This window comes from Eupeodes corollae, chromosome 3 (genome assembly GCF_945859685.1).
Source record: "Eupeodes corollae chromosome 3, idEupCoro1.1, whole genome shotgun sequence".
Lineage (NCBI taxonomy): Eukaryota > Metazoa > Arthropoda > Insecta > Diptera > Syrphidae > Eupeodes > Eupeodes corollae.
Window position 1 is genome coordinate 113,523,846 of NC_079149.1, and position 72,089 is coordinate 113,595,934.

Below are 72,089 nucleotides of genomic sequence, written 5' to 3' on the forward strand. Positions count from 1 at the left end.
CTTGCTTAAAAATGTGCGTACTATTTTTAGTAGATTTTATTTTTTTATGAAATAACTTATTATTGAAAACAATATTTTCTGTGAAATAAAATAAGTTTGAAGCCAATATTTTTAATTTTTGAAAAGCTATTTAAGCCGAAAGTAAATTTTTACCAAGTTTTAGTATTGTTTTCTTTTTAGAGTTTTATTTTTTGTAAAAAAACTTTCAATTCGAACTTTTAAAAAATTTTACCAAATGTTGAAAACAATATTTCTTAAAAGATAAAATTAGTTTGAAGACAATATTTAAAATTTTTGAAGAGATATTTGAGTCGAAAATCAATTTTTACCAACTTTTATACATTTTTTTTAGGTTTTTATTTTTTGTAAAAAAACTGTCAATTCGATTTTTCTCAAAATTTTACTAAATATTGAAAACAATATTTCTTATAAGATAAAATAAGCTTGAATCCAAAATTATAACTTTTTGAAAAGATATTTGAATCGATATTCAATTTTTACGAACTTTGAGTAACGTTTTTTTTAGATTTTTATTTTTTATAAAAAAAAAACTGTCAATTCTATTTTGCTCAAAATTGTATCATATGTCAAAAACATTATTCTTCGTAGCACAAAACTGTTTTAGAGATGAAATCATATTTCGGTCGTAAAATATTGCAGGTGACAAATTTTTTTTCAGTTTTATTGATTTATAAAAAAAACCGTTATATTGATTTAAAAAAAAAAATATACCTGTTTGGTATCACGTTACAATATATTATATAAAATTTAATTCAAGTCTCTAGCGTTTTTGGTTCGTAAGATATTTAGGGTTGACAAAAATGTTCACCTTTTTTTCAAACTGCTATGGTAAAAAAACCACCCACGCAATTTTGTTGAGAGCCCTTTCTGCATCTTTCTGCCTTATTATCTGTATAACAAAATTTATTTGAAGTCGATATCTCTTCTGGTTCTTGAGCTATGGACGACGAAAAAAACGTCACGAACGTACAGACGTACGGACGTACAAACGTACGTACACACGCACGCACAGGCATCTTTCTAAAAATCTTTTATTTCGACTCTAGGGACCTGAAATGTCGAGAAATATCAAAATTTTCAATTTGACAAATCGGACCCATTACAATAACTTCCTATGGGAAGTTAAAAAAAAAAAATAGAATAGGACCAATGTGACTACCCTGGGGGACACCAGAATTCACAACAAATGAATTTGAACACTCATTACGAAATTTAATACTCTAACGTCTATCTTGCAAATATGAGGAGATATAGTCTAATTGGAAATTCTTCAACTGAATTAAGATTAATTGATCGTCTCACACAGACGGAAAGCTTAGTGATTATTGACGTCCGAAAATGCTATAGTCGCTTGTCATTTAGTCGCTTCGACAACTGGGTTCATTAAAAAAAAAATATTTCCTTTTTATTTAAAAAAAGGTGATTCGAATCTTTCCTTCATAGAATCACAAATAAAATAAAACAAAAAAAACATCAACAAAGTTCCGCATACGCCCTGTATACCACTCTGAACACTCTAAAAATCAATCCTTTGTCTACAAACGCTAAAGACAAAAGTTACAGAGCGTCAAAATTTAATTATTAATGACAATTTTTTTAAAGAAAAGAGGCTCAAAAAATAGTAAATATGAATATCGAAAAGTATTTAAACTAAAATTAATGAAATTTCATTTGTAGATATTGAAATTTTTATTTGATCTTTCAGTGATCAGTTTAATGGCTAAAAGAAAAGTCTTATAAAGTGTCAACTCTATTTAACAAAAATAAGCTTCATTCTGCTCCGGCCCATACAACGTGTCTGTTGGTACTGTGTACACTGGTATACAAAAGTTTAACAAGTACCTAAACACAACCATACAAAAAAGTGCGTAATCTTTGTAAGTATCTGCACAAATGTGAATTCACTTTTATTATAAATTTTGTTGTTGTTGTTGTTCAGGTTGTTTTTGTATCTTTATTTTTAAATGAACCTCAAAAATTAAATTCCCATCATTCAGTTCAAGTAGTTCAACTTCGGCAGCTGTAGAGTTGATATCGCGTTGCGCAAACAGAAACGAACAAAAAGAAAAAACGCCCAAACTCCTCTCTCGTCCGTTACCATCGCATTGTCTCGATCGTTAACGGCGCCGTTTTGTTGAGGGGTAATAATGGTTAAATAAAATTATAATTAATTCAATGAATAATAATAATATTCTTTTTTTTTAAATGACAACTAAAAATGATTTTTCCCTTAACACCCAAAAAAAAAGAAGAATTTAATACAGACATTTATTTTTTAAAAAAACGTTTCTAACCCAATTCGGTGATTAATTTTGCTATGATTTTAGATAAAAGATACAAATATATCTTTTTTGTTCTTTCGGTTTCTTTTTGTGTAGATTTTGAGTGGGCAGAGCAAACAAGTGGACTTTTGATATAATATTATTATATTACATATTTTTATTTATTAATTTTTGTTTTTTGTTGTTGTTTAATAATATTCTTTTGCCATATCTACCTTCGGCGCGGTGGTGGCGGGCGGTGGTAGTGTGTTTATAGAAAGTATCTACATAGAATTGTAGAAGCAAAAGAAACACCTATAAGATAATTTTTATTTTATTTTATTTTTATTTTTGTTTTTGTGCTTTTTGTTGTATTTTTAAATTATGACACATGTATTTGGTTGTTGTAGTGGCAGCGCTGTAGCGGTAACGGCAACTAAACCAAGACCGAATATACTTTGTGTTTGTGTTTAACTCGGGCGATTTTGTTGATGATTGTTATGTTAATACGGAAAATTTCGTTTGCTTTGCTCTTTCATTCAAAATTCGGAAATTCAAAATTAATTCGATTTTGTCGTCTCGTCGTGATCGCTTGTTGGCTGGCCGAGTGACACCACTCTTTACACGATCGATTTATCGGTGATCTTGAAAGCAACAATAATAATTTTGTGCGTGTCTCAAAAAAGAAAAATCGGTGACTCTGTTTCTGTCATAAATTTATTGTTTACTATACAAACCTACTTGTCAGTGATGGATTGACAGTAATTGACAAAAAATTATATACACAAACTGTCAATCCTTCAAGATCATTGCTTTTTTTTTCTTAAATATTTGTTTAAACAAAGTGAGGTCGGCTTCGTGTTGTTTTTTTTTTATATTATTCTGGACTACACCTCTACGCCACTGTCTCCACCCATAATCTTATATTTGTATACTCATAGTCTTCCAGCCTTGACTTTATTTTTGATCGCGAATCTCGATATTTGTGGACATACGAAGGATTGCCCCAGTGATCGCCGACTCGACCGTTGTCGTCGCCACGGACTGTTTTAAGTGTTGTTTACTCTTCAAGTGTTTTATTGATTTTGTTTTTTGTTTGAAATTATTTTGAAAATAATAAAATTTAAATATTAAATTAAATTTATAGTGAATCCGTCTTGACATCATAATCGGCCTTGCGTGTACATATTTTGATTGCGTATACATCTGATATTATTGTGCGGCTGTGGCTGTTCTCTCTCTTCGTGTATTTCCAATTTGAATATTACGATCCTAAAGATCTTGGATTTACTCTGAGTGGAATAAGAGAAAATTGAAAAGAAGAAGAAGAAACTCATCTTAAAGAAAATTCTTTTTAAGAAAATTGGAAAAAAGGAGAAACAAAAATTAAAAGCTTAAGGTTTGTGAAAATAAATGATCATTTTTATTTTTATTATAAAAATATACAAAATTTTAAAAATTAAAGTAAATTGTTGTTAATTTATATCAATGTGTGTGTGTATGTTTACGGGAAGAATGAGAATGAGTGTAGTAAAATCTCTTTGATTCTCAATTGTATAGATTTTATGCGAGATCAGAAATATTGTTGTTAGAAAAAATTAGATGCAGATACACCGGGTGGTTTTTTAGATTCGATGCATTTGAATATTTTTTCATTGACACAAGACTGATTCACAATTCATGTCAATTGTTTTGATATATAGAATTTGAATAAATGAATTAAATACCCTCATAATTTATAAGTTCGTTGAACCCTTCTTTTTTTTGTATTGTAACAGTAGACATTATCTTCAGTGGTAGGTTTTTGAACTTTATTTTTATTAAAAAATGATTAGTGGTTATGGAGGAATAAGCACTTTTTGAAGTTATAGGTAATACATAAATTAATTTTTTAACAGTTTGGTTGAAATCATAAACTCGAATGTGACGATTTCTCATCCGTAATATAAAACTTGTGTATTACCAATTTCTGGTGAAAAATTTGACTTAGTCATGTTCATTTTATTATTTGGTATTTAAAAATAGTTACTTTCTGTCTCATCATTAACGATTATGAATTTGTTATTGCAAAGCGTTATTGATTTCCGCTCCTAAGTTTTTGTCATCAATGATGTGGACCAATAAAAATGTAAGGTTACATTTTTAATTTTAACCCTTATTCTATCAAAAAATCACCACTTGGGCCCCAATAGGAAAAGATTTAGAACTACATCTTCTAGATTTAATTGATATGTTGATCTAAAAATTCAGGTTATGAGAAAAGGTGAAGGCATACATTTTTGGTTTAAGGTTTCATTTTTGTTCTTAGATTTTAAATATAAAAGAAATAACTATGTCATTTAAAATTATCTAAAATAACATATTTCAGTTTTGCTTATCTAGTAATTTCAATTCGTATTGTGCTCAAAATTGTTTTTTTTTGTAAAGGGTTTTTTTAGAGTAATATTGAAATTGAACATTAGACCTGTTTTTTTTGGTATTCCATATATAATACAGTGAGAAATTGCCAAAAAAACGATCCCCCGTAGTCCGGCTTTTTTATTTGAAAGTTGATACAATTGAGTATTTGCCAAAATAATTTATCAAAAAATTCCAAAAAAAATAGCGAAATTCAGACCAGGGGTTAAATCGTGTAAGCTGCTTTTTGATAGTTGACTATCAATATCAAGAAAATTCGTCTGTGTAATGTGATAGTCGATTTCAAAGTTTAAACCAAACTATTTGACATAAAATAAAAACTACAAGAAGGGGGTTTATTCGTAGACTACTCCATTTACATGTGTTGTTGAAGCTAGCTTGAAGCTCGCCTAAATTTTGTATAAACATGAATCAAGTTGAAATGAGCTCGATTCGCCTCGATTCCGGTCGGGGATCTGTTTATTTATCAAATACAAAAATTGCTCATATAGTAGGTAGTATATTCTTATATGGTGCTGAACTGTTTAGTTTTTCATTGTTTAATACGAATCAAACTATCTCACTTGCACTTCATAAGAAACATCGAAACACCATTTGCATTTTGGAAAGTGCTGTCAAATTTAATCATTTTTAAATCTTCTTGTGCGGTGGGAACACCAAAAAAGATTTATATAATCTAAACTGAGATAAACATTTGGTGAAAACATAGCAAAACTTAAGTATCTTTTCTATTGTTTTCTCTTGCAAAATAAGTCCAGTTAGTCCATTTTCATTAACAAAACTAAATAATTTGAACAGTAACCGATTGATTTGTTCCCCAATGAAAACAAATGATTCCAAATGCACAATTAAGCAACGAACACACCCATCGAGATGCAAATGCAATATCAATAGTACCAACATTTGAGAACGAAATCACATAAGATCCATTTGACACTCATATAAAAGTCAAAAATCCCTAGTAAGATTCTGCTTTAACTTTTATCGGTAGTATTCATTCTGCGGATATCGTTTTTGTTATTCGTGTAAAATCCTACTATACTTTTGATAGATTTTTCAGCAAAACACGGGTATTGAAATAAAAAACGACAGAGACGTTTTTTTTTTAAATTGACATGGATTTTAATTTATGCGAATGATAATCTTCAGGCATTATAATAAAATTTCTGGAATACGACCGCCGAGTATGTTTTATTTTCAAACCAAACGTTTCCTTCAACAATAAATCAGTTAAGGCACGAGATGTGTGACATGAGGCGCAGCCGCCATCTTGTTAAATTTCAGCTCTTCCATGTCATGGTTGTTCAATTTGTGAACAAAGAAGTTAGTAATCATGTCACTATACCGGTCACTATTGACTGTAACGTACCCTGGTCAGCATCGTTTAAAAAAAAAAGTAAGGATGAAAAAACACATTAAATAGTCAATTTTCGTGGATGTACCGGTGTCTCAAATTCATTTGAGGATCATAATCACTCCAAATACGGCAGTTTTGATTATTGACGCAACCATTGAACTAAAAGTGACTTTCATCAAACTTCAATTATAAAAATTGAGATAAGTAATTAAAACAGAACCAGGATTTGCAAAATAAATGTTTGCAGATTGGAAGTGTTGTTTAGTTGTCGTTTTATTTATGTTGAAATGACAAATTGAACTTTAAAATAAGTCACTTGATAGCTGACAAATTACAGCCAGTAGAAATGATGTTGCCAACTTAAAGTTCTATACCCCTAAAAAGACCGTTTACATTTTTCATAACTCTACAGTCTGATTAATAAAAAGCTTAACTCTCAGTTAATGTTAAATTGTTTTATTTTCATAAGAATTATAATTTGCCACCTCAGGCTATATTATATAAAATAGTCAAAAACGATACAAAAGTTAATTTGGCTTTGTATTAAAGGGTAAATGACCCGTAATTATTTCCCAAAAATTAAAAAAAGATTTATAATTGTTAACAATTATTATTGTTTCGTGTGAATGCACCTTTATCTGTATTGAATATACAACCAAAAAATTGTCCAGTTTATTAAACATCTCACTACATTACTTACATAAAACCTATGACGTTTTTTAATATAAGTTTTTTTTTTTAAGTGAAAAGAGTTTGGATTTTGGGAATTTAAGGAAGGTTTTAATATCCAAGCCGTTTGTCATCAATCAAAAACATTTTTTTTCAAACGTGGAATTGAATTTCGTTTTACAATTCTTTTACAACAACAATTTTTATACAGTATTACGGTATATTTGATCCAATGATCTTTTGCTTTCACTTTTTTGTTTTACTAATTAGCGCACACTCAAAGGGTATTGTATTCCTTTAATATGATAGAGACACAGTGTCAGCTTTAGGAAAATATGGAGGGGTTTAAACAAATTCCAACTTGTAAATATATCGATTTAAATAAGGCTCATACCGAGCAAAAGGTGAGAGTTTTTGAGACAAATTAAGAGCTTTTTGATTGTTTTATATTCTAAAAAATATTTCCATGAAGTAGATATTTTTATTAATTTACTTAAACACCAACATTGCAATAGACTTTTATATTTTATTTATACTTTTTAGATTAAGATTGATTGTAAGCTTACCTACGGTATAGCCGTATACTTTATGGTTAGGTAATTATTTACCAATTGGCATTACTAACCCAAGTCTTGTTGGCCAAGATATGTAAATACAATTTGCGAACAAACTAAATGAAACATTTTGGGCTTTATTTCGAATAGCCAGCTAAATGGGCAGTTGTCACGTTTGAAGTTGTCATCTTTTGACATTTGACAAGTAAAAACTACGTTGGTAAATTGTAAATTGTAAATTTTAAATTGTTAATATTCACTTCATCTTTACATTTTTGATTTCTCGTAGGAAATATTCTTTTTCAGTATTAGAATGAAACCTCTCATTGGAAACCCCTCAGTTCTAGAGCAAAATGGTACTTACCAAACCACTTTTCATTACACATATAAGATATACTAATATTATATTCACTTACATATATTTTTTTTGAAATAATGAGAAGATGTTAAAAGTCGCTTGGTGATTTGAAGTTTGAGCTTTACCTGTCAGAAAAACAACAAGATACGCAACTTTTTTCATGCAGAAAGCTGATATACCCAAAGCCCTTATGGAAGAAGAATTCATAAAAGGCTACATGCAACCCAGCACTGCACCACATCGAAATTTGTAAGCTATAAAAACCAACTCTCCGATATGGATATAGAGTGTCTTTCTGCCGAACTATGTGTCATAAATAGGTATTGAAAGACTACGCAGAAATGCGTGCAGACAAGCTGAACGTTTTTTTTTTACTAGGTAAAAAATACGCGTCTATTTTCAGATTGTCCTAAACTGATTGACAATTCACGGTCACATCTTGATATTTGAATGGATTTCAGTGCTACCATCTGCCAATATAAATCCTTTTTCAAAAATAATCATTCTCTTTAAACTGAGCAATCTGAAATTGTTTGGAATTGTCAACAACTCTTGAAAAATGAATTTACCTGCCTTTCTTTTCAAAATATTTTAAGTAATAGATCAGAATTTGAAGAGCGTTTCCCTATTACGCAGCCGAAGTGAAACGAATTTTTTCGGCGGTCTCCAAATGCAGAACAAAATGAAAACGAAAACCACAGCAGAAAAATATTTGTGGAGACTTCTGTCAGCTGTCTGGTAAACAAAAGTGGAAAAGAATTCTATTTATTAACATTTTGTTGAGCAGTTAGTACATAGTTTTTTTCATTTCTGCAGCTATATTACTCCAGAGGCTCGCAACGGCTGAATTATTTTTGTGAAGATTATGCTCCAACTTCCAAATAGCTTCAGTGGCTTCGACCAGTTTCTTTTTTTCTTCCGAGGAGTGATCAATTTTTTTTTCTTCGGCTTATTATTTTGGAAGTTGAAGTTCACTGCGTGTCTTCATCACTTTTTGCAAATCACTAATAACATAATGAGTTTCCGATTCAGAAATGTAATGTTGGAACACATTAGAAAAATCCATTTTATTAAATTTTAAATCAAAGATAAATCCAAATCAAAACACCGAAAGTCACGAGGAAACAATTTTTTTCAATTTTAATTTGTAAACAATTTTTTTCAATAAATAAATTAAACGTCAAAACTTCGGAAGCAATTAATATGCCGGGCAATTAAATTGAGAACGAATAGAGTCAAGAATTTTACTAAGAAATCTAGTACAGCTATCCACTAAAATGACACATTTCAGCAGCGTACTGTAAAACGATTTCGTCATCTCATTTTTGTATGGGAAATTTGGTTTCCATAAGCAGACTGCTAGGCTTTACAACAACAGAAAGTGACAGATGAAAACTCCATTTTTGAATCTATATTGCGAGTGAAAAGGAAAAGTAATGTTTGCATTTCGTACAATTTTGCCATAAACTTGAGGTTGCTCCTTAAGTGCAAAAATCTAAAAACAAGTTTCTCTGAGTTCCTGCCCTGGTCAACTCTAAAAATTTAAAGTTTTCAGCAAGTTGTTTTTTTTTATGGAGGCTCTAAAAATTAGGAATATTTTTATCATCAGGAATTTTTCTTTTATAACTTTAAAAAGAGTTTTGAACAGAGTCTGAGCATATCGATTATGCTCTTAAAATCCTTTTAACAAAAACCTTTCTTAGTTCTCAAAATTATTTTTTTGAAACACACCTGAGTTCTAAGCTGTCAGTATATGACTATTGTTAATTTAGACTTGTCATTTTTTTCTACAGATACAAGAAACGAGATTGAAAACTTGAACCAAAAACACTCTATATGAAGATATAAATCCTTCGTACGTATCACCCTCCAAAACCCATTTGTTAACATTGTTGTATTTGTAATATGGGCGAATTGAACGAGAAAAATTGACGTGTTTTCACATATACATAGAATGACTTTATGAGTCTGATTTCCGGTTAAGCTTGTAGTCAAACCAAGATGTCTACCGAGGATTTATATCTTCATATAGAGTGTTTTTGATTTGAACTAAAATAGAAAATTTTTAGTTACGTTATTTTACTATGAGCATATCGATCACGCTCTGAACAAACTCAGAACATGTTCAGAACCAAAAAAGATATACAAATTGGAAGCTCTGAACGTTAATAGGTAGAAAAGAAAAACAATCGTGTGTTTGACAATTCAGGCTCTGACCTGAACTAAATACGAAAATGCCAATCAATTACATCTCGGCATTTTAAAAGTAGAATTCTCCTACATTTTGAGAAAGTAAGCTTCCACTACACCAGTTTGATTTTTTTGACAGTTTTCAATATTTCCTTTTCTAATACACAAAAGTAAATAATATACGTTTTTAAATTTGAAAAAAAGTTACTTTTAGTTCTGTTAAATATTTTAAAATATTCAAATGCAATTTTTACGATATCCATTAAATTGGTTTAAAATTTTATATTTATGTTGCGATTTGCATTTAAAATAAATAAATGGCAACTCTTCTTTTGTTGATATACAAAAAATTGGTCTGTAGGCGGAGAGCAGACAATTTGTTTTATGAATATAATTAAATTTTACAACCACGTAACATCTCCATATAAGCCACGAAGTAATTCGAAATTTTGGTCGACAATAGAATTGAAAATGTTTTACACTCTAATAACTTGCCAATTTTTATACCTACCTGACGGTGATTTTAACATGATAAAAAATATACCCCTCTCAACAGCGGGGGTCGTTTGTGGCAAAACCAGAACATTTTTTCTTTTTAAATAAATTAATTGCTGATTTGGAAGACGATAAAATATGTACATAAAACAATTCTTATGATCTTTAATGACGACAATTTACAAAAATAAACTATAAAAATATTCAATACAGGTTCTTCAAACTCGTACCGCAGCGCCGCACCACGACAGCCAGCGGTAGCGGCAGCATACATTTATTTTTTTTACTTCCGACCGTGGAAGGCAATATTACTCATCGAACACCTTTTTGCTTTTGGAAATGTGTAAGATTGCTAGTTTTTTTTTTAATTTTATTTATTCATTATTTTTTTTTTATTCATCTGACCAAGGTGATTGCGCATACCTATACAATATTGTATTCTGAGAACATAAGATACTAAAATTGAAATGTTCGTTTTTGTGTTGCTTTTAAAAATGTCTACCTTCAGAAAATCTCTATGTATAAATGTTTATCTATATAGATAGATTATAAATAAACAAATAAATAACTTTACCACAGAGAGCTCCTGCCCACGAAATTACCATCGATTCGGTTAGAAATTCTTTATAAATTAAAAAATAAACCAATTGAACTTTTTGGGGAAAATATTGAGTAATCGAATTCAATATAAGAAACAAAGAATTTTAGAAATAATCACGATTGTGTTTAGATTTTTCGGCATTATTGTTTACATTTTACAATGAAAAGAGCATAATTACAAAAATATACCCATGCAAGTTTTAGAATTATACATTTTTTGTTAAAATTGGAACAACTGCTATTTTTAATTTTGTTTGAAATGTTAGTGGAATTTCGTTACAAAATTTGAAAATTTTGATAACAATTTTTATTCCGATGTTTGAAATAAAGGCACACAAAAGTCTGTGTGTTTTGTGTTTTGTTTTCTATCGAATTTTCCCTAAAATACTTTTTAACATTTCTGAATAAGTTTTTATAACAAATATTACACTATTATAAAATGTCCTGTAACTGTTTATCGTTACCAAATCAAACATAGGATATTTTTTCGAAGCTTGAAGTTGACAGCACTGACAATTGACGCCTGTCAAACTAAAATGTCATTTAGAACCAACACTACCCTGTGGCCAAAATACCGCCTGAAATTTGCAAAAAATTGATTTAAATGATCTCAAAACAATCACATGTTGCAGATCTTCCAGAGGCTGCCGTTTGAATGCTATTGGGTTTTACACTTAACGCCAAAACGAAACTTTACAACAAAAATAAAATGGTTACACAAAATGTTTACCTTTGTGTTTTCTCTTTTATATTAATAACCTTAACCTATGAAAAATAAAATTTGACAGTCCAACCTTTAAGCGATGTGCGGTATAGAATTTTAAAACGGAGATTCCTATTCATTAACATTGCTTACAAAATTTTATATCGTGAATATCTTATGTTTTTACTTAGTTTTAATCGGAATAAAAGTTTTATTTTTTATTGAAGAAACATTTTGGATCTTGAAGTTCATATATAATTGTTTAAACTCTACATATTGACTTAACTTTGCTATCGCTTAGGAGCCATTCATCCTTGACCAGTGAGTTTTGACACTTAAGGTGTAGTACCTACTCGGTTGCTATTTTAATGACTATGCAAAAATAAAATCACATTATAAAGAGAATTATTTTTGTATTTCTAATTATTTGTATTACCGTACAAAACGAACGGTTTATTTATATTAAATGTATGGCCCGCAGAATTGCACGATCTGGGAGGTAACGTCACTGGCCCACGGGACGTGAGATAAACCCAACAGTTTCCTTCAACAAACTGATGTGTCGCGTAAACCGAAGAATTATTTCGGTAAAGTTGTACGTCTGTTCATTATGAAATGGCAAATCAAACAGAGCTTAAATCAAGTGACAGCTGTCAAAAAGACGAATACCAAACTAAAACCACTTGTTACATATTTGATTTCGTTAGTTGGAATGTTTATTTGTCCTTATTACTGTTCCATGGGGTAAAAAAATGGAGATGTAAGATCATGATTTGAATTAAGACTTGAAGTTATAATTTTTCCAAGATACTGATATTCAGCCTTTTTGATATATAATTTTCAATTTTCGTTTTGACAAATAGATCAGAAAGGAAAAACGTGATTGAAAACGTACTTCAAATTTTGTAACCTAAACGGTTTTGGGACTTTTTAAGTCTTTTTCATACCTACATTTTTATATTCACGATTTTTCCTTAAATATTTATATTCACCAATAAATAATATTCACATTTTTAACTTTAAATCAAATAATTTGTAATACCTTTAGTTTTTTTTTTGAAGCATTTCAAAAGTTCATCAAATATGTATATATCTACAATGAGCTTCAATGATCAATTTTCAACAGTGTTTTATTTGCCGTCAGAAAAATCAATTTTTTATTGAAAATAAAATGTACTACAATATCGTAATTATATTTATAAATTTTTAATACCAGTTCGCCGAAATATGTAAATGTTATCATTTTGATATTAGTCTTCAAAAACTAAAAATAACAATTTTAAACACAAAGAACAGAACTTCTCAAAAAAACCATTGCATTATTGCAACATTACAATATTACAATTATTTACCTAGCAGATTATTTTTCACCATTGTTTTACTTCGCAATGAATTTTAAATATTTCTTATTTTCATAATCCCCGTTTCAAAAAGTAATCCACACGGACTTTTAGCTTTGCCATAATTTTTGTTTCATCATTATAACTCGTAACCTTTTAAGCACAATCTTTTTTTTAAACTTGGAATGCATGATTATTGATTATATAGACGAACATACACATTAAAATAGATAAAATAAATATTTAAAATTATTATTGTTTTGTTTTTTTTTTCTCTTTTTATTTAATAAAAATCTCTGTCATTTTAAATTTTGCCAAAAACATTGGATGGTTTTTCGTCTGCCAATAATAATATAAATCTTGTGTGTTTCTTAAAATAACTCGTTATTTCCAAAATGTTTTCTTTCACCAAATTAAAATTTCTATGCTAAAATAAAAATACGATAATATAATTTTTAAGTTGATCATTATTTTTTTATTTTTGAAAAATAGACGTCAGACTTGAGAATCAGTGAACGAAGTGCAACCTTGACGTTGAAAAAAGTACTTAATGAAGGCTTTATTTGTGTATTATTTACACGTATTTTTGGTCTTTCTTTATTTCTTTTATTTTTATTTCAAGAGCCATTTATAGAAAGATATTTAATTTATTTAAAGAAGAATGTTTAAGAAGCTTAACCAAAAAAATGTTTTGTGAATGAACAAAAAAGAAAAAGAAATTCAATTGAAGACCATACTAAAGTAGCAATCTTATTTTAATAGGTTCATTATTTACATTGATGTACGTATTTTATATTATGTAGATGAAATAAAAACTGTCATTTTAGAGAAACATATTTTCGACAGAAGTAGTTTACAGAATTGTTTCCTGTGAATTGCTGCCAATTTCTTATACAAGATGTTATTTTCGATTTGACAAGTTTTGATGTTTATCGTTCCTAAATATATTTTTGTGTCAATTGACGAAATATTAAATTGGCGCCATTCTCAAAAAATGGTCACTTTTCTAAAACGGTTACTTTACCTACTTGTAAACTCATTTTTTGCTGATATTGTCTCTACAAAAACTAGTGGTGCTTTATTTTAAACGATTCATTAAATGTGGAAGTAATGGGCAGGTTCAGACAACATAAAGGACTTAATTTGCAGTCCACTGCATTGTTTGAACGCAAATTTTGAACAAGTTACTTTTTCAAGTGAAAAAAAAAAGTGGATGTTCAAATGGTAGACATGTGCATTCAAGAGGACACAAGCGTCCACAGGTTTTTCTCAAAACCCACCTCTGTCTATCAACTCCTACTCTCACCTCCCCGCGGTGAACATCGGGTGCCTAGTACCTCAACTGGAGATTGGGTTCCAACCCCAGTGGAAAGTTGTTGGGGGCAGCAAACGAGAGAGGGGGGGAGAGGTGTTTCCACTAAGGCACCTCTCCTTATCCAGGCGGCAGCGGACGAATTCTCGAGATAGAATCAACGGTGGCGTCTACAGTTCCAGTAAGGTCGAACTACTTAGTGAACACCTTATAGGGCTTCTTCGACATATTCGGAGCCCAGGCCTATAAGGAGCGGTTCATCCGGCTCCCCTTCCTTGGAGTTATACTAAGGATCTGGCCCTCCAGGTTGGGGGTTGTGCCGTCGGGGTGACTTCCTGGCCACGTAAAAGCATCATAGTTTCGAAGCAACAACAAGCCTCGGATACGGACGGATTCACTGTTGACAACCCACGCAAACGAAATAAGGACAACGAACTTCGGATATGTACGTGGAATGTTAGGTCCCTTAACAGACCACGTGCAGCCGAACAATTAGCGGAAGCCCTAAACTGCTGCAAGGCAGATATTACAGCCATCCAAGAAGTGCGATGGGATGGACCGGGTAAACGCAAACTAAAAGACTGCGATATCTACTACGGCGACTGCTACCGTGAACAAAGACAGCGTCTATTTGGGTGTGGATTTGTTGTTGGAACTAGGCTCAGGCAAAAAGTCTTGAGTTTCAACAGTGTGAGCGAGCGTATCACGACAATCCGCATCAAGGCTAAATTCGCCAACATAAGCCTAATATGCGCGCATGCCCCAACAGAGGAGAAAGATGAAGACACCAAAGATATGTTCTTCGAGCTCTTGGACAAGACATATGAGCAGTGCCCTGGCTATGACATTAAAATTGTCTTAGGAGATTTTAATGCCAAGCTAGGAAGAGAAGACATCTTTGGTGGCATAATCGGGAGATACAGCCTGCACGACACCACCTCCGACAACGGATTCAGGCTGGTCGATTTCGCTGCGGGGCGAGACGTTCTGGTAGCTAGTACGCAGTTCACGCATCTTAATATCCACAAGGGGACATGGAAATCTCCTGATCAATCAACCGTCAACCAGATTGACCACATTGCGATCGACGCACGACACTTCTCCAGTATCCAGGATATCCGAATATTCCGAGAGGCCAACATTGACTCGGACCACTACCTCGTTGTAGCCAAGGTACGGCTACGGATATCCCGATCCAAGCCAAAACAAGGAAGTACTGTGAGAAGATTCGACGTTAGACGGCTACAATCGCAAGAGACTGCCATGTCCTTTTCCGATCGAGTCTCTAGTAACCTCCTAAGGAGTCCTATGCTTCCTGCATTAAGCATTGAAAACCAGTGGCAACATTGCCTTGCAGCCATCAGAGATGCCGCCTCTGAAGTGCTAGGTTTCACACGGCCACCACAGCGAAACCCCTGGTTTGACGACGAATGCCGGCAAGCGCACGCAGCGAAACAAGAGGCATACAAAACGGCGCTGCACAAAAGGACTAGAGCTGCTCGCGAGCTCTACGAGCAGAAGAGGAGAGAGGAACACCGGCTTCTTAGACGGAAAAAAAGAGAGCATGAGAAGCGCGCGATCGAGGAGATAGAGGGATGTCACAACAGGAATGAGGTTCGTAAATTTTACCAAAAGGTAAAAAAAACCTCCCAAGGGTACCAGCCACGAACCGAAGCCTGTAAAGACGATCAAGGGAACATCGTAGTAGAACCACAGTCGATGCTGAGAATATGGAAAGATCACTTCTCCAAATTATATAACGGCGATGACGAACCGAACTCCGCTGTAAGGGAGATAGAACCACTCAACCTCGGCGACGCAGATCAACAATTCCGCCTACCCGACCTTGACGAAGTGAAGATAGCTATATCTAAACTTAAGTCAAACAAAGCTGCTGGAGCTGACGGCATCACCGCCGAACTATTCAAAGCAGCAGGCGATGACTTGGTAGGGAGCATGCACCAACTCATCTGCAAAATTTGGTCGGAAGAAAGCATGCCCGATGAGTGGAATCTCAGCATAGTGTGCCCGATACATAAGAAAGGAGACCCTCTAAACTGCGCCAACTACAGAGGCATCAGTCTCCTTAACATTGCGTATAAGATCCTCTCTGCCGTATTATGTGAACGTCTGAAGCCATTCGTCAACAACCTGATTGGTCCTTATCAGTGTGGCTTCAGACCAGGAAAGTCCACTATCGACCAAATATTCACACTACGGCAGATCTTGGAAAAAACCCAGGAGCTTCAAATCGATACCCACCATCTCTTTATCGATTTTAAAGCCGCGTATGACAGCATCTATAGGGAAGAGCTCTACCGAGCAATGTCTAGTTTTGGCATCCCTGTCAAACTTATCCGTTTGTGCAGAATGACGATGGAGAATGCACGCTGCTCTATCAAGGTCGGAAAAGATCTTACCGATGCATTTGATGTCAAAAAAGGTTTTAGACAAGGCGATGCACTGTCATGCGACTTCTTCAACATCGTTCTGGAAAGAATTGTGCAAAACTCAATCGTCAACACTAGAGGCACAATCTTCCAAAGATCCATTCAATTACTCGGATACGCAGATGATATTGACATAATTGGAAGATCAAAGCGTGATGTCAGTGGAGCGTTTTTGAGCATTGCGACGGAAGCGAAGAAGATGGGTTTAGTGGTCAATGAGGGCAAGACCAAGTATATGCTGTCATCAAAAAAGGACACTGAACGACGACGTCTTGGACAAAACGTCACCATGGACAGCTATAACTTTGAGGTAGTTAAGGACTTTGTCTACCTAGGCACCGCTATTAATGCAGACAACGACACCAGCGCTGAAATCAAACGAAGAATAACTCTTGCAAATCGCTGCTTCTTTGGACTTAGAAGGCAATTGAGAAGTAAAGTCCTCTCTCGAGCATGTAAAATCACCATCTATAAGACACTCATCATCCCGGTTCTCATTTATGGCGCTGAGGCCTGGACCCTGTCAAAGAAAGATGAGAGCGTCTTAGGATGCTTCGAGAGAAAAATTCTTCGGGCGATTTTTGGTCCCGTACGCATAGATGGAGAATGGAGGAGAAGATATAACGACGAGCTGTACGGGCTGTACAGCGACACTGACCTAGTTAGCAGAATCAAAGTCCAACGGCTTAGATGGCTAGGTCATGTAGAGCGGATGGACATCAACGCTCCAGCCCGGAAGGTCTTCGAATCCAATCCCGAGGGACGGCGCAGTAGAGGAAGACCGCGACTCAGGTGGCGCACCCAGGTGGGAGAGGACCTCAACCAACTTGGCGTGCGAAACTGGAGACAGCTAGCTAGGGACCGAGCTGGCTGGAGACGCTTGTTGGTTGAGGCCCAGGTCCGCCCCGGACTGTAGCGCCACCTTAAGTAAGTAAGTAAGTACTTTTTCAAGTGTCATACATTTCAAACTCAGAACTTTACTTCACTAACTTCTACCTACAGTTCATCGTACAAAAACTACCAAAAACAATATTGTCACTCCTCAGGCAAGCTAAATGTCAATGAACATTTGTATTTTGGATTTGTATCGTAAAAATATATTACTTATTTCTTTTCCAATTTGACAAGGAACCCTTTTCCGCAAAACATTAAATAATATTGGTCAGAAAATAAAAAATTCATAGAGAAATAAACTTCAACTTTCAGTTGAATGAAAAAACATGGTTTACTGTCATTTTGACATAAGCTGACTTGACTTGATAGTTAGGGAGATTTTTCTTGGCTTTCTTTCCAGTCAACTTTCCATTAAAGTTGCTTTAATTGGAACGTAATTTCGGCAGCTAGCCAATCAGATACCAGAAACCTGGAAATTCTTACTAAGTTTCCAAGCTAAAAAAATTAACATTCCCAAAAATTAAAAACAAAAAATGCCCGTTTCCTTAATGTAGGTTTGTTTGATATTTTTTTTTCACGTAGTGTCACTTTTTAGGTGTGGTTGAGAAGAACCGTTTTCAAAAAAAGAGAATTAGTAAGGGGCTTTGAATTATATTAGTTAGCAATTTCCTGAATATTAAGTAATTTACTCGCTGCTTAATATTTAGAAAACTGCTAACTAATTACATTTGAAGCAACTTACAGAAGATTGCTTTACATTTTGCACCAGTATGCCTTAAAAACGATGAGTGAAGTTTAATAAGACTTTAAACTGTGTGATAAGTTCCAAGTTTAAGGAGGCATAGGTTATTTCAAATTATGACAAAGAAGCGTTTAATAAAGTTTGAATTGTTAAAATTTGCAAGGCTTAATTTTATAAAAAATGTTTCATTAATATTTGAAATTTTATTGATGACATAAATTTATGATGTTATGTTCCATGACTTGTCTATTTATTATATTTAAATTTTGTGTGGGATTTAATTTTTTTTTTTTTTTGTAAAGATCTCAAATTTTCAATTTACCAAAAAGTGAATGTTTATCCCTCCCACTAAATATTCCTTTAAATGTTTGATAAAATCCAACTGTTTCACAAATTTTGGTAATCTGACAGTCAAATTTTATTAGTCAATTATGATTTGAACTTATACAAAAGACTGCATTATTTTTAGAGCGAATGTTAAAATATTTATTGTTGTTTTTAATTATTTTGAAATAGTATTGAGCCAAAACAATATTTTTTGAAAAAAAAAAACATTTCTTGAATTTGCTTAAAGGGCTACTCACATGAGAACTACCAACGAATGAACGAACATTCGTCCATTATGATATTTCTTGTGGATGTACAAAAAAATTAGATCGTAAGTTGTGGGTTAAGACGAGCGCAAACATTTTATTTGCTGAAATGTGGATTGTATGTAGAACGCAAATTGAGCTTGACAGTTCGTTACAATCAAATTGCAATTTGCGACAACCATTTTTGTTTCTTGAATTTTTCTCATTCTGGTAATAAAAACCTAATTTATATTACTTTAAGTTTAAAACTATATTTCTACCTTTTTGCTTACAATTTGCACAAACAATTTATAAATTGTTTAAAATCACATTTATTTATTCCTTAGTCGGTCGTTGGTGGCTCTCATGTGAATAGTCCTTAAGGCAGAGTGAATCTGCCTCAAAGTTGGTGTTCATCTTATCTAAATGTTGAAAAAAATCATTGACTAGACTTTATTGTAAGGAATACAAATTTCGCTCAGATTGTTTCCTATCTCGAACGGTGGGAACGTAAGCAGCCAGTTTAAGCTATTATTGATTTGCATGAATAAAACCAATCGTTGGAAGTTTTTGACAGTTCGATTATAGAGAACCTGTTGACATTTTTTTCTTAAAGGATTTTTTCTCTGGATTTGTATAAAATTATTGAACTTTTCGATACATTTTTGACATAGTAAAATAAACTGTTTAAGCAATTGAATGTCCTTCAGTGAAATAATTATTTTTTTAGCAACAATTGAAGCAATTAAACTTTGCTTTCTCACAAATGTTTCACATAAGAAATGCGTTGTTTATTTTGTTTTACCAATGGACACTCTTATATCATCCTATTCATACTTAAACCTTTTTTTCATCCGAATTTATGTAAAATGTGAAACTATCCCTGGATTTAAACATACGTACATACAAAATTATTGCTTTCTTGGAAATTTATAAAAAAACAGTCTTTTTTCTGCATTTTGTTCTTATTTTTCTTCACTTTGAATGAAGTGAGATTTAGGGACCAGTTATATGTAGCTATCATTAAAATTGACCCGGAGAATATTTGAATCGATATTTGACTGTGTTTCCCTTTGATTAGGTGTGAAAATTTATGTATTGATCGATCGGGAATCACACAAGGAAAAAACACAAAGTTAAATAGCGCATTTATTTTTCGCTAAAAATTTATTTTTTTAATTTCCGTGCGGACATTCATTTTCCTGAAAAGCTGATACTTTTATGTTCAAAAGTCAAACGAATCGTTCTACTGGTTTGTGTTTTAATTTCATACAATTCCAATGACAGGTTTCTGTCAGTAAAAATTTGTCGGTAGATTTCAATCAGGAAATTTTGTTCAATGACTGAAATTTTTAATGATAGGGGCCGGTTATAGCTTTCAGTAAAATGCATCATTAAAATTTGAAACAATAGGAATCTGAAATGTTTTACTGATGAGCGTTTAAAGCAATCAGTAAATTTACGTCATTAAATTAAATGTCACTTTAAAGATTCTATTTGAAGATTTTGTTTTTTACTGTTGCTTTGATCAGTAACATTTTTAATGATAAATCTGTAACATGTTAAAAAACTAAAAACCAAAAATTTTGCTGATGGATTTTACTGAAAGCTATAACCGGCCCCATAGCTATAAACGATCTGCCAAAAAAAATCCAACGTTTGTTTTCAATGATGAAAACCAATGATAGCTTTAATTGGCACCTTAAGCATGTTGCACATGAGTTACGAACTGCGAATGTTCACATATTTTTTTTGTCACAATGACTTTATTTCTATTAGCAGACAGCGACGAATTGTCAATTTATTAAATCTTTTCAACAAATAAAACAAGAGTGGTATAATTTTGAGGTTAAGATGAATGCGAACAATTTATTCGTTGCAGTGTGGATGGTATGAGGAACGCGAATAGAGTTTCACAGTTCGTAGCAACTACACTGCAATTCCTTACTACCAAATTGTTTTTACAAAATTGTCTTGTTTTAAGGAACAAAATGCAAATTTTATTATCCTAACATAACTGTCAATTGGTTTCTTATAATTTAAATTTGTTTGAAATTGTCTTTCTGAAATGTGTAAAATCACGTTTGTTCGTCTATTCGTTGTTCGCTCTCATGTGGAGAGCCCTTTAGGATACAACTAAAGCAATTTTTAGTTTTAATAGATGGAATTTTGTAGTTATTGAAACAAATTTCCAGACAGAGATCTATCGTTGGAATTGCATAAGATTGAAACGCAAATCGGTGCCACTGTTCGATTTATTTTTTGACGTAACTGAATCAGCTGTTCGGGATAGCAAATATCTGTCAGGAAAGTAAGCAAATACATGTTTAGTCAAATTGAATTCTTCAGTTATTTTTTTTCCTCGAAAAAATACTTCAATGGTTTGCAAAAGATCATTAAATAATTGTTATTTATTTTAGAGATATCAATTCAAACAATTTTCCGGATTGATTTCAATGATATTATATAAATGTCCCATTAATGATAATCCAGAGTTTTCTTTGGAATCAATTTGTATCGCGAAACGCGATTCCCGGAAAGTTTGGGTGGAATTCTTGTTCGAGGGAAATTTATTTTCAAGGAAATTGCCAGATAACAAAAAATGTTCAAGGAAAATTCCCGATAGGACGCATTATTTTGTCTCTTGTCTTGGTTTCTTTTTATTTAAATTTATATATTCCTAAATTTTATTCGAAATTCCATTGAATTCCAATGAATAAATCACTTAATTCCAATGTACTATTAATGTCAACAAAAACCAACACTTCACCGCCCGGACTTGTTATCAAAAGCTTTTTCCCTCACATTTCAATTGCATGTTTGTTAACAAGTTTCCAAGTTAAAATAAAAATGTTTACGTACGAGTATTATTTGCCTAAAAAACTATTAAATACACATTTCAAAATAAACAAATATTTATCTAACTATTTTTGTAGTGCAGGTTGATAAATAATAATGATAAAGAATTATCTGCTCTTAAGCTAATTAAACATTTTTGTTGTTGAATTCAATGAAATGAACACCAACACCACTTTTGTAGAGTTCCAAATCCAAATTACTGCTCAATTAATGACGTAGCTCGTATAGCTTAGCTGATGATGTTGATCGAAGAATAGTAGAGTATTTATATGAAGGCAATACCATTTTTGGTAAATAAAATCATTTTATATGCGCCTTGCCTACTTATAGCATAGTTAGGCCGTAATCATGATGTTGGTTATAGCGAGAGTGTGTGAAGTTAATTTGCACTTAATTATTGTATCTACATATCTACATAACTGTATTTATTTACCTATACTCATACAGATAAACGTATGTATGTATTTACATGAAATTAAAGTTTCGTTAAGTCAATTTTTAATTTATAGTCTTAAGAGAATCATTAAATCGGAAAAAGTAATTGAAAGAGCTATAATCGTAAACAGTGTTGCCATTTAGTACATATGCATATATGTCTGGATTTCATTGGTCATAATGGAACTAAGCTACAAGGCTAAAGGCCCAACTAAAATAGACTCAACCGAAAGTTAGCTAATGTCAAAATCGAACGAAAAGTTATTAGAAGTTATCGTCAAAACAAAAAGTAACCATAATGAATTCAAGTAACGTAAGCAAATGTCAAACGAAATGCCTTTCAAATTTGACATGTTCTTAAGCCTGAGCCATTTAAATGGCTCTTGCGTAATTGCACTAAAGTTAGCAAAATTTAACGAAACTGAGCAGAACGTCTATTATGGTTAGTGACATATAAGGCTGCGTATTGGCTCGTTCCCTTAAGCTGGCTTAAGCTAGGTTAAGTCTATTATAGTTGGGCCTTAAGCATACACAAATATCTCTGTTTTTTTATTTCTGACGCCATCTGTTGATAAGTTTTTAACAATTGAATACCATTAGTAATTCAATTAGCTATTTTTTTCTGAATTACTCATCAAACATTTTAATAGTTTCACAAACGATTATTAATAAAAATGTTGTTCTTCTTTTGTTGTTGTGGAATTTTTGTTTTATACAATAATCTGGACGTATAATAAAAGATAAAAAAAAAACAAAAACAACTTTGAACAACGGCAACACTTTTTGGAAGCTTTATTTCTGCGAATGCGTTACGTGTTGCCAATTCCATTGGGATTAATGACATTCACTTTTTATTTTCTACTTCTCGCTTAATTCGGTTCATGCCGAATTATTATGGTAAATATTTATGGCTAGTGCAGACAGAGCCTATATTTTATTATTTATTTTGTTTTTCTTTTTTGTGTATTTTACTTTATTTTTGTGTTGTTTATAAATACAAAATAATTTGATTTGTATTTACATTTATACAAATAGAGTTTTTGTATACAGAGTTAAATCAGCAAAAACCACATGTGTGTTGATTGTTGCACACATTACGCGGCAGGTTTTTAAATATAAAAATAGAAGACAAAAATTGAAAATAGAAGAAAAAAAGAACTCAACATTTTTATAAATTTAAGTTTCACTCAAAAATTAAGATTAAGAGGAAAAGATAGATTTTTGTTTATTTTGAAACATTGTATAGGTAACCACATATTTAGAGAAACAAGTTTGAAAAATTAGTGTGAAAATGTTGCAGTTTATAAATAATGAGTTGGAAGAAGAAAATTTTATTTTATTTATTAAAAGGGGATTATTGGATGCAAAATGAAAAGTGGTCCTGTCTCTTGCTATAAGGTAAAATTAAGTTGATACATTTTAAAATATGGACATGGAATTGTTTATTATAAGGATTATATATTTTGCGGTTTCAAAAGTATAGAGCTGGAATTAGACATCAGTCAAATTTGTTCAGTTTTAAATCTGACATTTACCATTTACCTACCGAACAACACATACAAATTGTTTAAACCTACTACAAAAATGGTGATTCTGCCACAGTCACATATCATGCTTTAAAAGGTGATTATGATTTACATAATCGCCCAATTTGAAGTGATTGGATTAGTTACAGATATTGTAAGGCCTGTGCATTAGTGTTTCGCTCGTACCACTGAAAATATCGATTCCTCGTCGTTCTCAGGAATTAGGACTGTTCTCCGGCGATTTTTCCAAAAAAAATTTCTGTAGCGACGAAGCACATTTTTCACTCGATGGGTATGTTGACAAACATACTTGGAGTTCTGAGTATCTTTAAGTTTTTGAAGAGAGGCCATTCCATTCACAAAAAAATCACTGTGGACTGGTCCGCTCTTTAGTCCGGAGGTGTGATTGGACCTTAAATAAAAAAAGTAAATTAGGTGGAGCAACAGTCCGTTGAGAACTAGGGCCTAGTGACTTCAACTCTCAACCATTCCTGTGTGCGAGTACTGTTGTCAGGGATGGAGGGGACCCACAGTTTAACGCAGGTTCCGAACGGCTAATTTGAGAAAGCACTTTTCATGAAAAGAATTACTCTTGGAGAATTTGTCAATCTCTCGCAAGAGGCAGTACCCGTAAAAAAACTGAAGTTGGCATAGACAGGGATCGAATACAAGACCTCTGGCATGACAGTCTAACGCACTTTTTTTAAAGACAAAAATTCATAAAACTAGCCTTATTATCCATAACTTACAATTAACTTAATGGTCCCATACGGACACTCTAAGTTAAACTATAACACTAACTACTAATGCCTTTCGGCCCTAAGATCTGTTTTACTTCAATTTAAATTTCATTTATTTTCGTATTTATTAGAAAATTCTGGAAAAAAAACAAATATCAAGATCCTTTTTTATTTTTACTTAAACACTACTTAAAATAAGGTCCTTTATATAAAACTTAAAGCTAACTTAAACTTCCTATTCTAAATATAAACTGCTTAAAATTAGAACAACCACAGCAGCAACTCTTAGGATTTTTGTTTTTATATTTTATTGTCTTTTTTTATGTTTTTTGTTTCTTTTTTTTTTATTTTTTTTTTGTTTCTTAATTTTTTTATAATTTTTTTTTGTGCAACCATGCCTACTATTCTCCTTAAAACTAAACCCTAAAACTAAAAAAACAAGTATGTAAGCCGGCCAAGGCTTAAAATCCATCCCGACTACCCAATATCAAGTGCCGATTGAAGCCACCAAAACTGGTTCTCCTGCTTCACCCTATCACTTCGGTCCCGTTCGGACACAGCCCTACTGAACTGAAGCAGCTCTGCTCCGCCTTGTGCCATGACGTCCCGATTGTACGGGAGTCGCCTATCCACGGTTCTTCTTCTGACGTGGTAGATTAACGGAACTGCCAATTTATCCTGTATCAGACCCCATCTGTCTAAAAAAAGAAATGCCTCTGGTGGAATGAAATCGCTCAACCGTGCACTCTCAAAATACTCGTCGTTCGTTCAGATAGAACGCCCCAAAAATTGAATTGTTGGTTAAAGACATCGCTCTTGCAATGTGACCTCGAACGAGTTTTATCACGAAATTGTCAATTTTGTTGATTCGAGCCCCGTTGTATTGCACATAAGAAGACTCGGCTGTTTGAAATAAGCCGGTACAGCGTCGTAAACACTGCCGCTCGAACACCCGAAACTTCTCCATATGGGAAGGGGCAACGTTGAACCACATAGGACAACCATAAACGATCATTGACCGTATGAGGGCCATGTAGCAAATTACCTTCACTCTGGAGTCAAGCGGACTGCTAAAAAACAGCCGTTTCGTTAGAGCGAAGGCAGTCCAACGCAATAACGCTCATGTCACGGGTACCTTACTTCTTTGAAAACGACGGTGGAACGACTACTATCACCGTCAATTCGGTTCGGTGCGTTATAGTCATATGAAAACCATCTTTTGTTTGCCTAGCGGTGCCACTTGTTTCCTGGCGATATCAACTGCGATTTGACATCCATAGACTTATTTTTGAGGGGCTGTCCAGTATGTGTCAAAAAGTGGTCAAAATCTATTATGAGACAAAATATTTTATATGTGTTTTATTAACGTTTACTTTTGAAACCTCAAATAGATAACCCTGTATATTTCATATTTAGAGCTTAATTTATTAATTTACAATTTCAATATATCAGTTGGGAAAGACTCTGGAATTTGTCTGGAAAGTTATTGAAAGAACTTTGTTTTATTCGAAATGTTATAGAGAAGATATTTGGTGTGTTGAAAAATAATTTTAAATGCTTCGTCAGTTCCTTCAAACACAAAGTAGATAAGTAGAAGCTGCAACTTCTTAGAAATTCAGTACATTATATGTAAAAATTAATGTTTATTTCTTTTACATTTTTTAAAAATATTTGTCGAATTGAAATCACATCAACTGAATATGGTTGAAATCAAATGACTTGAAAATCGTAGAAATCGAAATTTAGACCCCGTAAATTCACTTCGTTTTAAGTTGGAAAAAAATTAAATCGATATCGATAAAAGTGAATTTTAGAACTCCAATTTATATTTTGAATCGAGTTCAATTTTATTTCGAGTGAAAGTGAAATACAGAACCTAGCTGAATATTTTTCTTTGTTCTCAAAAGATTTAAGTCAAAAATAATTTCTTATCAGTTTATTGTTGTTTTTTGTAAAACAAAGTTAGCAACAATATTTTGCATATGACGAAATAAGTTGGATTTCAATATCTGTTTTCGTTTCCAATATTTTTAATTGGAAACCGATTGTTATCAATTTCAACAGCATTTTTTGAAAGTTTTTTAATCCTTATTAAAAAATACCGATTGGATTTTTTTAAAAAAAACAATATCTGACAGTAACAACAATAGTTTGCATAAAATTAAACAATTTTGAACACCAGTTTTTAATATTTTTGCATAGTATTTTTTTAGATTCTTATTCTTTCAATGAAATTAGTTTGAAGGCTACATCTTAAATTTTTGCTAAGATATTTGAGTCGAAAATCAATTTGGACCAACTTTTTTAGTTATTTTGTTTAGGATAAGCTAAAACATTTAAATGAATATTTATGGAGTATTATATATTTTGTAAAAACTCATTCCACGATATTAACTTTCTTTAAGCACTTTAGTTTTAAGATGATATAATTGAAAAATGTTCAAATCAGTTTTTTGAAAAAGAAAAAATAAGTTGAAAGTTAATATTGGAGCCGAAAATAAATGTTTAACAATTTTTAGCTTAATTTTGTAAGGCTGCTATACACTTTGATGATATTTTCGAGATATGATCGGAAAAAGAAGGCTACCCAAACGTTTAGGTAATAAACGTTGAAAGCTGTCAACAGTTTCAATTCGGTAAATCGAATAGACTAAATAGATGCCGTGTAATAAGGCCAACTGAAATAAGACCAATTTTCAAAACTTGGCCTTATTGCACCTTACAAAAGTCAAATAAGGCCAATTTTAAGCAATTGGTGATATTGCACAGTGACAAAGTGAAATAAGGCTCATTTTGTGAAATGAGACCAACTTACTTAAACGGTGAGATATGTAAGCGGGTAATGGTGCTCCCCTGCAACCCTCTTGTTGGACACATTATATGGTTTGGAGGAGTTGTGATGTTGAGTGTATCGAAGTTTCATTACATTATTGACAAACCACAACGTTGAAAGTAAAATAAGACCAATTTGGACCAACTGTTAAAAATTAGCTTAGTTACACTTTCCAAAAGTGAAATAAGGCCAATCTTTTAAATTTGGCCATATTTCACTTGGCCTTATTTCTCAGCTCCGACTAAGCAATTTCCAATTGGGTGCTAATAAATAATCTTTCACATACCATAGTTATTTTTTTGAAAAAAAGTTTTTTGTTGCACTTTTGAGTTAGAAAGTTTCTTTGTTGATGCAGGATTTTGTGTTTATACAATTTTTGGCTTTTTTGTCCCTTCCTAACTTAACATCGTTTGGTGTCATTTAAGTGGTTAAAAAAAATTGCTGTCTTTTCCAGCTTAAGGTAACAGCGAACATGTGCATTTAAAAATAACTTAGTAATTAACCCAACATTTAGATTTCACCAGTTTATTGCACACGTCTGCAGACAGCATATTCTATTGATAATGATTTTGACGTTTAAGTTTATTTTTTTTTGTGATACATTAAGATTATCATCATTTCAAAGAATGCGTGAATCTGATTACTAATATTTTGAAATAATAGCCTGTGAATCATGCGTTTTCGATTCTGCAATTGAAAAAACAAATATTTCCGGGCGATGGAAGTATGCATCAACATTTGTTATAGATTTTTGTTAAGCTCTAACAAATAATACCTTAGGATGTTAATAAAAGAGCTCTATTTATTTACTCATAATGAACTCATTGGCGCCTGGGCTTGACGTCGTATAGACTCTAGGTATTGTTCCATAATTAACCCCGGATGTAGACTGAATTTTATTTAATCAACAGCTGCACATTTTCTAAACAAAAGTCACATTAATTATGAGTGTATTTGCTTTAAAAACAAAAAAAAAAAACACATCAAAGTCTACTATCAAAGCATTTTTTTTATCATCAGATAATGCGATAACGATATCAGTTCAGTTGTTCGTAATACACAATAAAACAATTGTCACAATTCACACAAAAATTGTTCTGTTCCAATTCAAGTGCACTTTAATAACCATGAAATAATATAATATAATTTTCAGACATAACGCATGCATATTTACGTATGAACATCAACATTTTTGACGCTATTTTCACAAGACATTGACTGTCAATTTAAAAGTCATTCTGTGCGTTTAATTTTGAAGGAAAATGCTTCAGACAAAATATTATGCTTTTTGATATTACAAACAGATGTGCATTTACACGATACGACTCGACTCTCTTGTTTTTCCAAACATTTGTACACATTTTTTATGACCTCATGAGTCAAGTTAATGTATAAATATACCAAACATACAACAAAGTCGAAGTCAGATGGTGGCGAGACGGTTAAATGCCTTAAAAGCTCATAAAAACTCAATAAAACACTGTTAGCCATGAGGTCACAAAAATCACACATTTTTCTGGCCTAAATAAGACAAAAATCCTCATGACGTTTGCCAACTGTCAAATGGCTTGAATATTGCAGCAAACACCTTTAAAATCATTTGATCTAGTTTTTGGAAGTTCTGTTGTTTTTATTCCACCTAATTTTTCATTTTTATTTAAATTGAAAGCGAAAATCAAAATTATGTATAAAATGAAAATAAAGAAAAATAAAAATCTCGCAAAATTTCAAAGCAAAACCCGAAGATAAATTTCATTGAGCATGATGGCGATGGGGTATCTCGTGAAATCTAATTTTGAACTCGTGCGTGGGGGTTATATTCATAGATATTTTTGATGAGAATCACTCTAAAAATATGCCACAGCTTCCAAATTGAATATAATTTAATTTTGTTTTTGTGATGTTGTATTATAAGAGTGTTGGTGATGTGCAAAAAATCAAAAAAAAAACAACAAAATTTAGACGAAAAGAAGATACAAAATCTTATAGGTTCAGATATTGGTCGGTGATTTGATTTGGGTTTCCTTGAATTTGCGTGTGCAAATGGAGAATCATATATTTTCTTTGTTTATTATAAAATCTCAAATAGTAAACTTTTGTTTCCCTATATTTGGTTTTGTTAAAAGCTTTCTTTTGTTTTGTATCTTTTAGATTGAATTCTTCTTGCTCAAATATAAAGATGCCATCTTTTTATTGGATTAGCTAAGTTACAGCCTTGCACCTTTAACAGAGACGAAAAAATAACTCAAAAAACCAACATCACAGTAAGTAGATAAAAATAAAGAAGCTTTAAATATTACTGTCACATATTATCACAGTCAAAGCAGCAGCAGAGGGAGAGAATTGAAGGACAACAAAAAAAGGACTGCATCTTCGCCATCATCATCACATCATCACACAATAATGGCAAAGGACTATTACAGAGTTTTGGGAATTCCCAAGACAGCCACCGAAGAAGAAATCAAAAAAGCCTACAGGAAATTAGCGTTACGCTATCATCCTGATAAGAACAAAGCTGCAAATGCCGAAGAGAAGTTCAAAGAAGTTGCGGAAGCCTACGAAGTGCTATCGGATAAAAGTAAACGCGAATTGTATGATAAATATGGCGAAGATGGTTTAAAGAATGGCGGTAAGAGTCTTCTAAGGGAAAAGCAGACATATTTTTCCGTAAATTGATACAATTTTTTTATTTTAAAGGTGCACGAAATGGTGGATCAAGTAATCCAGGATTTACATACAAGTTCCAGAGTGACCCGCGTGCTACATTTGCTCAATTCTTCGGCACGAGTAATCCTTTTGGATCGTTCTTCGATATGGGTGATAATTTATTCGATAAGAATGTCTTTGACTTGGATACAGATCATGACTTTTTTGGATCGCCGTTTGGTGGACTTGGATCAAGGCATGGTCTTGGTGGAGCTTTTAGGTAAGTTTTGAAATAAAATTATCAAAGCTTGATTCAAATAAATGTCATGAAACTCATTGTCAGCAAAGGTCCTTGTGAATTGAAAAAAAAAACTAAAGCATTAACTTGAATGTTATAACAGAAGCTAAGTTTTGCTTGAAGAAAAATAAGTTTAAGCTAAATAGTTCTTCGAAAGAACTTTCCAATAGAACTCTCTTTGATTAAATATCTTATAATTTTATTAGTTTGAAATTTTGACAGACGTCACTTTTTAAAATCTGTTATATTTTCACAGATAAAAACTAAACTACGGTTACTTAAAACGATATTCGTTAAAATTCATTAAAAAAATATGAATATTTCGAAGTCACAGCTTGCAGTTCGTAGTTTTGCGAGAAAAGTTTCCTGACCGTGTTATTTCCCAAAAGGTGGTTACAATTGGCCATCAAAATAATTTGATCAAACATCTTTAGACTTTTGTTTTGCTGCCACGTCACAGATAAGATCTATGCCAATGCTCCATAATCAATTCAAGATCCTTAAGATGGAATTCTTTAAGTTGTCAAAGACATTAATCGTGTTTGAACTTTTATGTGGCGGTCATAAAGCTAATATTGTTTTCCATTGTAATGGGAAACTTTTCTCTTTACAAGAATATTAAACATTGATTTCTCTTAAAAAATATTCGTTTTTGTTTATTGAAAATAAAATCTTTTATTTTAAAACTATATATAAATCAATTAAATAGATGTTATAAAATTGTATAGTAATATAAATTCACTTTCATTAAAAACTGTGAACTGTAAACTGTGCATCTGAACACGTCTAATCACTGACAGTTCGTAAAAAAAGCAACAAACGAACCTGAGTCTGAGGAACTAACCTTTTATTTTTAAATGTCATACGGATTTAGTAATTTACTAAAAGATTTAGCAAATGTTAAGGAAAATAAGACGCTTAAATTATTTAAAACAAGCCAAACTTTGTATTTAGTATTCTTCTTAACATTTAGTTTGAAGTTTAAGTTTAATAGTTTAGATTAAGAATGATGAAAGATTAAGAATAAACTTCTTCCAACAAAAAGCTTTTACTTATTCTCTTTATTACCAAGACTAAGGGTGTTCTTAAAACATGCCCAAGTTAGGTTAGATCAATTTATGTATTTTTGTTTTTGTTATATGTCTATTAAAATGATTTCCTAAAAATATATTTTCATTGTCTAGATCCCACTCATTCAATGTGCACACCCCCTTTAAAAAAGAAAAACAACAAGATCCACCTGTTGAACATGACCTTTATGTAACATTGGAAGAAATCTACCATGGCTGTGTTAAAAAAATGAAAATCTCACGACGAGTCGTACAACCAGATGGTGCGTCCAAAAAAGAAGATAAATATGTTAGTATATCGATTAAGCCTGGATGGAAGTCGGGAACGAAAGTGACATTTCAAAAGGAAGGCGATCAGACTCATGGTAAAATTCCAGCCGATATTGTATTCATTATCAGGGATAAACCGCATGCGTTATTTAAAAGAGAAGGAAGTGATTTAAGATATACTGCCCGATTGACGCTCAAACAAGTAAGTAAGATATTTTCTTTAAGGTTGATTTAAAATTTTTATTTGATCTTAAATTTTGACATATAAAAATAGTTGTTTAAATAGTGGTTTAATTTGTATCTTGTTCTTACTTTATACTTAAAAGCAAACTTTCTTAATTTTATTTAAAAATGAGAGAGATAAAGTGATGAAACGTCAAAATGAGCTGCCTCAAAAGACTCTAATGTGAATACAGTTTAAAGAATTATATTTTTTGTACATTTTCTGCATCATGATCTTACATTAAATTCAATAACTGAAAGTAGTAACATGTTTCTTTTGTTTTGCAAGTATCAAACTTGTCACTTTGAAGAAGGCGACAAATGTTTATACTACTTAAAGTTAAATTTTGCACAGAGAAGGTGTAAATAATTTAATTATTATAATTATTAATTTAAAAATTACAGGATTTAATATGAGTCTCTTAAAATTTTCCAAATAAATGTACATCTGTCAGTTTCTACAAAGTGATGTGGTCGCCTTATGTCAAGTTAATATAAATCTATTTTGCGTTTGGGTGTTCTGTTTACAAACAAATATGTATTTTGACATATACCAACAAATATGTATTTTGACATATACCAACTTTGAATCACACAATTGAAACCTACGCTTTTTTAAATCCTTCTGTTGGTTAACAACAGTAAAATTTCTAGAGAATGGCAATTTATAAAAGCCTTCAAATATAAATCCCAAAACATTGTACTCCACTCAAAATGTATTTAATTATGTACAATATTTATTCAATGCCAATATTTGTCATTAATTTCCTACTTATGGACATCATAATTGATCAAGTTTCTATATTGTTATTACTATTTGTCAATAATAACTTTATTAAAAATTAATAAATGATAAATACCGAGCAATTCAAATTGAATATTTTTATTATTGGACGTCAGCAATAAATCTTATTCCAAATCAAATACCATTTAGTTTTTGTCATTTGCAATTTTAAATGTGAAATGTTAAAAAAAAGACATTTTAACCACAATTTGGTATTACATCAAATACCACATCCCACTGTAAAGCAAATATAAACTCATACAGTCAACTTGATTGTTTTATGTTTGTTTGCAATAGACATACATATGCTTAAAAATTGTGCCGTTTTACCATTTTTGGTCAGATATATTAAGTCATCATGCCATATGATCAAAACCTTCATTTGTGGTCTTTGATGTTAAAGCAAATATAACAGTAGTGGACTTATGTCAACTTGTAGTGAATTGCCTATAGCACTCTCCAAAAAACTCAAATAACTCTAAAAAAAATATTTGAATGTGACTAGGCTTAAAATAGCCTTAAGTCCAAATGCAATTCTATCCAAAAGCGGATTTGACGTTTATTTTGCATTTAATTTATTTGATTGACAGAGCCTGCCAATTTGCATATGATTCTGTGATCAGTATCAGTATCACATATGTACATACATCGGTTGTAAAATAACGCTTAATAAACTTTTTCCTTCTTCTCTGTTTAAAACAAACGTCATTCACATCCATTCCCATCAGTTTAGGTAAAATGACATTTCTAATAATGGATATGTGGCGTTCTTTAGTTGCTTGTGATTCTTTTCGAAAAAATTATAGAAGCTATCGAAAATGAAATAAAAAAAGAAATTTGTCTTTAAATTACATTTAAATATTTTTCAACTACATAATCACATAATATTCCCTGAACTGTCAAATATGAATTTACAACAATTACATTGCACAACAACAGGACGCGTTCCATTAGCCGATGAAAATCTACAAATAACTTACTATATAACTTGCTAATGACATATATAATTTATAGCAGCAGTTTTTGTCTTTTATGTGAGGGCGTAAGGAAGTTTTGTTCAGGTTAGAATTTAATAGACTATAAAGCAAGTCAAACAAATATAAGCGATTCTGACATTTTAGTTCAAATTGATTAATCAAACTAATTTTATTTTACAATTATGTCTTCTGGATGACCAATCAAAGCGATATAGATTTGTACGATTCAGTCAAGTAGCTTAATGCCATTAAACTTTGCACTTTTAAGCAAAGATTTTGACAGATTCGCTTTTTTATGTATGATAACTTGAAATCTTTACTTTGAGTTAATGAAAACTTTGGATTTGTTAGGCATAAGTAACCATGCACTTTTAAACGCATCCATAGTTTGACGTAGCGCCACCTTAAGTAAGTAAGATAGTTTGACGTTTATTATTATTAATACAATGGAGATTTTATTAAATTGCTTTTCTAAAGGCATTTTCTTTTTACGCTTAGAGCAGATGAATGATCTGTTAAAAAAAAGATCTGTTTCAGTTTTTTTTAGCTCAGACATATCAGAGCACTCGGTTTGTGTTTCTTTTTTCAATTAGAGCGAGCTCGTAGTGCGCTCTAAGAGCTCTAAATAAAGGAACCGAGAAACCGAGTATGAAGTAAGAAGTTATGTGTGGCTGAATTCCGTTTGTTTCATGTTTAAGAAAAGAGATAGAGCCAAAAATTCTAAAATGATTGACAGTTCAGTTTTAAAGTGTGTTTCATAAAAAAAATTGTTCAGGCTCTTGTCAGTGGTGTGCTCCGAGCTTAAAAAGAAGATCGCCTTATGGATTGTTTTCACCTATTATTTTTGAAAAGAGATATGAAAGTGACATTTTTTTCCTTAAAAAAAGGAGTAGTAGTGTATAATGAAACGTCAGAATAAGTCAGCTCAAAAGAGTCCCAAGTGAGCTCCGTCTTAAGTTCACAGATTCTGAAGTGGAATTGGCCTACGTCATAGAAAATATACCACCTGTTTGACATTTGCATCGGTTGATAGTTTTTGCATGACCTTATATGTACATGAAAAAAAAACTTATCTGGGCCCCAGATAAATGATGGCCCACGCAGATCCGCAATCTCTTTGTTGCGAATTCCGGCAATGTCATAAATGGGAGTTCACATCATAGTAACATCAACAAAACATAACTTAACTCCATCCCAGGGCCAGTATTCAATTCCCGTGTTAACATAGTCTTTCCCTAATAAAATACAAACAAATGTCACAAAAAATAAATTATTTTTAAAAAACCTACAAAATTATTGATTTTTGTCCGGAATTGGCATAAAAAAATAAACATTTTGCGCGTACCTCCATAAACAATTGCAACCATAAGTTCCATTCCCATTTATCCATCTAACCATACTTTGCTACCCAGACAACATGGTCCATGGAGCTAGAGCTTGTTTTTTAACTTATTTTTTTTTTTTAAAAGATAGTTTTTGTTGGTTGATTTGTTAATAATTTTACTGCCGTTGCCATATTGCCTGTTAATATGCGATAAAAACGCGAAACATATTAAAATTCGTTTTTGGTGCGAATGTTTGTTGACTATAGTTGTTGTTTGGTTTTGTTTTATTGTTAAACTAAAGCACTGACTGTCGTCGGTCGTGACGTGACGTGAGTTATAGTCATGGACACTTGGTTTGAATCTTAGGTGAGAAAAGATTTGAAATATGTTTGAAGTAACTGCTTCAAATTATACGTGAAGTCTTTTGGTTGATAAAGTGCATCGTGAGAAAATGCATTCTTTTAGGTTTTCACATTTTTAAATTTATTTTTTATACTCCATCCAAATATTGAAACAAATCAAACCGTATTGCTTACGTGTTCAATTAAGGAGGCGTGTATTTGGATAGTTGTATAGATAAATTCTACACAATTATCTGACAACAACAACAAAAACAAGTACCAAAAAACGATGACAGCGACATCAACATTTCGAATTCACGCACTTCTAAATTCAGTTAAGTTAGACGAATGGTATGAAGAATTAAATGTGTTATATATCACACCTGGTGTGAAAAGTAGGAACCTGCTTATAGTAAATAAACATCAAATTGTGCGTAGTTTTTGGAGAATTTAATTGGAAGTGTCAGTAGTAGTTATCGTTGCTGTGGTGAAGATTAGTTAACGAGATGGCTGCGGTGATGGCGATGGCAATGGCTATGCGACGACACAGCAAGAGGCTATAAATTTGTGGAAATGAAAAAATTGGATATGGTTGGTGTTTGTTTTCCAAATTTGGCAAATATGAATTATATTTTTTCTTCTTCTTGCACTGATACTTAAAATTGGATTTTTTCTTTGGATTAATGTGATTTGTGGTTTGTTTATATGGAAAAAGTGATTTTTAAGTTATTTATCAAGAGTGAAATGACAAGTGGCATTAAATTATGGAGTGAATTGACATTTTGAGATACTTTCAAAGTGAATTGCAATTAGATGCGGTTGCGAAGGGGTTTTTATTATTACTATTATTTTTTATCTAATCTATTTAGTTTTTAGAGAGTTATTGAAAACTGCTACTGGCGCCAATTTAGTCTGAGAATAAAATTGTTTAATGGCGATAAAATAAAGTGAGGAGTTTTTGATTTGTGTTGAGGTTTTGTCAGTTAAACGCCAATGTTGTTTTAAAATTCAGATTTTGTTTTTTAAGGTTCTGCTTTTAAAGATCTTAATAGACAAAATAAGTAGAGAATAATAATTGGCTTGAAGCCTTTCTGCGCTACACCTGTGTCGAAAATTGATGATATAGACAAACTAAAAATCTTTTCTTTTGGTATTGAGTGTCAAACGGCATTAATCAGTTGATTTAGGAGCTTAACATTAAATAGATTAATAAAAATCATAAGGACCATAGTAAGAATTAAAGACTACAAGATTTCAATCAAGACGAAAAAAGGTTACTCAGCTGTCAAGTTGATTCTATTTTTTTCTCTTACTTTTTAAAAAAGATTTTGAGTTATATTGCGAAACTTTTTGAGCTAAATGGCGCCCTTTGGTGGTAAATGTAGTGAAGGGATGGCTGGAAAAAGACGGGAAGACAGTTGATCTGTTGTTCAAAGGGAAAAACGTCTTAGGTGAAGAATGTTGTTTACTGCCTTTTTCAGATTAGAAACCAAAATAGTCGAGGTTTTATCCATTATTTTAGAATTTTACATTAGGCGTTTTCACCATTTATGCGTACGGGACCAAAAAACACCCGAAGAATTTTTCTCTCGAAGCAACCTAAGACGCTCTCATCTTTCTTTGACGGGGTCCAGGCCTCAGCGCCATAGATGAGAACCGGGATGATGAGTGTCTTATAGATGGTGATTTTACATGCTCAAGAGAGGACTTTACTTCTCAATTGCCTTCTAAGTCCAAAGAAGCAGCGATTTGCAAGAGTTATTCTTCGTTTGATTTCAGCGCTAATGTCGTTGTCTGTGTTAATAGCGGTGCCTAGGTAGACAAAGTTCTTAACTACAGCAAAGTTATAGCTGTCCATGGTGACGTTTTGTCGTTGTCGTTGTTCAGTGCCCTTTTTTGATGACAGTATATACTTGGTCTTGCCCTCATTGACCACTAAACCCATCTTCTTCGCTTCCGTCGCAATGCTCAAAAACGCTTCACTGACATCACGTTTTGATCTTTCAATTATGTCAAAATCATCTGCGTATCCGAGTAGTTGAATGAACCTTTGAAAGATTGTGCCTCTAGTGTTGACGGTTGAATTTCTTTCCAGACCGATATTGAAGAAGTCACAAACCTTTTTTGACATCAAATGCATCGGTGAGATCCTTTTCAACCTTGATAGAGCAGCGTGCATTCTCCATCGTCATTCTGCATAAACGGATAAGTTTGACAAGGATGCCAAAACTAGACATTGCACTGTAGACCTCTTCCCTATAGATGCTGTCATACGCGGTATCGATTTGAAGTTCCTGGGTTTTTTCCAAGATCAGCCGTAGTGTGAATATTTGGTCACAAAATACGGCAGAGAGGATCTAATATGCAATGATGCCTCTGTAGTAGGCGCCATTTAGAGGGTCTCCTTTTTTATGTATCGGGCACACTATGTTGAGATTCCACTCATCGGGTATGCTTTCTTCCAACCATATTTTGTAGATGAGTTGGAGCATGCTCCCTACGGAGTCATCGCCTGCTGCTTTGAATAGTTTGGCAGCGATGCCGTCAGCCCCAACAGCTTCAGTTATAACGGGTAAGCGGAATTGTTGACCTGCGTCGCCTAGGTTGAGTGGTTCTATCTCCCTTACAGCGGAATGCGGTTCGTTATCTCCGTTATATAATTTGGGAAGTGGTCTTTCCATATTCTCAACATCGACTGCGGTTCTACTACGATGTTCCCCCTTGGTAAAATTAACGAACCTCATTCCTGTTGTGACATCCCTCTATCTCCTCGATCGCTCGCTTCTCATGCTCTCTTTTTTTCTATCCAAGAAGCCGGTGTTCCTCTCTCCTCTCCTGCTCGTAGAGCTCGCGAACAGCTCTGATCCTTCTGTGCAGCGCCGTTTTGTATACCTATTGTTTCGCTGCGTGCGCATTCTTCGTCAAACCAGGGTTTTCGCTGTGGTGGCCGTGTGAAACCTAGCACTTCAGAGGCGGCATCTCTGATGGCTGCAAGGCAATGTTGCCACTGGTTTTCAATGCTTAATGCAGGCAGCGTAGGACTCCTTAAAAGGTTATTAGAGACTCGATCGGAAAAGGACATGGTAATTTCTTTGCGATTGTAGCCGTCTAATGTCGAAACTTCGCACAGTACTTCCTTGTTTTGTCTTGGATCGGGATATTCATAGCCGTACCTTGGCTACAACGAGGTAGTGGTCTGATTCAATGTTGGCCCAATCTAATATTCGGACATCCTGTATACTGGCAAAGTGTCGGTCGTCGATCGCAATGTGGTCAATCTGGTTGACAGTGGATTGATCAGGAGATTTCCATGTCCCCTTGTGGATATTGAGATGTGTGAACTGCGTACTAGCTACCAGAACGTCTCGCCCCGCAGCGAAATCGATCAGCCTAGATCCGTTGTAGGAGGTGGTGTCGTGTAGGCTGTTTTAAAGTTATTTGAAAAAATTATTAAAACTTACATCTGTAGCAAAACGACATGTTGTCTGCCTGTTCTGTAGATATGGGCTAACACGCATAGATGGAATTATTGTGATTATTGTCGTTAGTAAAATCAGCGTCGTCTTAATTATTATTTGAAAATTCATTTTTAACAATAAACAATTTGATAAACTCAAACTCGAACAAAACTTTTTCACTTTTGTTTACAGCTGCTAACTGTCAGAAACTGTCAATTGTTTTTGACAGCTGAAAAATATCAAATATCACAAATATTTGTCCGCTGTGGTTTTCGTTTTAATTTTGTTTTACACTTGGAGACCGCCGACAAAATTCGTTTCACCTCAGCTGCGTACTAGGCTCAAAATAAAAAAGAATACACTTATTTTGAAAAATGACAGGTGTAGGTGAATAAAAAAGTACATGATTATTATAATTCTGCAATTCTTTATTTTTGACTTCAGGCTAAGCTTGCACTAAGTCAACTAAATTCATATGTTTGTCATTGAGGCTTTTGATATTTGTTGGGAAATTTACCTCGCCTATATGTGAAATTAATAGACCAGTAAACTTCTCAGCAATAAAGCCATAATTGGTGGAATTGTGTTGCTTCTTGACAAGTCTAATTGGAACCACTTATTGTTCCAAAGGTTCAACGTGCCTTAAATTAACAATTTAGGATAGCCTTTTTTCCTCATTGAAAACTTATATTTTTGTATGTTTATATTAAATAACAATTATTTTGTCTTCTATTTTTAGGCTCTCTGTGGTGTGGTATTTCAAGTTCCTACGATGTCTGGTGACAAGCTGCGAATCAGTACTATGCAAGAAATCATCAAACCAAACACGGTTAAGAGAATCCAAGGCTACGGTTTACCATTTCCCAAGGATACATCTCGCAAAGGTGATTTGCTAGTTGCCTTCGATATTCAATTCCCTGAAAAATTGACTGCAGCACAAAAGGAACTTCTTCGAGACATGTTATGAACATGAAGAACCAAAAACAATAAAAACAACAAAAACGTTCAGATCACTCTTATAAAGTAAAAAATCATTTACATTGTACGTTTATGGAATTCATATAAAGTCGTCGTCATTTTTATCATCAAGCCACGCCGCGCGCGCCGCCGCGATCGTCATTCATTGTCTGTACTCAATTTTACGATAAAAATGTTAAACATTTTCACTGAAAAAAAGGACATTTTTATTTGTTTAATCTTCTCCGCTCTCAAAATACCTAAGCTCAACTCAACAAACAACGTTCTCTTTAATTCTCAAAGATAAGAAAGAGAAATCAATAATATCTGTTTTCTCTTTCTCATTATTTTTTTTCTCTTTCGTCATTATTTTTAAGTTTCTCGATTAGTTTAAATAAATTAAAAGAAATTAATTTTGATTTTATTTGTTTTGCTTTTTTTTAAAATTATAATTGGTTACTTATATAATTTTTTGTTATAATTTTAAAATTTTTTTAATATTTAATATTTTTTGTTTTTATTTTTTTTATTATAAACTAATAAGTTCGCATATATTAAATTAAATTATTACTTATAATACTTTTTTTTTAAATTCTATTAATTCATTAAATGTGAAGAAAAATCGTATAAAATAATTCATTTATTTTATTAAATTAAAATAAATTGTTAAATGAAAAAAAAAATTATTATTTGTTCAACACTAAAACTGTTGGTACTTAAATTAAATAAAACTGCATTCGAGTTTAAATGTTCATTATAAATATTTAGATATCTATAGATAATATTTAAATTTGTAAACATTATTTTTCATACATAATTTAACAAATTTGCGACTGAAAAATGAATGAAAAACAAAAAACAACAACAACAAACCATAGTAAACCGATTGTCTTTTTCTTTTTCTAAATAATATTTTTTTTATGGGCTAGAAAGTTTATATGATCTAAGCCCATATGAGATTATCTATTTTAATAAATAATAATAGAAATTAAAAAGAAAAAAGTATTCAATTTTGAAATGATTTGTATTAATTTTTGTTATGAACTTGGAAAGTAAGAAACAGCGTCTCTGGTTACTATCTTTCAAGATAGTATAAATGTGAAAAAGAATCGTATGAGGTTTTATATTGCTGGTTAGTTAAATCAATATTTCTTGGATTTAAATCTGTCAAAACAATCATAGTGAATTTTGTCGCTTTCCATTGGCAACAAAACTGATTTATTATATGATTTTGATCTATTTTTTGACAGATTTAATCCTCACTGTAGTTCGACTGATGTATTTTGTTTATAAGGAAAAGCAAGTTTAATTAGTTGACACAGTAATATCTCATCTTAATAAATTCAAATGGAAATCGAAATTTAAACTGAATCTATAGTTTTACCGACAAGAAAACACTATGACAAAAATTATGATAATCCCGAAATTAACCTTGTTTTGAGTTGACATTCAAAGTGACTTCATAAAAGTCACTGCATTCGATTGAGTTATCTAATACACTTACATTGTTAGCTAAGCTTTCAATAGAATGAGGCAAAAATTTTCCAATAATAAGTTTGAATTGTGACATTTTTCTTTTTCAGTTCCGAACACATCCCGAGCTATCAAATTAATATTTTTTGTATATGTTTTGCTTAGAGCGTTCATAACCTCAATTATTTTTCTTTTTTGTTTTGAACGTGCTCGGAGAATGTTCAGTGTTAGCTGTAAGCAATTACCTTAAAGGAACTTCAAGTAGCAGACAGAGTTAAATATAAATAGCAAACGAGTATTTGACAGGTGAAAAAATAGTGGCAGTTAATTTCAAAAACTTCTGTCCGTGTTTCAATAATTAATTATAGCGTTCATGTAAGATGCTGTACCACATGCTATGTCTAATATCAACTTTATGTATGGTTGGTTGTTCAGCTGTCAACGTTTTAAAATTAAAAGCCTTGCACATGAAAGCGAGCAGCGAATGAACGAGTGGACAAACAAACTTTATTTTACATATTTCAAAAAGTCAATTTCAAACAAAAACACATTTAAATTATAAGAAACCAATTGACATTTATTTTGGGATAGTACAATTTGCATTTTGTTCTCTAAAACAATAGAATTTCGTAAAACAATTTGGTAGTAACGAATCGCATTGTGGTTGCTACGAACTGTCAAACTCTTTTCGCGTTCCACATACCATCCACACTGCAACAAATAAATTGATCGCGCTCACCTTAACCTCACAATTATACCACTCTTGTTGTGTTTTTGTGTGAAAGATCATTATTGAGGAAAATATGGAGAAAGGGGTAATTCAATTCGTCGCTATTCTGCGAATAGAAATAAAGCTCATGTGAAAGAAAATTCAAAATTTGCGAACATCCACAGTTCGAAGTTCTTTTCTTAGCTCATGTGCAAGATGCTCAAGTCAGTTAAACGTCAATTCTAAGTTTCTGACTCTTTCAATTTTGGTATGACGGAGCATACATATGTATATTCTGGTTCACATTGAATATTAGGTTCAAATTTCAACAAATAAAATGTAAGGTGTGTAAAGGTTTTAAGAAATGAGTCAGCAAGTTAAAAAAGTTTTCCTCTGTTTTTGAAAGCTACACATGACAATTTACAAAAAAAAGTTCTGTTCATGAAACTGCTTAGATCTCAAAGACTTATTGTTGCTGAACATACCTAATAGCTGTTTGATGAAATATTTTAAAGGTTTTGTTACCAAAAATTAAATTGTTCATCTTCAAAACGGTTTTTGCATAACTCTCTTTTTAAGGCGTCACATTTAAACAAAAAAATTACTGTCGCAATCAAAACTGTCACTTCCTTATTTTTCACCATCAGTTTATAATTGGTGGGATGAAAAATGTCAAAATAAGTCTTAAGGATCTGTCTATAAGGTAAGAGTCAATGGCGAATCCAGAGGAGGGGTCGTAGGGGTCATGACCCCCCCTGGGAGATAATTTGATTGTTTTTTTTCGAAGGTATTCTCTTTAATTCCCAACTAATCGTATTGCGTTAATGGATGTGACCCCCATTATATTTTGAATTATTAATTTTTTGTATATGAAAACAAAATTTGTACTTTGCTTCCTTAAACTTTGTTACTAAAAGTACTACTTTTAACTGAAGACTGGATCAAGAACATGATATGAATAAGATATTCAGACCTTTTCAAGAACACGGAGAAAAATGATCGGTTAAAAATACCAGAAAACTCGTGTAAAATTAACAGAGTGAACCTGCTAATATAGCACCTGCAAACTCAATCTGTTAAATTTACACGAGCTTACTCGATTAAAAAAAATTGGTAAATTTTACCCACGTCCTCGGTTGAAGTGTTCTAAATTTTTATTTGCCTACTTCTCGGTTAAATTTGTCAAAATTGGTCTAAAATTATTTGGTAGGAATAGCCTAGAAGTTTGTAAAAGCAACATATTGAATTGCTTAAAATAACCTATTAACTGGTTTAAATTTACAAACTTAGTTAGTTGCAGCAACCTATTTTCTCGGTTATAGTTTTTAGAACTTATGGAAATAACTAACCATTTCGGTTGAATTAGCCTATCTACTCGGTTGGAGTAGCCAATCTACTCGGTTGAAGTAGCCTTTCTAATTGGTTGGAATAGCCAATTTACTCGGTAATATTAGCCTTTCTACTCAGTTGGAGTAGATAATTTACTCGGTTGAAGTAACCTTTCCACCCGGTTAAAAAAGCCCATCGACGCGGTTGGAGTAGCCACTTTACTCGGCTGAAGTAATCTTTTTAGTCGGTTAAAATACCCCATCTACTTGGTTGGAGTAGCCACTTTACTCGGTTGAAGGAACCTTTCTACTCGGTTGAAATAGTCCATTTACTTGGTTGGAGTAGCCTATCTACTCGGTAGGATTAGCCGTTCTACTCGGTTAGAGTAGCCGATCTACTGGGTTGGAGTAGCCAATCTACTCGGTTGAAGTAACCTTTCTACTCGGTTAAAATAACCCAACTAGTCGGTTGGAGTAGCTATTTTACTCGGTTTAAGTAACCTTTCTACTCGGTTAAAATAGTCCATTTACTTGGTTGGAGTAGCCTATCTACTCGGTAGGATTAGCGGTTCTACTCGGTTAGAGTAACCTATCTACTGGGTTGGAGTAGCCAATCTACTCGGTTGAAGTTACCTTTCTACTCGGTTAAAATAGCCCATCCACTAGGTTGGAGTAGCCTATCTACTCGGTTGAAGTAGCCATTCTACTCGGTTAAAATAGCCCATCCACTAGGTTGGAGTAGCCTATCTACTCGGTTGAAGTAGCCATTCTACTCGGTTAAAATAGCCCATCCACTAGGTTGGAGTAGCCTATCTACTCGGTTGAAGTAGCCATTCTACTCGGTTAAAATAGCCCATTTACTTGGTTGAAGTAGCCTATCTACTCGGTTGGATTAGCCTTTTTACTCGGTTAGAGTTGAATTCTGTAACCAAGTGATAGCCTACTTTAACCGAGTTGATGGGCTACGTATGTAGCTTACCTGTGATTTTACAGTACATTACGCTTATTTGAATCATATATAATATATAAAAAAAAAAACATTTTTTGTTCAATGGTTAAAGCATTATAGCAATACAAAATATTTATTAATCAAATAAAGTTAGCATAACATCATATTTACAGTGTTTTTAGATAATTGTATACATGTATTATATGTGTATTCATATATATAAGTATAAATATACAAATATACAGTAGTGTCTCTCAAAACTAATATAAGTGTGCTTAGACTATCGAACTTCGATAAGAGGATAAAAAGAAAATTGAAATGAATTCAAAACTATTATTAGCTTTGTGAAGACAAACGACTGTTGTTTCAGACCACAAAAAAAAAAACATTAGTGTCTCTCAAAACTAATATAAGTGTGCTTAGACTATCGAACTTCGATAAGAGGATAAAATGAAAAATGAAACTGAAACTGGTATTCACTCCGTCATCCCTAGCTCAGAGAGGAGAGTATTGGTGGCAGTGGATGTTTTATCATAACGGGTTTTTATTTTATAGAAACCGTTCTGAATAAACATCCACGTACAGGAACACTCCTCAGGATATTTAGCGTTAAGGGTAAAAATTATTTTTATACACGCATCAACTGCTTCAACAATTGTTGGAATGAAATATCTATGATCATTAACAATTACAAAATACGATTTGACACTATTCAGTGACTCACCAACCGCAATGATGAAAGGTTGTAATGTTAGATTGTATTCTTCAAGCCTGTGTTTCCGCGCAGAAACAGCTTCACAGATCTCTGCATCGGTTTTAACGTGCGTGATGAATGCCTCCCGCACTTCGGCTTTCGATGGTCTCCAAACTTTTTTAGTAGCTCCTTTGAGCTTAAAAGTTTTTACGGATAGTAATGAAGGAATAAGGAGTAAGGCTCCAAGGTTGCTTGAATCCTCGGAAGCTGAAATGAAATATAAGGTACATCTTTAGTCAGTAAATGCATATAGAAAAAAAAATCACAAAAACAAGTTAATTGATAAGTTAAATCGTAATTTGTAATTTTACTTACTTTTCTCAAGGGACAGCAAGTTCTGGACGCATTTATCCCTTCCTGTCCTTTTTGCAGCTAATTGGAATATTTGTGTTTTATATGTTGCGAAGGACTCGATGAACCCGTTGTAGTTTTCGGGATACAGAAATTCGAAGTCCTTTAACAGCTGAAAAAAAATGGATATGATTAAATTACGTATTCAATTTGATTAAACAAATTTTGAAGAGAAGTTAATATTATTATATATGTGTTAATTATTAAATAGTGAGACATTTACTAAAAGATATCCGGTTGGCTTTTTCAAAGCAGGGAACTCCTTAAGGTAATTGTCAATGGTCATTTGCTTAAGTATATGCAGACGTGCCGGTGTGGTAGCCACCCACTTCTCCTCTACCGTAGTCCAGGGATGACTCGAATTTCTCAGCCACTGAAGGGCATCCTCGCAATCTACATCATTTAGCAAATTGTTTGTTTCCTGGAAAATTTCCAATTGCGATGAACTTGAAGTTGAAGGAGATGGAGAAGAAGAATATATTCTTGATCGCTTTGGGATAAGGCCAGATGCCCTATATTTCCTTTTCAAATTATGAATTTGATCTGGGAGCTTTCCTCCCCAGCGGCTTATAATTCCACGGCTAGTTTCAGTTGTGTTGTTGATCAAATAAACTGTCTTTTTTTCCGCAGTTTTTTAGAAAACACTGTTTCACACACAATTCTACAGTTTTTATTTAAATTGACCGTCCATAAACAACACTTTACCTTGGTTCGAATAGATAATTTTTAATTAAAACACTTAAGAGTTCAAAACGCGACTTAACACTTCAACTTCACATCACAGAATGAACTGAGTTCAGAAAATGAAATGCGTTGTACACGATGCACATAAAGTACATGTAACCCTCTACTCGGTTCATTTAGCACACTTGAAGGGTTCATTTAGCACATTAAAAGGGTTAAATGTATATGGGAGACGCCATATGATATAAGTATTAGTGTCTGGAGCAGCGTTGCTCGGTAAATATAACCCATTAAAACGTTTAAATAGATTCCTCACACATGTAACAGTTGACTGTAGTTTACCCGTTTACTCGGTTAATATAACCCATTTACTCGGTGAATATAACTCATTTACTCGGTGAATATAACCCATTTAAACGATTAAATAGATTCCGCATACATGCATTGTAGTCTACCCATTTACTCGGTTAATATAACCCATTTACTGGGTAAATATAACCCATTAAAACGTTTAAATAGATTCCTCACACATGTAACAGTTGACTGTAGTTTACCCGTTTACTCGGTTAATATAACCCATTTACTCGGTGAATATAACTCATTTACTCGGTGAATATAACCCATTTAAACGATTAAATAGATTCCGCATACATGCATTGTAGTCTACCCATTTACTCGGTTAATATAACCCATTTACTGGGTAAATATAACCCATTAAAACGTTTAAATAGATTCCTCACACATGTACCAGTTGACTGTAGTTTACCCATTTACTCGGTTAATATAACCCATTTACTCGGTAAATATAACCCATTTAAACGATTAAATAGATTCCGCATACATGCATTGTAGTCTACCCATTTACTCGGTTAATATAACCCATTTACTCGGTGAATATAACCCATTAAAACGTTTAAATAGATTCCTCACACATGTACCAGTTGACTGTAGTTTACCCATTTACTCGGTTAATATAATCCATTTACTCGGTGAATATAACACATTAAAACGATTAAATAGATTTCGCACACATGCACTTTAGTTTACCTATGTACTTAGTCAATATAACCCATTTACTCGGTAAATGTAACCTATTAAAACGATTAAATAGGTTCCGCAAATTAGAACAAATATCACTCAGTAAAAAGAAACAATGACTCGGTTAAATTAAACGAATCGATTATTTATTGTTAACCCATTTAAGTAGTAAAATTAAATAAATCTTGTGGGTTATTTCAACCGACGTACTCAGTAAACTTAAACAACTTACATTTTAGGTGGATTTAAACAAGAAGGTTGTTTAATATTAATAAGGTATGTGCTAAATTAAATAAGTTTAATTGTTTAAATAAGCCAAGTTACTCGGTTAAAAGAAAAATTTAGAACATTTCTTATCTTAACCGAGTTTCTCGATTAATTTAACAAAGTTTGTCGATTAAAATAACCTTTTCGGACGGTAATTTTAAATAATCTCATTTAACCGAGTTTACTTCACTGTTTTTAACTAAACTAACTACGTAGTTTTTAAATAAGACTACGCTATTTTTAACATATTTTTTTTTAACCCACCGAAAAACGCACTCGGTTAAAAATTATTTTTCTGCGTGAAACACAGCGCAAATTCATCAACTTTTCACCCATGAACAATCCAGGGTGAGGTCATATGAGCCATAAAGTTTATACAGTCAAGTTGTATAAGTAAATATTGCATTTAAAGATTTATTAGTAATTTAACGACATTCAACAAAAAGCGGTTTGCGTCAAAAACAACTCAAATTTGTTTTCACTCATGCTCTAAATTATTTTCATAAAATTTGTTTGTAAGAAAAAGTTCTTAAGAAGAAACCTTGAATAAGAAATTATCAATTCAAAAAAAAAACTTTCTCTTAATGTTGTGTTCTTAATTTGGCTTCCTTCTACATGAAGAACATATTTTGGTATTGCTCCGGAACGGTACCCCTCTTAAAACCTTCATTTGTTTAAAGGTTTTTCAAGAACTAATGTACCGATTTCAATAATCTTCTTTTTCTGTGCAAGCTCTTGTCGATGATCAAATGATCAAATTGATGATGATTTTTGATGATCAAAAATGTCATTTTTTTTATTTAAAAAAATATAAATTTCGTTTACAAAACTCGATAACGAAATTTAAATGTAAAATGTATATCTAAGCACTTTATTTAGTGCTTACCAAAAATATTTTTAAAACAAAATTTAAAATTTAAAATGATTTTCGAAAAAAAAGTTACTACCTAAATTTAAGTACTTTTAAACAGACTTTTTGGAAGACATTAGCAAGTTCTAGCGAACCAGTGGTGCATTTTATTAACTTCCCATAGTGAGTTATTGTAATGGGTTCGATTTGTCAAATTGAAAATTTTGACATTTCTCGACGTTTCAAGATCCCTAGAGTCGAAATAAAAGATTTTTAGAAAGATGTCTGTGCGTGCGTGTGTACCTACGGACGTTCGCGACCTTTTTTTGTCGTCCTTAGCTCAAGAACTAGAAGAGATATCGATTTCAAATAAATTTTGTTATACAGATAACAAGGCAGAAAGATACAGAAAGGGCTCTCAAGAAAATTGAGATGTGGTTCTTTTACCATAGCAGTTTGAAAAAAAGGTGAAAATTTTGGTTAACCCTAAATATCTTACAAATCAAAAACGCTAGAGACTTGAATTTAATTTTATATAATAAACTGTAATGTGATACCAAAAAGTATATTTTTTGGAAAAATCCCATTTAACGGTTTTTTTTATAAATCGAAAAAACTGAACAAAATTTGTCACCTCCAAAATTTTAAGACTAAAATATCATTTCATCTCCAAAACGAAGAATAATGTTTTGTACATTTGACAAAATTTTGAGAAAAATCGAATTGACAGTTTTTAAAAAAAAAAAATAAAAATCTAAAAAAAACATGACTCAAAGTTGGTAAAAACTGAATATCGATTCAAATATCTTTTCAAATACTTGCAATTTAGGCTCCAAACTTATTATTTATCTTTATCTTAAAAGAAATTTTGTTTTCAACATTCTGAAAAATGTTGAGATTAATCGAATTGACAGTTTTTTTTTACAAAAAATAAAAACCTAAACAAAAAATTAATAAAAGTTGGTAAAAATTGATTTTCGACTCAAATATCTTTTCAAAACTTTGAGATATTGGCTTCAAACTAATTTTATCTTATCAGAAATATTGTTTATCGAATTTACAGTTTTTTTACAAAAAATAAAACTCTAAAGAAAACAATACTAAAACTTGGTAAAAATTTACTTTCGACTCAAATAGCTTTTCAAAAATTAAAAATATTGGCTTCAAACTTATTTTATTTCACAGAAAATATTGTTTTCGATATCGAGTAAATTTTATATAAAAATCCAACTATCCGTTTTTTCATAAAAAATGAAATCTACAAAAAATAGTACGCAAATTTGGTAAAAATTGATACCAGTACATATAGACAAACTTTTAAGCAAGACAAATCGACAGACGTGATGGGAAGTTATCAGTGTGGGTCGCATCCCAGCCTCTTTTTTCTTTTAAAATTGACCTTAAAAAATTATATAAATCTACTTTTGAAGTGAATTTCTTTGGATGCTCTAGAACTAAAATTAAAACACGAATTCCAATGTCCCAAAAACAGCAAAAGTGACAATTTTGTTAACTAATGGCTAATTGAAAAAAAAAAAAACATAATGAATGTTAAATATTTATTGATATAAAAGCTTAGAATCTCTTGAGATTTGAATTGAAAAGAGATTCTGAAACGTTTAATTTTTAAGTGCCACACAAACGTTTCTTTCTAACTTTTTTGTTTACCTTAATTTGTTTAAATTTAATTTTTTAGAGAAATTATGTACTTAAATGCACCTATATCCTCAAATTCTAAAACTAAGCATTTCTCTATACAATTTTAAAGTTTTGTTGACTCCTTTAAGGTCAAAACACGAGTAAGCAGACTGATAGCGATAGTAATAATAGACTTCCTGTTGGAATCTTGGAATGCTTTCATATGTAGAGAGTCATCCAAATTAAAAAGTTAGATCATACCTTGCTGGACAACAGTGTTCTAAAATAATTTGATAACTAAAGTTGCCACAAATAAAATCTCTAAATGTATGGTTAAGATACACATTATGTTATTTAAGTTTTGTTAGAACCCTTTACAAAACATTAAAGAACATTTTGAAGCGGTGAGTAAAAACTCATCTGAGTCTGTGACCGCCCCCCTGATTAAAAGTCTGGATCCGCTCTTGAGTAAGACCATGTTGAGATTTTCCGTTTTGTCACTTATTTTAATTTGCAAGTGACGAAAAACATTCAAGTTCTTGTATTTCGACCTTTTTAGGATTTAAAAATGTAGTTTTAAAAATTTTTCTGTGACAGAACTGTTATTTGGCTAATTATCTGTGAAAAAATTTAAACCCGTGATATTAACATGTATCTTTTATGTTATAATTTGATATCACTAAAGTTTTAAGTCACCTTGACCAAGTTCTCTATCATAGCCTTCGGAACTCTCAACGTTTTTCGTTTAAACTGTATCATCACTTCCCGTACACCTTACGTTTGAGCTAAACACCACAATCCTGTCCCACTGATAAGTTTATCCATTACATCTAATCCTTAATAAATTATTGTACTCTTAATTATTTTAATCACAGCGATAGCTTATAATCTTCAAAGAAATTCCTTCCCCTGCGCCTGCATTACAAAATCAGTTTTCAATCACTTGTCAGTATTACATCACTAAATAGAAAATTAGAAACTGATTCCGATACCAGCCCCATAATAATACAAAAACAAGATTAATATAGAAATAAGGAAAAGAAAAAGTTAATCGGGAAACTCATCCATGGCATTATGCTAATTGAAAGACATTCACCCAAAGGAGGAACAAAAAACTCCAGAAACCCTAACCATCTCATCATCATCATCCCATTGGATGTATAGATGAAAAGGAACTTTCCTCCATGATGATGTTTATCAGGACAAAGAGTTCTTACAACCTTTGCTGCTGTTGCTCCTGGTTGATATTGCTGTTCTAAGGTTTCTCGAATGCCTCTTCCTAGTTCCCATTCGACAAATTATTTTCCAAAGGGTCAGATCCATCTCTCCATCACTCACTCACCCTTAAAACCCAACCTTAACTTCGTCGATACAAAACTTTGACGACGACAACGACGACGACAACTTAATCCAATCACCTAAAGAAGAGTTCACCAAATACAAAACACAAAACAGAAAGCCAACAAGGCACAAACACGACACAAATATAGAATAGGAACAGGACTGCACGGCTTGAGCCTGAGAACAAGAACAAGAACCAGGATCCAGCAGGAGAAAAGCCCAGGCCAAGTAGAAAGCTGCAAAAATGATTTTCCAATCTATGCCAGATAAATGGATAAGTATACGACGGCTCTGTTGATTCCTTACATCTTCCAGAGGGTATCACCACTATCCTTCAGGAGGGCCCACATCCAACAACTGTACTTACAAACAATGATGATAGATGAAACAAATTTAAGGAAAAGGAAAAGAAAAAAGAAAAGAATTGCAAACTGAAAATGTGAATTGAATTTTCAACTTGTTGGTCGTAAATTCTTCAATATCCTCATACCCCTAGTCCTAGTCTACCAAGCCTTGTTGGTAAGACTGTTTTCATTTTGGGGTTAGCAAGCACATCAATGATATGAAAAGCAAAAGCAACAAACATCCAGTCTAACATACATATGTACATACATAAGGACGAATTCGACTTATTTAAATTAACATCACGTACCATATGTTTGTCCCATTAGGTTACGAAGACGCTGATGGAGCACTCGATAAGGATTGTGCCACCTTAAAATTGTTGGCAATTCTATGAAATGTATCGCCTAAAAGAATTCAATGGAAGAACGTAAGCAATCCCCGATATACAATTCCTTACGCCAAATGTATGCTTGTACACACCTACTTTTTGATGCTGTCTTTGATTGAAGTCGGATTGGTACCCTTGTTTAGATTTTAAACTGATTGCAACAAATATGGTGGAGAGCGTACATATATCCGAAGATTTCCGTTTTCCTTTACAGGGCCGCATTAATTTAGTTCCGGTTCAGTTAAGTTTCCTAAATTCTAAAAATTTTAAAGTGTTTTTCAATTTACTCCAATGTGACACCTTGGCTCTCGATTCTGGAGTTAAAAGTGAGTATATGTGTGAAGATTAGGAGATGTCAAACGTCAAACCAAATAAAAACTCACATGACATTGATTTTGACGTTAAGTTTAACTTTGACATTTAGTGCTGGTGAGCTGATTCTGAATTCATATCAAGAAGCCAATTTGTTTCCTTCCAATTAAAGAACTGTCATCTTAAACAAAATGAAAAAAAAAAGATGATTAGTCAGAAATGAAGGTTACTATTTCAAATTTAAAGAAGCTTATGAATGGCAGTTCTGTGAGTCTGTTTACGGTGATGGAATATGTGAAGATTGTATGTACATATGTATATACTTTACGTATGTAGCTCAAAGTTTGAACTACGATAATCAAAAGCTCTCGAAAGAAAATGTCATAAACTATTGAAAAGAACCTGCCCAAATTGTTAAAACACTGTATTGGAATCGGATGAAAAAAAAATTGTGCAATTATCTAAGAAAGGTTCTGAACTCATGTAAAGATCAAATTTGAAACGCATTTTAACTTAATACAAATTCACATGTTAAAGTCTCTGAAATTCTAGAATTTAATTTTCAAACTCTGTCAAATGTATTTCTTTTTTAAAAACTTTTAGGACTTCCTTCTGATTACTTTTGTCCTCAATCGCCCACGAATTTATTTTTTCATTTTTGTTTATGTGAACAGAATAATTTATGGTTACTGTGTGTATTAACAAATGTTCTTATAAACTTTCGTTCAGTTTCATTTACTTTCGTTAACTTTTGTTGTGTTATGGCCCAACTATAATAGACTTAACCGAAAGTAAGCTAATGTCAAAACCGAACGAAAAGTTATCAGAAGTTATCGTTAAAACAAAAAGTAACCATAATGGATTCAAGTAACTTAAGCAAATTTGACATTTGCTCAAGCTCGAGCCATTTAAATGGCTCTTGCGTAATTGCGCGAAAGTAAGCGAAATTTAACGAAACTGAGAAGAACGTCTATTATGGTTAGTAACATATAAGGCTGCGTATTAGTTCGTTCCCTTAAGATGGCTTAAGCTCGGTTAAGTCTATTATAGTTGGGCCTATAATCTTCAAACTTACCTTAATGTCAAATTCAAAACATATCTCAGTTTAACATTATGTAAATTTACTTGTTGCAATATGCTTTTAAAACTGTTCCTTTTCTCTGTACTTCTCCGATTTTCTTTAAATTTTAGTTCCACGATAAGGTGATTTTTTTGAAGGTTTTTGTAAGGACATTGAACACAACAGAATACAAATTAAAGGAATATCATTGAATCACAAGCCCCATTAATGCTAAGAAACGTCAATGGCACCACTCTTTTATGTACAATGACATTTATATATTTTATAATTATAATATAAATATAATTTTTGAAAACAAACAGATTTTTGAATGAGATTTTAACACAAAAGTGTAGTCTGTGGAAAAATTATGTTTAAAAGTAGATCATTATTTATGTATGTATGTTATCTCGAAAAATGTTGGTTGTCACTTTTGGTGTTGACAGATTACTTAAAGATTTAAGAGAAAGTTGTCAAAACTTCCAATATTGAGAGAAAAATCATTGCCTGATTTAGAACAAACTTAGCCCATCTTCTGGTTATTGAGAACTAATCCTTGACAACATTGAAAGATCTGACATTTTTCTAGTTAAAGTTTTTAAAACGCACAAAATACAAACACTTTCATTCAATAATTAAAGTGCCCCACCGACTTTAATAGTTCTGCATAGGAATTTACTTACATAAGTGACATATTGGAATATGAAAAGATTGAAAGGTTTCGTTGGTAATTTAAGATTTGGGCCTACAAAATTAACATCCATCCCTGACCTTCAATCAAAGGAAGGAATCACAAGCATCTTCGTTCCGTCATCGTCGTTCTCGTCCTAGTCGATTCGCATTTTCTTTTTAAAGTACTAACTTTAGAAATCTTTGGCCAAATAACAGGGGTGAAAATGGGAACTTCAAATCCTTACCAGAAAATCATGTCGACTCCTTCGTAGTCTTTGTCGTCGTCGTCGTCATCCAAGACGACTCGACTATAAGGTAAGATAAATCGTTCAACATATTTGAATACAACAATAGGCTAAGGAAAAGGCAAAAGCAAAAGCAAAGGCAAAGGAGTTTTAAACTTATAGAACGATTGGAGCGATATCGATGCTGGGGCAGAAGCTTTTTGACACGTGTTTAATTTTATTAATGGATACATTCACCTTTTTTTTCTGTCATTGTTGTTGTTGTTCTTTGGCAGAGTTGTAAAATAGGTGGCTTGGAAGAGTGCATAGCAATCTCGACTAACCCCACAAATCAATATATCCTTCTTCCATGAATGTTCGTTGTCAATTCCTGACGTTCCTGGTCGTTGTCGTCGTCGACGTTGTTGTTGTTGTTGTTGCGTGCTTCTGTGATTTTGTTGTGAAAAGATTGTTGCTTTTACCCTCTGTTTGGCATTGGACTTAGGTAATAGGTTAGTTTGAGTTTTATATAGGTATATCCTATAGGTGTTTAGGGATGGATAACTGTTATACATAGGTATAGGGATGGCTTTTCAAGGAGGATTACGATTATTGTATAGGCAGAGGCATGGCACTAGAAATCATTGACTTGGTTAAGACTAATGGAGTGAACGGGATCCAAATCCAACAACAACAATAACACCAAAAAAAAGGGGTTAATGCCAAACGATTTGATAGAAAGTATCATTTGAGAAATTACCCAATTTAGCTAAAGATTAAATGTCCTTAAGGATTAAGGAATGATTCTTCGTCATCGCTTGGTATCATCGTGGCGTCATGTTGTTTTTTTAAGGAAAAACGTGTTTTACTTGATTATTGCTCGTATACAAGAAAGGATATGTTTAATGTACAAAATTACTTACATTTTGTTCAATTTGAATTGATTTATGTTATAGAAATTCATCATAGCAGATGATATATGGTTTCTTTAATCAAACATCTTAAAATTTACTATTGGCTTAGGTTCAAGAACTTATTTTTTGGAAAGATTTATAGAACACTACTCAGTATTTCTGTTCTGAGTTAAATCAGATAAAACATCAAAATAAGCAACCTCAAAAACTTCCAATGTGAACACCGCTCTTTGAGGCCGATATAAATTGAAAATGACATTTGGTACACTCACTCAATGAGTCTGTCAAAAGAAAAATGACGAGCCATCAAAGCGGCTGTCACATTATTCTATTCTGTTTGAGTTGGCATTCACATTGGACTCTTTTGAAATTTCATCACCTTATATCGTTTTTATTCATTTTTCAATAAAAAATGTGAATCTGCTTACTTTCCTTTCTCTTTTTAACTAAAAGATATTCAAAATGAGTCACCTATAAGAGTTTAATGTAAACACCATCTTAATCGTTATTTTTAAATTTCAAAATGTCTACCAAAATATATAGCGATGAGACGTCAAAATGACTCTCGTTGAATGGGTTCAACTTTAAGTGGATGATGTCAAAACTTATTAACTATACTTAAAGCTGCTATGAACAATTAAAATTAAGATTGCTCTACTACAGCTTTCAATAAAATATAATTTTCAGAATTAATTCAATTCAGCAAAAACATGAAAAGTCTTCCATTTTCGTTGGACTTTTGAAAAAAAAAAAAAAACTAAAAACTAACACCAAAAAAAAAGTAACCGTCACTTTAGTGACATGCAAGAAGTAAAAGCTTTGGATGTGGCATTAAAAAAATGCAAGAATTTACTAAAATCATTAAATCGCTCAATAATATTAGTTCGCCGTCTAAATATCCGCTACAATACCGAATGGCTTGTAAGGAATTATAAAAATTATTTGGACGGAATATTTGCTCAATACCGATGTCGACCTTCAGATGTCACATTCAAGAAAAAAATCAATGACAAAAGTAATTCATCTAATGGAAGAAATTTTCAAGAAGTTTGTGGAAACATTCGCAAAGTAAATTATAAACTTTTGAAAATAAAACGAAATATGGAAACGATTTTATATCAAGTTCGAAGAACTGTTGAAATTAGCAAGAGACAATTAAATTTTTCACATCATGTGTCATTATTTGGAGGAACCAGTGGCACTGCCTCGGCCACCGCAGGCGGGAGGACAAGAATTTGTTGTCATTAAATTTATTATCAGTTATTTTTGTGTATATATATTTTTTAGCAGTGTTTTTTGTTTATGATTGGAAATAAATATTTTATGGTCACATCTTAATAGCGATTTTTGATTTGATCTTTGAAACTATTTTAAGCCATTTATATGTTAAAATATTAAAATTGAGCATTTAAAATTAATTCGTTCCATACTTAGAAGGTTATAAATGCAAAATTAAGTAGTAAACGGAGAAAAAAGAAAGTTAAATGACCTCAATTTACATAAATCAATATCAGAACTCCTTCATAATTGAGTATCTTAGGTCGTTTTTTGTTGATAAAGAAAAAAATTAAACATTTTAAGTTTAAGGTGCGGTGAGCATGCACTTCTTTCTGGGCAGCAAACAGAATTGGCTTACAGTGTAATCACTCCATAGAAAGCGGTGATACAGCAATAATTTGAGGTTTTCCAATCAGAAGTACAATTTTTAATATCCCACCATTTTCGAAGCCATCACTTTGCAGCTGTCAGTTTTGACAAGTAAAATGTACGCCATTATCAAAAATGAAATAACGTAATTCACTACAAAAGTGGGGCAAATTTTGTTGTCATAGTTCGTAAGGCTTTAGCACTTTTGCATCGCTATGAAGCAGCTTTTCGGATAGTAATAAGGATGTGATAATTCAAGACTATATGCGGTGCTGTTGTATTTGTGTTTTTTGACGAAAATTTACATGTTTTGTCAATTTTTCGACGACATCTAGAATAGAAAATTTACAAAGGACATTACACCGTATTTTGCATACAAACTGATGTCTAAATTTTACCTTACTTATTCAAAAATGAGCCTGGTGCAAATATTATTGAGAATGAATGGCTCTACTAACCATTGATTAATGACTTGTGGCCGGAATTGGAAGATATTGATGTGGATGACGTTTATTTTTAACAAAACGGCCAGCAGAAAACTATAAATTTGCGAGGAAAGTATCTTGACTGTGATATTTTTCTAAGAGGCTATCATAATTCGCCATAAAATTACCTTGCCTTACCTAAGACTTTTTCTTCAGGGGCACTTAAATTATAAGGAATATGCTAATGCTCAACAACAGATTGAAGACCATAAAGATGTGAGTTTTAAGACAAAGGATATTGCTTGCCTCCTTTTTCTTAAATAATACTCGTTATTTTTTAATATCAGAATGAACCCACTTCTTGGAAAACCCTGTATTTCAAATTTGAAGTAATGGGAAAAAGTTCAATCATTAATACGTGTTGTTTTTTGTAAGTTGACTAAGAACTATTTTTTTTTTCAAAGTGCGTAAAAAATGACAGTTTTCTTTGAAGTATTCAGTTAAAAGGTAAAAAATGTCAGAATCAATTTTTGATTACTGTACCATATACCCATTAAGGTCACAAAAACCTGGGGCCTAGAATTTACTAGTTAGCAATTATTTAAATATTTAACACTCTTATTTATTAAACACTATTATAAGCTATTTATGAAGCTCACTTTTAATTTAATTTGTGTATTTGGTATCACTGACATTGTCAACCAAGAATATTCTACCTCAAATGTCAATTCTTGGATTTACTTGCAGGGATGTGTTCAGAAGTTTTGTTTTTATCTGGAATTTAAATATTTATATAAAGGCAGGTCGAATGGTGCAAAATTTTTTTCATTTTCGAATTTGTACGTATTTTCGTTTAATCTTATTCGTTAGTTTGTAAAAGTAGAATAAATTGTATGTATAACACATATTTGATAAAATTTTAATTGAAGAAAATCAAATCTATTTTACTGTTGAATAATTACTTTTTTTTGTGAAAGTGTGTAAGTGGCATTATTAACACTTATTAATTCTAAATGATTGAAATTGTTAATTTAAAGTCAGAACAATAGTTTAATCGTTTATCAAATTTGATGCAAAATCACAGATGAAATCGATGTTCTTTAGAAAACCAATGATGAAACTTCGTCCTCTTATTTTTTTTTATCTCTGATTAAAAATATTTGTAAAAAATAATGTGGAAATAACAACAAAGTCTTTGCGGAAACCATCATGTATTGAGTCTAGTTCAGACGAAACACAAATTATAATAAATATCAACGAACTCATCCTTGTCAATGGTGGCACTATCTAATTGCCTCCTATACTTCAAAATCTGAAGCTCTATCTTCACTAAAATATTTTTAGTGACTACTGACTTGACGATGTTGTAGCGATATATCATATTTACTTATCTAAAAAAACAAAACTAAAGATTAAATAATTATTATAATGTAATTCTACTCCTTTAAAAACGGTGCATAAAAACCCGCCTAGAATACAGAAAGTTCGTGAAAAAATAAAATTAATGTAAACAAGCCATAATACGAACATACCTACTATTCTAAATGTCAACTGTCATCCATCAATATAAAATAAAACGCTAAAGAATTTTAGATTTTCTAAAGAATATTAGCTGTCAAAAAATCATTGTTACGAATTAAAGACAACACAGCAGTAAACTGAATTTAAAAGAATTGTCAAATCCATTTGTCAAATTTGAAAATCAGATATTTTCTATGTTAACTTGACGTGAAGAAGAGAAGAAGAAGAAAGGACTTTTAAGCTCTTCTTAGTTAGTTAAGAAGACCCAAGGACATAAAACTGAACACAACTTAACGCCAAGTCTGTTCAAACTTTACTCCAGTTTAACAGTTCTTTATGTTCAAATTTCTAAGGACATTGCACTAGTTCTTTCTTCTTACGTCTTTCTTACAGCAATTGTCATTTTGCAAGTTATAAATAAATAAATTAACTCTAATAAAGGCAGAAACTTAAATTCAGTCCTCACTCAAAATTGACCGTTTTAGAAACTTTTCAATTAAAGAAATTATAGCTAAAGAAAAGTTTTAGAACTTTTTGTTTTAAATAAATAATAAGTTCAGAATGGGATGTGTAACCATAAAAAATACAAAAACGAAGAAAATACTTTTATTTAAATTTTTTAAAGTAGAAGTAAGGTAGCAAATTAAAAATTAAAAACACAAAAACTCACTTCAGCGAAAATGTAAAAAAAATTCTCATTACAATTACAGACTCTTTTGTTTTGAAATAAAGGTACGTAGGAATAAAGGACCACACTACCTGAAGTAGATAAAAGTATGCGTTGGGTAAATATGCAAATTCACTCAAAGTAAGAAAGTATAAGTATTCTCTTTTAAAAACATACCCAGAAAAAAAATTAAAAATTGAAATAAAACAAGAAAAATAACAATAAAATTAATGCAGACAATGTGCAGGTATATTTAATATAGAAAAAAGGTACTCTCTACAACTCTTCATCATATAGCCTCTGGTTGTAGAAGGGCCATCATCATGACCGGTAATACGCACGCAGTTTTCCATCTCCATTCGTTATTATACAATTTTACATTCATAGCTTTGGAGGTAAGTCTACATGTACCTGAATAGCAATAGGTACCCCCAAACATAATCTCATCAGACCGCCCATAAACCACTATACTAACTATAGACGTACCTACATAATATCTTTGTATCTATATCAAACTAAATGCTCGCTTGCCCTTGTCGGCAATAAAATGAAAACACCGCATGTCTGGAATCCTTAATTTATTTATATTATGCAAATTCAGGACAATATATCCGTACCGCAACACCCAAACCCATCTTTGGTGGGTTTCTCCTTTACCATTTTAATCGTTTCTAACGTAAAAACATGTTCCCACCATTTAAACCTTACGGTCCGCTACACCGCACCACACCGCCTCCACCACCCACTCTTCCACTTACATACATATAATTCTGATGCACAGGACGTCCATTAAACCATCACCATCATCACCACCTACCATTTACCATCCACCAACAACAAAAACAAAAACAACAACACAACCTTAGAAAACGCATAAAAGGGGTGATCAGCTCCTGCTGCTACCAATTCTACTAAATATCTGTATGTGTGTATAGGTATGCTCCAGCTCCTGCTTCTGATGCTCCTCTCTGTGATAGCAGGGTATTATTATCATTTTCCATTTGAAAGCATTTTCATTCTAAGTAAGTTGTTTCGATTCGTCCTTAATGAAAAAGGACGATTGCTGAAGTTGAACAATAAATGAGAAGAAAAAAAAGTAAGGAAGATAAAAATGAAAAACATGAAAACACAACCATCATCAGGATCTCTACCTCCTTTACCTATAGTCTACATAGTTGAGTTTAAGTTGAGTTGAGAGTGGTATAAAGGAGTATAAAACAACAAAAGTAGTGCGCCTTCTTCCTGGCGGCTGCTGCTACCGTCCGCCACCAACCACACTGCCCCGGCCCGACCGACCCGAACAGAAAAGAAAAACTAATTAACCTCTTGTACTAATTATACACACAGGAGGGCGGGAATTAGTTTCAAGAAGTACGAGTATCTAGCGCGGATTTTCATTTAGAAACTCGCCCACAAAACCCCCGCCCTTCCTAACTTGCGATCTGTTTACAACACAATTTTTCTTGTAAATAATTTTAAGTTTATTTTTTTTTCTTAAACTAAAGAGTTTTCCACGCTGCTAGCTGAGCTGTTTCTCATTTATAATATTGTCTTGTTAAGTCTTCGTTGTTTTTCCGTTTAAGTTTAAGCAGAAAAGTTGATCTTTTTCGCGGTGGATTTTGAGGTTGTTTCTCTTTTTTTTGTTGTGCTTGTGTTGTTAACTTTGAATTTGAATCCTTTTTAGTTTGCATTGTACAAAAACGAGTGCCTTTATATCTACAGGAACAAAAAGTTTGCCAAATTAAATGATTGGAATCGAAAAGTGTTGGAAATTAATTCAATTTGTTCGGGTTTTTCGTTAAAATCGTAGTCAATTTGGAGGAATGTACTTAAATAGTTTACTTTTTTTGTTTCATTTGGTCCATTAGATGGTTTGAAGTTTGATATTGAAAATTTTAATTTGTCTCTTAAGTAGTTGATTTTTTCCTTTAAGGCTTTTTAAGTTTTTCAGTTGACAATTCATTGTGAGGGATTTTTAACATTTGATACTTGTATTAACTTTATTAACTTCCCAAAGGAAGTTATTGTAATTTTCTCGATCATTTAAGGTCCCTAGAACCGAAATAAAAGATTTTTAGAGAGGTTGTCTGTGCGTGCGTGTGTACGTACGTTCGTGACGTTTTTTTCGTCGTCCATAGCTCAAGAACCAGAAGAGATATCGACTTCAAATAAATTTTGTTATAGAGATAATAATGCAGAAAGACGCAGAAAGGGCTCTCAAGAAAATTGAGTGGGTGTTTTCTTTTACCAAAGAGGTGAACATTTTAGTTTACCCTAAATATCTCGCGAACCAAAAACGCTAGAGACTTGAATTAAATTCATATTGTAACGTGATACCAAAGCAGTATATTTTTGGAAAAACATTCAATAAACGGTTCTTTTTATAAATCGAAAAAACTGAAAAAAAATATTGTCACCTCGAAAATTTTACGAATAAAAATGATTTCATCTCCAAAACAATTTTGTGCAACGAAAAATAACGTTTTCAACATATGGTCAAAATTTTAGAAAAATCAAATGGACAGTTTTTTTATAAAACATAAAAACCTTTAAAAGAAGCATTAATCAAAGTTGGTAAAAATTCAATTTCGACTCAAATATCATTTTAAAAATTTGAGATTATGGCTTCAAACTTATTTATTTAATTAGAAATATTGTTTTTAACATTCGATAAAGTTTTGAGGAAAATCTAATTGACAGTTTTTTTTTACAAAAAATAAAAACTTAAAAGAAAATTTAACAAAAGTTGGTAAAAACTAATTTTCAACACAAATATCTTTTCAAAAATTTGAGATAATGGCTTTTAACTAATTTTAAAATCGAATTGATAGTTTATTTACAAAAAATAAAAACCTAAACAAAACAAAAAGGAATAAGAGTTGGTAAAAAATAATTTTCGACTTAAATAGCTTTTCAAAGATTAAAAATATTGTCTTCAAACTTTTTTTTTATTGCGCAGAAAATATGGTTTTCGATATTCAGTAGTTTTATTTAAAAAAACCAACAGTTCGTTTTTTCATAAAAAATACTACGCAAATTTTGTAAAAGTGAATGTTCGGTTCTTGATATCTCTAAATTAATTTCATTCATACAATTTGTAAAAATTTAAGAGATGCTACTAAAACTTGGTAACAATTTGTTTTCGACTAAAAATCTATTTAACAGAACTAGATTTTCAAACTTAACTATTGCTTTACAAGAAATACTGTTGGTAATTTGAAATTTTTTTAAGAATAATTCAACAGACAACAAATAAAACATAAAATAAATGTTTTTTGGTTCACTAAGTAGTGGGCATTGTCTCCCCTCATCATCTCTCAAAGTTTTAATTCGCCTCGGCAGGAACCATATATTCTTCCAAAATTTTGGTGATGTAATAAATTGAAGTTCACCGATCATTCCATTATGCACAGCACAGTTATTCCGTGCAAGTACATTTCTTCCCACACCATGACGTAAATTCCCCAGAAATTTTCCCGCTGGGCAACTGTTGTCAAATTGTATTTCCCAGCTGATCTTCTCCACACTATTTTTCGTCCATCTAATGAGCGTAGATAAAAACTGGACTAGACTGGACAGTGAAGAGAACTATACCCTAGTCGGCCTTGGTTCAATCTTGGTGAAGGCGAGTACATTCCATTCGCTCATGTGGTATCGTAAGGCTTGGTATACAACCACAACACTCTTAGTTAAGGCCACGCCACCGTTTAAGCATTCAAAGTGATCCCTTTCACTGATTAAAGTCTGTGAGACATTTCAACCCCTGTTTGGTGACGATCTCGAAGACATTGAAGCAACTAATATTTCTGCAAAAATAAAGTGGAATAATTAAAACACATCATAAAGTATTACTACGCAGTGTATGAATAAGAAATTAATGTTATTCAGACGAATACAGTTCTCATCATCAATACTGAAATTGATTAATTTCGAAAAGATCAACGAATTAGATAATGTTACTATTCATTTGTCTTAGCTAAAGCTTACAAACAGAGCACTAACAGCTCCGATCCATCGTATAGTAAAGCAATACAAAACTCGAAATTGTGAGATGAAATTTGCCGGTTGTTGGACGCTATGATAAAGCTTAATATTTCGCACTTAGAATGGCTTAACAACCATTTTGGAATTGCTAGAATTAGACACTAGCACTTGGATAACTTCAAAATTTAGTATTAATGTCAAAAATTCCGGTAATTTTTCTATATGCATATACATATCTACGAGGAATTGACAAATCCTTCAAGAGTAATTCTTGTCATGAAAAAGTGCTTTCTCAAACTAGCCGTTTGGATTCGGCATAAAAAATTGTAGGTCCCCTCCATTCCTGACAACATTACTCGCACACAGGAATGGTTGAGAGTTTTAAGTCACTAGGCCCTGGTTCACAACGGACTGTTGCGCCACCCCATTTGATTTGATTTTGATATACATATCTACAAATCTTTATTTATTCTTCATTTCCCTCAAAGAAGTCTGATTCTTGTGCCAGTGTTTCTTCTAATTCTCAAAAAATTTAACAATTTCAATATAGCCTTTAATTTCCTCTTCGTTTTGTTTTTTTTTCTGCTCCATCGTTTCAAAATGGTGTCGATTTCTTTAGTTAAGTTTATAGTAAGGAGCTACATATAGACAAGCTTTTTGGATGAAATGGTTACCTAGATTTCTCTTTTCTGGAACATAAACAGTTGCTAAAAAAGTTTTTATTAATACATACGATATTTTAACAATTCTAATAAAGTCTTGGATTGTGAGTTAAAGATTTTGCTGACAAGTATGTTATCAGTACACAGTCTTCAACACTTTCTCAGATCACTTTGAACAATTGGTACCACTCATAAATTCTTATTTTTAAAAGAGCAGAAAAGTCTAAATGTATTACCTTTGGTATGATAGTAAGTGCGTTGGCCTGTCATGCCAGAGGTCTTAGTATTAATCCTGTGCCATCTAAAGATTTTGTATGAGTACTGCCTCTCGCTAGGAATCAAAGAGTAATTCTTGTCAAGAAAAGTAATGTCCCAAATTAGACATTTGGATTTAGTTTTAAAACTGTAGGTCCCCTCCATCCCTGACAACAGTACTTGCACACAGGAACGGTTGAGAATTGTAACCTACTATTTACTAGTAAATTTTATTTATCCTTATAAAAGTCTAAATAAAAAGCTCTTTTCAACTCAGCACAATCAAAATCAGACGCGATCTTTTCAGATTATTTTCCGTCAGAATACTTAAAATATTCTTACTTTCTTACTTAAGGTAGCGCTACAGTCCTGTGTGAACTATGGCCTCATCCAACAAACTTCCAGTTGCGTGCCTTTTGATCCCGGTCTTCATCTTCTGCACTGTCCCGTGGGTGGTTAAGTTAGGTTAGGTTATAGTGGCTGACCAAGATGGAAACGGACACACTTAGGCCAGTTTAATAGCCCATTGTGATACCACATGAATCTTGAGGCTTCCTCCTAAGCTCAATGGAACCAGTTTGAGTCCCTTACGAAACGTGATAGGCTTATTATACCGATATGATTTAGATCGTTTAGATCGTTAAAGAAGAATTCTTCTAGGTAATTCTTGCGTTTTTGAGCTAGTCCATGGCATGTGCAGAGAAGATGAAGAACGGTTTCTTCCTCTTCCTCGTCCATACAGCTTCTGCAAAAGTCATTTGAGAACACGCCTAGTCTCGTGGCGTGCTTTTCTATTAGAAAGTGTCCGGTTATGACACCTATTATCGAGCTTATATGCGATCTGCTTAGAGAGAGCAAGCACCTTGAACGTTTTAAATGCAGCGTTGGCCAGATGTTTTTTGTGGCTTGACACGTGGTGATGTTGGTCCACCTGGTGCCTGCCCTCCTCGCAGCGTCTTGCATTAGTAGCAGTTTACAAGTAGCGATTGGTATGCCAGTACTTGCCAAACGTGGTAGGATGGGCTGTACTGTACCGTTCCTGGCGAGTTCATCTGCCTTACAGTTACCTGGAATGTCTCTATGGCCCGGCACCCAGCATAGGTGAATATTAAACAGCTGTGCCATCTCCATTAGAGATGATCGACAGTTATGGACTGTTATAGAGACAGAGTCCAGAGATTTGATAGCGAGTGGGTGGGATTCAAAAACTTTCCAGACCGGATCATTTGTTTCTTAAAATCTTGTAAAGTTTCTAATTAGGTATCGCCTTGAGGTTCTGGAAGTTTAACAATACCCGTTAAAAATGGCTAACAATACCCGTGATTTGTTGAAAAATCTATCAATCGTATAGTAGGATTTTACACGAATAACAAAAACAATATCCCTTGCATGAATACTACCGGTAAAAGTTAAAGAAAAATCTTACTACGGATGGGTTTTTGACATTTATACGAGTCTCGAATGGATCTTATGTGATTTCGTTCTCAAATATTGGTGCGATTGATATTGCATTTGTATCTCGATGGTTGTGTTCGTTGAATAGTTGTGCATTTGGAATCAAATGTTTCCATTAGGGAACAAATCAATCTATTACTGTTGATATTATTTAGTTTTGTTAATGAAAATGGACTAACTGGACTTATTTTGCAAGAATAGGAAAGATAAATAAGTTTTGCTATGTTTCCATTAGATTTAAAAATTATTAAGTTTGACAGCACTATCTAAAATGCAAATTGTGTTTCGATGTTTCTTATGAAGTGCAAGTGAGATAGTTTAGTCCGTGTTAAACAATGAAGAACTGAATAATACTCCATGTGCAATTTTTTGTCTTAATTTGATAAACAGACCATAATGCATTATCTGTTAAACCAACTCCTAAACACAGGTTTTTCTTCACAGAGTTTGACTTGATTCCGGTCGGGAAATCAAGATCATTTCAACTCGATTGAGGTGTAAAAATTATTGAGGCGAACTTCAAGCTGGCTTCAGCACCACACGTTAATGTAGTAGTCTACGAACAAACCCCCTCCTTGAAGTTTTTATTTTATGTCGAATTGTTTGGTTAAAACTCTGAAATCGGCTATCACCTTACACAGACGTATTTTCTTGATCTTGATAGTCAACTATTAAAAATTAGCAATTTCTCATTGTACTATACATGGAATATTTAAAAAACACGGCTAGTATTAGCCAAATGGTCACCATTGTCATGGTTGATTTCTATGTGTATGAAGAATTTTGGAAAATTTTAAAAAAGGATCAATTTTATCTGGTACGAATTTCGGGAGCTATGTTGCTTATGAAAAATCAAATTCTTGTGTATCCCAAGGCTTTGTTTAAATAAGAAGGCCACACGAAGCTTAACACTTGTCTATTCTTCCTGATACACTCAGTCAAATTAAAACAACACAAAATTGGACAGATTTTTGTTTTATTTACTTCAAAACAAAGCCAATTATTCACAGTCTTTTAGATTTACAAATTTTTTAAAATAAATTCTTGTTAAAAGTAAACTAGAGAGCAATTTTTTTTTAGTATTAACAAATCGATTTTTTAAATTCCAATTAATTTTAAGCACCCATAACGGGTTCCATCATTCAAGCTGGGTTTGGTGCAACTGTTGTCATCTCTCCTGGGCCATTTTCTGGTGATGGCTCTGGTTCATCGTCTTTGTCATTACAATCGGTTTGTTTGGTCTTCATAAGGAATGCCTTACTCAATTTATTCGCATCAATAACAGCTTCAGCTTTTTCAATAACTGATGCTGCAGGATTCTGATCACGTGTCAGCACCCAAATCACCTCTAAAGATACCCCAGAAATAAAAGCAAAACAAAAAAGTAAATGAATATTCTTATAACTATCCCATAAATGGTAAAGTTAAATGTAAACAGTGGCAAAAACTATAATTTCTATAATACACTTTTGGATTTAGCTGGAAAATACGTGAACTAAATATTTTAATAGCTTGTATTTCCATCTTTAGATGATCAAATTAAATTTATAACTTACTCGTATGAGCCATTCGCATTACACTGCTGCATGAATAAACAACTGCATAGGTTTCGTAATCTGTTTCTAAGACCTCATAGTTGACTTTAGTGGAATTTGCTTTTTTATACAGAAGAAATAAAAAAACAAATAAAAAGATTAATTATAATGACACATGAGTAAATTATCTTCAACTTGAATGTTATGATGATTAAGTTACCAGATTTTGACTTTGGAAATGAAACTGAGAGTTGTCCAGAAGCAATGACCTTTGCTGTTCCAGTAGTATTCGATGGGTTGCCGGTTCTTTATTGTGAAATAATTCATTTTATGGTTTCTGTTTAGTTTTAATTAATTGATTAACTTACATTCTATTAATCGCAGTATTTACAACCGATATAGAATCTTCGCTGGTTTTATTGTATATCGCATACATACATTTTTTGCCAATTTCAAAAACAAATGGATACTTCTCGTATTCGTACCAGACTCCCATGTACTAAAATTTAATCAAATTGGTGATTTAATTGCGATGATTTTAAGTTAATGAACTCTGAGATCAAATCTTACATCGGCAAGTTGGAAGTCTTGTTGGACTTTCACCTCAGGGCATTCGCCGGGAAATGGAACTTGTCCATTAACAAATTGAAGTGCGAAAATCACACAAACCATTCCAAACCTTGAGAAATAAATTTAAGATTTTTAAGTTTTAAATGAATCCACATAAAAACTTTTTTATTTCTCACCACACTTGTTTCATTTTTGGTTGTTGCTTTATTAATTAACTAATTAAAACACTGAAAACAAATTTAACTTAATCAATAAACCTAAAAGTTTAAGTTACTATGTTAGCGGGCGTCTATCTTCCAAACAACTGAATGTTTTTTTCTAGGAGTCTTTAATTTATATGCCAAACAAATAAACAAAATATTTTCAATCGGTGACTTGAGTTTAAAACAATATAAAAAAGATCAATAGAGCATTGCGTTAGGCTGACCAGACCATACGAATTCAAAAATAGAAATTTACTATTTTTCTAGCCTGTCATCTTAAAGTAATGCTTCATATCATAGACAGAATAACCTTCGTTAGTTTTCAAATTTTTAGAAAATCGTCCTTATTATTTTTGCATTTTATACACTTTTTAAAAACCTGTTTAGACATCTTTATTGGTTCAAGTCTATTACTAGACATATGTTAGATTTTTGACACTTATCAAATTTTAAACATCAGTTTCGATTTGGAAAAGGGTCTTGTTTATATTCTAAGCTATCTGTTTTAATACAACCAACTAATTCAACATAGATTACTTTTGTCTTAAAGTAGACAACTTTTAGACATGTTTAAATCATCACCATTAACGTTGCATGTCAGGGATTTGTTTAAATCATCTTCAAATTTGATTTTTAATTAAGTTTAAAAAAATCTTTCTTTAAAAATATGCAGTCTAAATTAAGTAATGTATGTATATTTACAATTAAGCACAAAATCGTAAGTTGCGGTTACGCCATAACTTTTTAGAAATTACGTTTTTGGGTAATTAACGAGCCTAAGGGTGAGATCAGATCATTTATTTTTTTTGCACAAATTGTGAAAAATCAATCACAAAAAAAAATCACTTATTATTCGAAATTTAAATGTATTATTAAGCTTTGAAAAGTTCGATTATATTTTTGGTTAATGCTATGAAATAATTAAGAGATGTATTAAGATGTCTTGGCTCAACTCTTATTAACGTTTCATTCTGACAGCTCATCATTTAATCTCATTTCTATTAATTAAATTTAAAAGTGAAGGTTCCTGCCTCATTTGACTACTTTTTTTTTATCATAATGTTAGAGTGAGCTAAAATGTTCAGATGTCAAAATACACATAAATCATTTCAAAATAAATTAAAATGTCAACAGAAAGTGAAAAAGTGTAGACATTTTAAAAATATGAAGAACTGTCACACTAACTCAAAGAAAAGAGCAAAGATAGTGCGTGATTCATTTAATAAAATGTATCAACATCGAAACAAAAATATTGTTTACATTTGATCGGGTTTGGGTGTGAAAAGATGTTGTAATGAGCTGTCACTTATGTATAATTATGAAATTCTGATGCTATGATACAGGGATGTAAAATCAATTATTATTGTGACATATTAGGAAAAATTCTTTAGTATTACAAAGATAAAATCAGTGTTTTACAAAATTGATAGGTAATTCATATCATAGACAAAATAACATTTCACGGAAAAGACACCTTATGGTGAAATTGCATAGGTTTTTAGATTGTTGTATTAGTAGGGTTTCCAGGGGTTTGTTGATCCTATTCTTCTGTCGATTTTTAAAATGGACAAACAAAGTATAAAGTACTCTTCACAATAAAATAAATAAAGAAGTTACTTAAACTATTTAAGAGAAATTAAAATTAAAATAATTACATTTTTTTTAAGCTTTTACTGAAATTAGTATTGTTTTGGTGGAAAAGGCAGTAGAACATTTTTTTTTTAGTCCGGAGGAATTTTTAATTTTTTGTTTTGATTTCTTGACATTTCTAAGTCATTATGACGTTTTTCATAATTTATATATGAATTTTTAAAAAATCAAGGGATAGTTTTTAAAAAACAAAAATTATCGAAGATTGAATATTTAAATAATCTTAAAAATTAGAAGAAACTATTTTTTCGACTCAAATTATTGTTAAGAAAAATATAGTGATTTAACTTATGAGATGGTAACCCTTTTTTAAGTCCCAATTATATCTTAGCTTATTTATTATGTTTGTGTTGGTTTTGTTTTAGTTTCAAAAATAAAATATCCAACAAAGCTTCATATGTATATATTTGGTTAAATTTAAAACTTTAAACGCATTGCGTTGAAAATTAACTCTACAGTAAACTGACATTATGACTTGAAATTAACATCATTGTTTTTTTAGTTCATAGGAAACATTACTAATGTAAAAAATAATAATTATTATTTGTCATGCAATTTTTTTAACGAACCTGCAAAGAACGTTACATTGAATATTAAATAAAAAATAAACAATTGTATACACAAATAATAAAAACTATCAGAGAAACACCTAAATAGTCACACTACTGTTTCAATTTATTGTCGTATGCAAATAAGTTTATACTTTAATGGCATCGAATTGTGCTCCCAAAAAGTTAATGTCAACTATTTTCTATTTAAATTATTCCTTTTAAAAACTGTTCGTTTAGTATTTATGAAGTTTCCGTCAGAAAAATCATTCTGTTTAAATTAAATGGCTATATAATAAATAAAACATTAAAATTGCAACATTTTTATATAACTAATGCATAAATTTAAGTTTGATGAGTGAATTGTTTTTATTTTGCTAAACTCTCGATGATGTTTCAGTTGTCGTGAAAGTTTTCAATAAAATGCAGCTGTCAAAATATTCAATAATTGCAATTGGTTTGTATTTTTTTATTTTGTCATGCTACTTGAAATGTATATGTACATACATACACAGCTGGTCAAAAAAATAGGTGTGAGAAAATTTTTGATGCAAGCAATGCAACCAAAATTTTTACTTAGACTTAAAGATGAGGGCAAGACCTACAAATTTATTGCGGAATTCCTAGTCAGATCTCAAAATGTAATAACAAATACTCTCAAGCCCGGAGGAATACGCGAAAATAAAGGCCGGCAGAAAAAAACATCAGCTACCACTGACCGCCTCATACTACGAGTATTTCTAGCTAAATCTAATCCTTTTATTTCGTCAAGGGCTATAGTTGCTCAAATTGATAATGCGGTCAGTGTATGCTCGCTCTGAAGAAGGCTTCAGAACTCGAATATCCCAGGAAGAATCGTCGGGAAAGTTCCATTCCTTAGGGCTAGCAATATTATATACAAGAAAATTATTTGCCTTAAACTATGCTAATTGGAACGAACCAGAGGGCGTACTAAAATGGCGAAGCATCTTGTGGAGTGATGAAACAAAAGTAAATTTGTTTTTATCGGATTCTGGGCTAAATTCAATGCGAACAAAAGGTAGGGACTACCACCCCCGCTATACACCGAAAACTATTAAGCACGCAGGAGGGAATATAATGGTGTGGGGCTGTTTTTCCTGGTACGGTGTACATCCTATATTCCGTTCGATTGACATCTTAACAAAATGCGGATATAGTGATATTTTGGAAGATGTCATGTTTCCATTTTCTGAGGAAAACTTGCCCCTGAAGTGGAACTTTCACCAAGACAACAGTCCTAAACATACCGCAGGTCTTGTGAAAGATTGGTTTCGAGTGAAACAAGTATCCGTTGTCCCATGGCCAAGTCAATCACCTGATCTCAATCCTGTTGAGCACTTGTAGAATGAGCTTAAGCGTTAGTTAGAGGGTCAATATTTCACTAATGAAAACCAATTGTGGGAAGCGGTTCAAAGAGAATGGTATTCCATACCCCAGCAAACATGCCGAAAGTTAATAGAGTCAATGCCGTGACGACTTTAAAAGGTTTTGAATAATAATGGAGAATACTTAGGTTATTAAAGTAAGTAAAACAAAAATTGTGATAAAATACAGAAAGTATTGTTAAAAACGATAATATTACTAATTTAGGAAGACGCACCTATTTTTTTGTCCAAGTGAAAAAACCTCCATCTGTAGTTTTGTGGCTATATTATCTATACTCGTAATTGTAATGTATTTCAAAGTCTTAAAGTGTTTTTTATTTAATTAATGTAAGGGCATTAAAAATATCTACGTAAAATTAATATTTAACATAAAAAAGGAATACAGGACATTTTCGTGGTAGTGTTATTTTTCGAAGAATTGATTACAACAAGATGATTTAACACCTTAAAACTTGTTTTTTTTTTTTTTTTTAAGAAGCGAGGAAAAGAAATAAAATCAATTTCAACTATAGACAATGGTGGTTGGGATTCGCTAAGTTATCGAGAACATACACCCACAAATGTTCAAATTATTAATGGAAAATTTA

At 32.2% G+C, this 72,089-nt stretch overlaps 3 protein-coding genes across 6 annotated transcripts; 1 reads left to right on the forward strand and 2 right to left on the reverse strand.

Moving 5' to 3' along the window:
* The first annotated feature begins 2,020 nt into the window (after nucleotides 1–2,020).
* On the forward strand, nucleotides 2,021–40,695 carry LOC129950224 (dnaJ protein homolog 1). Of its 4 annotated transcripts, XM_056062082.1 has the most exons (7): nucleotides 2,021–2,162; nucleotides 3,430–3,681; nucleotides 29,481–29,593; nucleotides 29,648–29,958; nucleotides 30,027–30,255; nucleotides 31,458–31,815; nucleotides 39,460–40,695. In XM_056062082.1, exons 4-7 carry the CDS (start codon nucleotides 29,733–29,735, stop codon nucleotides 39,685–39,687), a joined length of 1,041 nt encoding a protein of 346 aa, XP_055918057.1. In that variant the 5' UTR covers nucleotides 2,021–2,162; nucleotides 3,430–3,681; nucleotides 29,481–29,593; nucleotides 29,648–29,732; the 3' UTR covers nucleotides 39,688–40,695. The 4 variants fall into 4 exon arrangements, with proteins under 4 accessions (XP_055918057.1, XP_055918058.1, XP_055918060.1 ...); XM_056062083.1 differs by lacking the exon at nucleotides 2,021–2,162 and having other exon boundaries at nucleotides 2,715–3,681; XM_056062085.1 differs by lacking the exons at nucleotides 2,021–2,162; nucleotides 3,430–3,681 and adding an exon at nucleotides 29,112–29,132.
* A 3,702-nt stretch (nucleotides 40,696–44,397) lies between these two features.
* LOC129952398 (uncharacterized) lies at nucleotides 44,398–45,549 on the reverse strand. The gene is made up of 3 exons (XM_056064954.1): nucleotides 45,465–45,549; nucleotides 45,206–45,353; nucleotides 44,398–45,097 (listed from the first exon to the last, which is right to left on the reverse strand). The coding sequence occupies exons 1-3, from the start codon at nucleotides 45,525–45,527 to the stop codon at nucleotides 44,613–44,615; spliced, it is 696 nt and encodes a 231-aa protein (XP_055920929.1). The 5' UTR covers nucleotides 45,528–45,549; the 3' UTR covers nucleotides 44,398–44,612.
* Nucleotides 45,550–66,549: 21,000 nt separating this feature from the next.
* LOC129950200 (apolipoprotein D-like) lies at nucleotides 66,550–68,029 on the reverse strand. Its single transcript, XM_056062046.1, has 6 exons — nucleotides 67,872–68,029; nucleotides 67,696–67,804; nucleotides 67,494–67,624; nucleotides 67,346–67,431; nucleotides 67,147–67,245; nucleotides 66,550–66,938 (listed from the first exon to the last, which is right to left on the reverse strand). Exons 1-6 carry the CDS (start codon nucleotides 67,883–67,885, stop codon nucleotides 66,733–66,735), a joined length of 645 nt encoding a protein of 214 aa, XP_055918021.1. The 5' UTR covers nucleotides 67,886–68,029; the 3' UTR covers nucleotides 66,550–66,732.
* Nucleotides 68,030–72,089: the final 4,060 nt, after the last annotated feature.

What these genes read in the sequence shown, in the direction of transcription:
- LOC129950224 (XM_056062082.1), top strand. Translation starts at nt 29,733, where the DNA reads ATGGCAAAGGACTATTACAGAGTTTTGGGAATTCCCAAGACAGCCACC. An exon ending in GGTCTTGGTGGAGCTTTTAG is followed by an intron (nt 30,256 to 31,457) that starts GTAAGTTTTGAA and finishes TTCATTGTCTAG; the next exon opens with ATCCCACTCATTCAATGTGC. An exon ending in CCCGATTGACGCTCAAACAA is followed by an intron (nt 31,816 to 39,459) that starts GTAAGTAAGATA and finishes TTCTATTTTTAG; the next exon opens with GCTCTCTGTGGTGTGGTATT.
- LOC129950200 (XM_056062046.1), bottom strand. An exon ending in AAGACTTCCAACTTGCCGAT is followed by an intron (nt 67,625 to 67,695) that starts GTAAGATTTGAT and finishes ATTAAATTTTAG; the next exon opens with TACATGGGAGTCTGGTACGA. An exon ending in ATTTCCAAAGTCAAAATCTG is followed by an intron (nt 67,246 to 67,345) that starts GTAACTTAATCA and finishes TGTATAAAAAAG; the next exon opens with CAAATTCCACTAAAGTCAAC.
- LOC129952398 (XM_056064954.1), bottom strand. Translation starts at nt 45,527, where the DNA reads ATGACCATTGACAATTACCTTAAGGAGTTCCCTGCTTTGAAAAAGCCA. An exon ending in AGCCAACCGGATATCTTTTA is followed by an intron (nt 45,354 to 45,464) that starts GTAAATGTCTCA and finishes ATTTTTTTTCAG; the next exon opens with CTGTTAAAGGACTTCGAATT. An exon ending in CTTGCTGTCCCTTGAGAAAA is followed by an intron (nt 45,098 to 45,205) that starts GTAAGTAAAATT and finishes ATTTCATTTCAG; the next exon opens with CTTCCGAGGATTCAAGCAAC.